The sequence below is a fragment of the Mus caroli genome, chromosome 11 (genome assembly GCF_900094665.2).
Source record: "Mus caroli chromosome 11, CAROLI_EIJ_v1.1, whole genome shotgun sequence".
Lineage (NCBI taxonomy): Eukaryota > Metazoa > Chordata > Mammalia > Rodentia > Muridae > Mus > Mus caroli.
Window position 1 is genome coordinate 5,809,005 of NC_034580.1, and position 53,986 is coordinate 5,862,990.

General features: G+C 43.6%; 1 protein-coding gene across 2 annotated transcripts; it reads left to right on the forward strand.

The window, feature by feature from the left end:
- Nucleotides 1-4,833: 4,833 nt before the first annotated feature.
- On the forward strand, nucleotides 4,834-22,758 carry Upp1 (uridine phosphorylase 1). Of its 2 annotated transcripts, none has more exons than XM_021177683.2 (9): nucleotides 4,834-5,108; nucleotides 6,210-6,285; nucleotides 12,661-12,726; nucleotides 16,547-16,664; nucleotides 18,262-18,420; nucleotides 19,852-19,966; nucleotides 21,300-21,509; nucleotides 21,740-21,886; nucleotides 22,548-22,758. In XM_021177683.2, the coding sequence occupies exons 3-9, from the start codon at nucleotides 12,680-12,682 to the stop codon at nucleotides 22,685-22,687; spliced, it is 936 nt and encodes a 311-aa protein (XP_021033342.1). In that variant the 5' UTR covers nucleotides 4,834-5,108; nucleotides 6,210-6,285; nucleotides 12,661-12,679; the 3' UTR covers nucleotides 22,688-22,758. The 2 variants fall into 2 exon arrangements, with proteins under 2 accessions (XP_021033342.1, XP_021033343.1); XM_021177684.1 differs by lacking the exon at nucleotides 4,834-5,108 and adding an exon at nucleotides 5,331-5,488.
- The last annotated feature ends 31,228 nt before the right edge of the window (nucleotides 22,759-53,986 follow it).

The window sequence follows — 53,986 nt, forward strand, 5'->3', positions numbered from 1 at the left end:
CTTAAGATCCTGTGGCGGGTGTTGTGGGCAGTTGGCGAGTGTCAGCAGACCCTGCGCCCCAGCTGCTCAGGTGCTTTTCTGACTGGAAGAGGCTTCAAGGAAGAACTTTTAATCCCACTGGTTGAGAATAAGACCACCATCACAATTTTTGACCCAAATTTGAAGAAAGCTTAAATCAAATACTGGCCAGGATGATGGACAATGAGTCACAGTTTGTAGTCATATAAAGGCAGACCCATAAAGCTATGTATTTCCCTCCAGGTCCAATTAGTGACAAATGTATATCCTGACGTACTTCCTGCCTGCACACCTCTCTCCTGCATCTAATCAGGGATAAGCATCTGTCCTGACCTATTTCCTGCCTATGCACCTCTCACCTACATGTGATCAAGCACATCCAGTGCTTTTGGGTCAAAAAATTTGTTTAGGGGAGCTAAACCTTGTGGCTTGTTATCTTACCTAAACAGCTGCCAGCATTCAGGAAGTGTCTGTCCTTGGGCAAGGGGCTTAACAGTTAGAGGCATTTTTGTTTTATTCATTTCTTAGGCACCGTAATTAAAACTTAATATACAACTTTGGCTCTCCCAGAGCTAGTTAGGAAAGCTACTCCCCAGTATTAAGGTTTACTGAATAGAGAAAGTGATTGAAAGATTACAGTACTGAGAATGGGAAGGTAGGTAATTTTGCTACTGGAGGAAAACACACCCTCCCCCCACACAAATAAATATATAGCTGCATGTAAGTGTGCGTAACTAAATTCTGAGTTAGATGCCAAACAATTTAACAAAGAAAGAACAGCCTTTGCCAGCAGCAAATGGTGCTGGATTGTCCCAGGCAAAATAGACAGACTGTAATTTTTACCCAGTCATCATACTTAAAAGTGGACCATGAATCTAAATGTAAAATATTCAGCTAATATAAAGTCTCAGAAGAATATATGTGGCAAAATTCTCAGAGTTAGGAAAAGCATTCTTAGATTTGATAATGAAAGTATCATAATGGGACAATAGAAAATGAGCTCAATACAGCCAAGTAGCTTTGCTTTGTGAGGGTTTGTAAAAAGAGGATAAAAGAATAAGCCGTCCACTGGGTAGAACTATTTGCAAGCAAGAGATTAAATATAGAATTCATATCTAGAATATACAAAGAACTCTCAAATCCCAGCAAGAATAAGGACAACACGTAAAACATGCAATTAGACAGTGGGAAACGATGGGAACAAATATTTCACTGGTGAGGAAAAACAGGAGATGCCCAGCATCTGCCTTCCGCTGTCACAGAAGTGCAGACTGCACCCAGAAAACATTGAGGCCCAGCCATCAAACAGGATAAGTGGTAATGAGGACATGGAGTGCTGCTGAGAGGCAGAAGTGCTGGGTGGATCAGACTTTGTTGGTGGGGAACCAGTCTGAAAGCACACTTGTCAGACTGCGCATGCACTCACTTTGAAAGGCAGCAACCACATTTCCATTTATCCAGGAGCAGTGAGAGACTATATTCAGACACAAAGCAGGGGTGTAGAGTATTATGCCAGCATTATTCTTGCTTGTTTGTTTGATACAGGGTCTATCTATATAGCTTATGCTGTTCTGGAATTTACTGACCATGAAGACCAGGCTGGTCTTGAACTAACTGAGGTCTGCCTGCTCTGCCTAAGGAGTGCTGGGATTAAAGGTGTGTGTGCCATAACGCCCTGCTGGTCAGCTTTGCTTTTAATGGTTTAAAACTGAAAATTAACAAAGCTTCTCTTTAACTGCAAGGAACCGGCTTAACAGTGTGGTCCTTACATTGTGGTGTGCTGCTTCTAAATGAAGAGGAAGCTCAGCTGGGTGGACAAGCTCTAGTGAACTAAGGAAACCCAAGGAAAAAGTCTATTCTGGCAAGTTAGGTATAGTTCTGTGTGTACATCGTTTTCTTTTTACAATGACAGAAATTGTTGGAATGTAGGAGAGCCAAGTGATCGCAGGACTGAGGTTTGTTGTGGAGGGAGGGGACTTGGAAGGTAATGGACTGGGGATTAGAGAATGAATTGAGGGATTCTTTGTAAACTGAGCTTTTTAGTATCTTGATTGGTGGAATCCTAGATTTGACAAAATTGCATAGTGTGAAATCTCAGAATGAATACAGGAAAAAAAAATGCAGTAAACCTGGATGGTGTTACTGTCCTGTGACAACTCCTTAAGGTTTGTGAGGCGTCTTTGTTAGGAGAAGTTGAGAGATCCTCTGCATTATTCATTACAACTTCACAATTATGTCAATCAAAAAAAAAAAAAAGTCAAAGGATCGCTAAGAGTTTGAATTTCAAGGGTGGGGCAGTGGACTAAATCCAGGTAGGGAAGGCTCTTAGAGGTGACCTTTAAGAGGTTTTCTAAGCAGGTCTTGGACAGTTCAGATGTCAACTGCAAGCAAACAGAGGGGTGCAAGAGCCCTGTCCCCGCCACAGGTTGTCAATTTACGCAGCAAATTCTTTTCCTAAGCTGCTTCCTTCCCCTAACTAACTATCTCTCAGCCGCCGCCGGTGATATGAACCAATTTCAGCAAGATTAGATTATATGAAGACAGGTTTATTAGGAAGCTGCTCTTGGGTGGTTGAGTTCACTGATCCCAAGGACCATGGCCAGGACAGGGATGTCGCCATGAGGACAAGGGGAGAGGTAGAGGAGGGAGAGATAAAGAGGAAAGGGGGCTTGAGTGCAAGACGAGGGAGAGGGAGGAGGAGGAAGAGGCGGGGAAAGGGCAGCCCTGCCCCTGGGCTAGGAAGTTCAGGGTTGGGGGCAGTTGTCAGGGTCTGAGGGATCCTGGGAGAACCTGGAGGCCAGGTCTGCTTTGATATGTAAAATATGCACCTCAGTCTCCTGTCCTGGGGTCCGAAACCAAACCCTAACCAGAGATCATCACTAATTCCTCAGTTATGATCAGCACGCCTTTGGAGATTATCTGTGATAGAATTGGTGCCAGACTTAACTAACTTGCATTTAAATTCTGTTGTTGGTTTTTGAGACCTCACTTTCACTTTCCTGGAATTCAGTTTAATTGGATTTGAAAGGGCCAGTCTTTGCAGGGACTGGAGACCAGGAAATTTCTTGTTTCATGAAGTTGGTAAAAAGTTCCTCTGGGCTTGAGCTCTGAGCCTCTCTGAACTGGGGGAGGGGGCAGGGTGTGACCTCTGAGTAATAAGGTCTTCTTACTTCCAGCTGTGGACAGCCTAGGTTGCCTGGAGTGACACACTCCTGCGAACTGTACGTGCCATTCTGCACGTGAAGCAAAGGGAGCTTTTCCTTTCACTTCCCAGTTACCCGCTGTGGCCCCTCCGAATGTGGCAGCTGGCTGTTTGAAAACAGCCTTTCTTCAATGGCTGCCCCCAAAGAGGGGCATCCCCAAAAGGAGCTCGTGGGGGACGGGCGCTCTAGAAAGCTGCAGCGATACTGGTGTCATCAGAGTTTCTAGTGATAAACACGAAGACCTAAGTTTGTAAAAAATAAATAAATAAAAATAAAAAATAAAAAAGGAAATGTTTTTGTATACATTTGAAGCAGAGCTTTTTTCTCTTCCAGTTTGACTTCAGATCCTGACCTCCAGGTTCTCCCAGCGTTCCTCAGTCCCTAGCTGGCACACTTTATCGAAAGGCTTTTCCCCATGTAATCCAGACATTTTGGGGTTTTCCCTCCCTCCCTTCCTTCCTTCCTTCCTTCCTTCCTTCCTTCCTTCCTTCCTTCCTTCCTCCCTCNCTCCCTCTCTCTCTCTCTCTCTCTCTCTCTCTCTCTCTCTCTCTCTCCCTCCCCCATGGTGACTTCCCTGGCCTCTGTCCTTGGGTGACTTTACCCGAGAGTGAGAGCAGCTTCCGCCAGTAAACCTGCATTGAATGTTATCTAACCTGGGTTGAGTTGGCTCAAAATAACTTATCACTTTCTATTTTGCTGGCACTAGAATAACAATGAACAGAATGGGTTCCTGGGGAGATTGGATAACAAAGGGCAGGGACTCGTCTCACACTGTCTTTACAATCATGGGAGGGGTGGCTCTTACTCGCACCTGGCCCAGGAACCGGGAAAGAGCAGCAGTTAGGGAAAGAGAAGCCGGTTATTCTCTAAAACAGTATTTGCTTTAGGTGACTATGACATAGTTGGGAGTTGCTTTCCGGTTTTTGTTACTTGACCGTAATGGGGCCTTATTCTCTGGTGCTCTTGCCTTGGATAAGCCCCCTCCCTTGTTTATGTCAAAACTTAATGGAGGTCCACCAAGGAAAGCCCTGGGATGCTGGCTCACAACCTTGAGCCTTGTTTTTTGTTTGTTTGTTTGTTTGTTTTGTTTTTGTTTTTCAGCCAGACTCAGAACAGCTGAGGAGGTGCTGTGTGTGCTAGTTTTACTCTCTGCCACAGACTTTGATGATGGTTTCAGGAGTGGAGTAGAAATTGGCTGCTATAATTTTGTGTCCACTCTGAGTCTGGTTTCACTTGTAGATTTCTAGACATGAATGGGAGAGATCTTCATCTCCTCAGAAGCAGGATCATAGGCAGTTCTGCTATGGCTCATGCTCAGGACCTGAGCACAGGTCCTTGTGGGAGGCAAACAGTGATTATTGCCCGCTCTAGTCTGCTCCTCCCCCTCCCCCCCCAATTTCCAAGCCTTGTCCTTTCGCCAGAGTGCCAGCTCGCTGGGGAAGCCAAGCTAGGAATTGTGTGAGAATTAGAGGCCACTGGCAGGCCCGGATGGCAGCTGGGGGCGGGGAGTCACAGTGCAGGGCAGGGCAGAGGTGCCTTCTGCCAGATAGCTGTGACTGAATGAATGAGTCATTTCCCCTACTGGGCAAGCGCTCCCCTGGCCGTCCCACAACTACGGAGGATATCCCTGGATCAGGAAGGACCCGGAGGGGAAGAAAATAAAAACCAAAACAAAACAGAAACTGGCACGGGATACTGAAAGGACACAATTTACAACAGCTTAGCTCTGCATTCTTGACCACGTCCACACGGCCATTCATCTCTAGTACATTCCTTCATCATTTCTAGACAAATGGACTTGGACCCTGGCACTAGAGGTGACCTTGGGTAGCCATACAGCGACTTCCAGATCTTTTCTTCGACAGTGGAACAGAGATAGCAGCTTGGGTATGATTTCATCTGTAGTAAGGGAGGCTATGGAGCTACAGGGATGGCTCTGGATAACTTAAAATGGTCAGTTATCCCTAAAAGAAAGGATAATAGAAGGTGGGGGTTCCCAGGCAACTTTTCCGGGTTCGGGTTGAGGGAATGGACGCTAGAGAAGGTGTGGTCGGGGCGTGTTCGGGCGAGCAGGTCCCGGTGCTATCAGCTGAGCCCTCCAGCGGAGCCAAAGCCAGGCGGTGACCTCTGGGCGGGGCTGCGGGTGACAGAACAGGGGAGGCGAACCTGCCGACAGCTAGGTTCTCCTTTCTGGTCCTTTTAAAAGCTCTGGTGCGCTGCTTCTCTCTCACAGTGCTTGCTCCAGCGCGGCCAACGGGGACTGAGCGGTGAGTGGTCTGCTTTGCTGGCTGCTCTCTGGCTCTTCCTGCCTATATAGGTGGGGACTGAAGAGTCGACTCTGGTGATCACTACTAAGACCCCGCAGGGAGTGGCTGGAGAGAGGGGTAAAAGTTGGCGGAGCGCAAAGCTGTAGGAGCAGCCCGCTCGGGATGCTCTGCTACGTGTGCGCCGATGACCTCTCTGAGCAGATGAAGGTGCTGGAGCCACACTGGGGAGACGTGAAGTCCCCCGTGTGCGTGTGCGTGTGCGGCGGGGGCGGGGGGGTAGGGGGAAGAGGGCACAGATGAAGCGAGCCCACGCGAGGTAGGTGCAAGCCAGTGAGGGACGCCCAGGTGTGGGTCGGGCTGGTGACAGGTGAGGGGGAACGTAAGAGAGGCATGAGCAGGTGAATGGCTCTCAGCGTCCTCTGGTGCTTCCAGCATATCCAGTCCCACACGGAGTAACTCGTCTTTTCACGAAGGACCGAACAAAGTTTCATTTTGATCACTCGCATGGATTTCCTTGTAATTGATTTACCAAATGTTATCGCATAAAGTATTGGCAACAAGTTGTTTGGCTGCAGACCAACCGGGAAACTCGACTCCGGTGTATTAAATGTCACTGATTTGCACGGGACCTGCCTCACTTTACTGCTCCTTTTCTGTGACAACCTTCTTGCAGACCTGGCAGGACTCTGCGGTCCTTCTCACTCTCATCTCTCTCTCTCAGGTCTTGGTGAAGTGATTGACTGGTGGTCTCTGACACTCTGAAAGCCTTCTCGCGACGTGGACATCGGTCTCTGACAGTGAGTTACCCATGAACACGGAATCTAGAGTAGAAAGAGGGGTTACTCATACAGGCAGTGAAGGGCACTTTTACACGTCGGTTCACACTTATTCTGTCCTCTTTTCTATCTCCCCTTCCTGTCCTTCCTTCCCTTCTCCATTCAAGTTTGTAGTTCTCTTTGCCTCATTTTTCTCTTGCTGGTGCTATCTGGGCTTAAAAGAAAACGAAAACCTAAAACAAAACTTTGGGTCCATTCGTATGCTGTAACCCAGTCCTTTAAAAACACATGGCGACTTCCTTGAATGGAGGGCTGTCTTAAGCTGTCTTTGCCTGTAAGGAGCGATTCCCAGGGCCTGCCATTGTTGATCTCTCTTTCAGCTTGTGCAGTTTGTGCCCCATCTGCATTTTGGGCTAAACCACCCCCACTTCTCAGCCAGTCAGCTATTGTTTCTTTTCCCTTCTTCAGAGGCCAAGCAGACCTTCTGGTCTCAGTAGAACCCTCATTAACGCACGTATCGTTAATGCGCTTCTTGGGCACAAATTGTAATCTTGGTCTTCTATACTTGCAGCTCTGGTAGCATTAGGTACTTTAGGTTTTAGGTTTTCTTTACTTTGGCGCTTTGTAAAAAATGTGCTTTGTGGTTTATTTACTGATTATAGGAATCTTAAAAATCTATCTTAATAAATAAAAATTATTTGTAACAAAAAGAGAAGAAACTTAAGGGTTTCCTTTCTTTTTACAGATAAGCACTGGATAGTTATTTTGCAGCCTCCATCCCCTCCCCTACCCCCTCCAACATACACTACTACACACATTTACTTTTAGCATACATTGCATTCCAAGAATTCTAAGTCTTTATGAATTGAACTAAATATTCTATTTTTCTGACTTTAACATCTTTTTATTAAGATTATGTTTTTCTTTTATGTGCATTGGTGGTTTACCTGCTTGTATGTTTGTTTGTGTGAGGGTGTCACATCCTCTGGAACTGGGCTTACAGACAGTTGTGAGCCGTCATGTGGGTGCTGGGAATTGAACTCAGATCCTCTGGAAGAGCAGCCAGTGCTCTTAACCACCTGGCCATCTCTCCCAGCCTCATAACTGATGTAATACCTTAAAGATCAAAAGTCAAAATTTAAAATCTCATTACTAAGTCAGTCTGGCCCCAGCAAGCCGAGGAATGAAGATGTATGGAGAGAGTGAGGGAGGGCTTCCTTCTGGTGTTCTGTGGAGGATCTTCAGGGCAAACTAAACCAGTAGGTCCCGTCAGTGTGTGGAGCAGCAGATGTCTTGAAGACAGGTGAATGCCTCCCTCCAGAGATGAACCTGGAGTTGTTAGTGTTGGAGGAAAGCTTTCTGAAGTTAGCATCAATGTGACCTCTACCTGAGGTACTAAGATCAAAGTTCACCCATTGAGTAGCTGGTATAGCCATCTGTACTGGCAACTCTGTCGGTCAGGACACAGGGACTGCCTCACCCACACACAGTGCCAGGGCTGCTGCTTTCTCTTAGACTGCCTTTTAAAATTTAAAATTTTTATTTATGTGCACGTGTGGGTCTGTCACTTGTGTGTGTGCCTGCAGAAGCTTGAAGAGAGCATCAGATAGGGCTACTGGAGCCAGGGTTAGAGGTAGTTCTGAACTGCCTGACTGGTGCTAGAAACTGAACCTGGGCTCGTTAGCCTCATAGGAAGCATTCTGAACCCCAGCCATCTCTCCACTTCCTTGGATCTTTCTGTATTCCACAGTGGACTTGGCTGTGGCCAGTCTCTCTCATGGACAGTGATCTTGGTCATCTCGGGCTTTTCCTAGTTGTTAATTCCCAGGTAGACTGTAATTCCCACCTATACTGTTACTGATGGAGCACGTATTAGCTAATGTGCCAAGTAGATAATATTATGGCAAGAAGACCAAGAACTCTAATCTGATTAGGTGGCAAGGGGTGAGTTGTGACCCGTGTATGAGGCTTTGAGCTTATGACCGCAATACTGGGCCACCTGGTTTCCTCCAGTTACACCCATTCTTAAAATGCTGGTTCTAAATCCTGAGACTTATTAGCAAATGTTCTGGAGGTTTTGTGGCAGGCAACCGAGTTAAGAAAGTTGCCTTGGGTGTGTTCAGTCCTCATGTCAACTTTCTTTTCTGTCTCAAGGCTCCTTTGTGGTGACTCTGTAGGGTCACATGTACAAGTTCTGAGTTCCCAAGTCATGTGACTTCAAACAAGCCATCATTAGCCCCATACATGGTCATCTTTGCTAGAAGTCAGCTCTTAGGGTTTTTTTGTTTTGTTTTGTTTTGTTTTTTGTTTTTGTTTGTTTGTTTTTTTTTTTGAGACAGGGTTTCTCTGTATAGCCCTGGCTGTCCTGGAACTCACACTGTAGACCAGGCTGGCCTCGAACACAGAAATCCTCCTGCCTCTGCCTCCCAAGTGCTGGGATTAAAGGCGTGCGCCACCACTGCCTGGCAGAAGTCAGCTCTTAGGATGCCATTCCTGTCCCCGTTGAACTAAGCAGCAACCTGCTCTCCCTGAGTGCACTTTTCCTGTGACTGTCCTTTTGTCATTCTGGCTGTCACTCTTCCCCCTCAAATCCGTGTTGGAGTTAAGGGTCAGAGAGAAAACTATATTCTTTTAACCCAGCTACCCAAAGCCTGCAAATGAGCTGAGAAAAGACAGGCCGACTAAAGAACACAGATTGCTGCTGTCCGCCCATATAGTGGAGAAGTGCAAAGAAGAAGGTGAGTCAGGAAGTGGTTAGAATTTGGGGACTCTACAATTTTAACAGGGATGGTAAGGGCCAAGAAGAGGCAGGTAACAAAAGATGCTTCTGGAGGAACAACGTATTTCAGCTGTTACGGTTTGGGCTTGCTTTTAGTGAGCTTTGTTATTGTTTTTTTGTTGTTGTTGTTTTTTGTTTGTTTGTTTTTGGTTTTTCGAGACAGGGTTTTTCTGTGTAGCCCTGGCTGTCCTGGCACTCACTTTGTAGACCAGGCTGGCCTCGAACTCAGAAATCCGCCTGCCTCTGCCTCCGGGTGTGAGCTTTGTTATTGTTGTTCTGTTTTGTTAGATGCTTTCTGCTTCCACCACACAGGTCTTTGTGTGGTTTTGTGAGTTTTGTTGTTGTTGTTGTTGCTGTTTTGTTACTTTGTTAGATATGTTGATGCCTCCTCCCTCACAAAGGTCTTGGTTTTGCATCTTTTTGCCTAGGTTGACCTCATTCTGTCCTCTAGGCTGCCCCACCCCCAATCCCCAGATATGAGTACTCTTTCTGCCTCAGCCTCCTGAGTGCTGGGTTGACGTTTTCTGTCACTCCTGTCCCCTCTCCAAATGCTATTAAAAGCTAACTGGGACTTCAGGAGAACAGAGGAGTGGCGGTTTGGGTACAGGAAGGGGAGGTGTTACTTTTAGACAGAAGGGATTTCAGAAACTCAGAGGGGATTTCAAAATGTTTATGCCACCTTGTAAGTCAGCTGTCTGTGGCTATGACATATTCCCAAGGTAAATGCAGTTAAAGGGAGAAAAGGTTCATTCTGGCTTGCTTGTTTTAGAGGGTTTTGTCTATGGTTGTTGAGTCCTGCTGTTTGGCCTGTACAATCCACCTTGGTGGGAAATATACAGTGAAAGAGTCCAGTTCCATGTCATGGTGGCCAGGAAACAATAGGGTGGGGAGACTGGGGGTGAGGAGGGCCAGTATCCCCAATGGCTTGACTTCCTCCCACAAGACTTTTACTCAGATTTCTACCACCTTTCAATAGTGCCACAGCTGGTGGTCAATTGTAAGGGATGGCCACAGAAGACATTTCCAAATCAAAGCAACTACTGTAATTTACTGTGAACCTCATCAGACAGATCTAACATGCAGCCCTTCCTGTTTACAAACTGCTATGGATCCTTCTCCCTGCCACCTGCAGGAGCTCAAGGGGACACAAATGTCTGGAGATCAGCTCTTGTCTGTGTCGTGGATGCCTCTTATGTTGCTAAGCTGTTGTCCTTCTGTAGCAAAGGATCTCTTTTCTGTGGTCTCATGGGCTTGCTGTTTCAAGAATTCTTTCTCTGGCACAGACAGCTGGCCTTATAGAATGGGAATGGTGGGGATGAGACCAAATCATATTAGGAACACGAGATGTCTCAGCCCTAGCTCATTGGCTTTGGCTCTGGCCCAAGCACCGACAGGACAGAGATGAGCCTTCAGTGGTCTGAGCACATGAGAAGCATCTCTCTTCCGGGCTGGGCTAGAGTTTGGTAATTGTTTGTTGGTCAGGGGTGTGGTTTCAAAAGATGTTTTTCTTCTTGTGCTCCAGCATCTTGCCTTGAGGTTTACAGGCTAATGAGTGGTAAATTAATCTAGGAATTGCTGAGGTATTGTCTTGCATAAATGTCCTACCTCTGTGATTTTCTCTGGGCCTCCTGGTAAGGCTGAGGGACTACAAGGTACCCAGCTGCCCAGGAAGCATAACCCAGGGCAGATTGAGCCAGCCAGCAATAGGCCTAGTTAACTCTGTGTTAAGTCTCAGGATGAAAAAACACTTGCAACATGTGTCTATGTGCCAAGTTTAGAAGAATTTGATCCAAGAGTTATGGCAGCTGAAGGGACCGACACAATACAAAGATGGATGCCATGGCTTTTAGTCTGAAATGTGTTTATAGTAGAGTTGGGCTTTGAGTGTTTCCAAAGTCAATTGGGCAAATGTTGTCATAGCCCACACATCACTCATATCTAGCAAACTAGAGAGAAGCTAAGAACATCTTGCTTGTGTGTATGACACCCCTCTCACCCCCACCCTGGGATGGGGACTGGTGAATTTCAGTTTAACTTAGAACGTATACTGTGATCTTGTGTTGACAGCTTGTCTGATACCTGTGTGATTCCAGAGACTTTTGAGGGCATTTTACGGGTGTAACTGAGTAACTGCTGTACTTTCTGGGATCTTCCACTCTTACTATCTTACATGCTAATCATGTTACCAAAAGCACCCAGGCAAATTCTATAATGTACTCTACCATTAAAATAATAGCTGGGGCCTGCGTGATGGCTCAGAAGGAAAGCACTGTTGCTGCCAAGCCTGCCAACCTGAAACCAACCCCCAAAACACACGATAGAAGAAAAGCACTTATTCCCACAAGTTGTCCTCTGACTCCCACATAATAAAATGTGGCACGTCCATGCCCATCCCCAGTAAAATAAAATAACATAAGTGAAAAAAAATGAAATACTCAACTTATGACCCAGCATCCTGTCCTGACGGACAACATGGGGACCATTTCTATAAGTACTCACCAGCTTTGTCCTTCATGCGACACTTCTAGGCAAAGCTGCCCTCCCCCCGCCGCCCCCCCCCCGCCCTCCTGACAGTTATGAGTGCTCTTTTCCTCCACTGTGCTTGACTTGAGAATGTATTTTAAGGTGAGGGAAGGGACTTCATTCCTAGCATAGAGATGCAGCTCAGTGATGGAGCACCTGCCTGGCACATGTACCTCCTAGGTTACTCCAGTATTACCACAACAAAACCAACAGAACTCACTCCCTCCTTTGGCTCACCTGGTTGGATAGCAACAAGCTGGTGTTTACCTTACTGAAAATGATCAGTGTGCTATGATATAATAGTTATAAATACATTTCACGGAAAAGGAGTTTTTTGGCCTGGGTTCAGAAAAGATCTCAGGACAGCCTGCAGTTTTCCTGAGTGGCCTGTGAGCCATAGCTTTTCCGAAGGTTCCACTTTCCTCACCTCCCAGATGAGCCCCAAGGAAACAACGGTGGCTCTGTATGGTGCTTTCCCCTGCAGGCTCAGCAGCCAAGCTTACAACATCTGCCACATCAGCTTCAAGTGTTTGCTCTCTGAACAGCCTTCTCTGGAGCTAGTAGCTCTTCCACCTCTGTTCCAATCTCTGTAACCTCTGCTGTCCTTAAACAGGAAGAGGATGTCCAAGACTCCAGAAGGGCAAGGCAGAGGGGTGTGGTTGGTAAGGTCAAAGACATCCTGGTTGTTGTTGGAATGGGACCCTTGGAAACTTAATCTTTATTCCCAAACAACTTAAGTGTGAGGTCTACCCTTGTGGACTCTACACATACCACATCTCTCTGTCTCTCTGTCCCTTTCTGCCTCTCTCTGTCTGTCTCTATGTCTCTCTGTCTGTCTCTGTCTCTGTCTCTGTCTCTCTCTCTGTCTCTGTCTCTGTCTCTGTCTCTGTCTCTGTCTCTCTCTCTCTCACACACACACACACACACACACACACACACACACACACACACACACAATGTGTACGTTTCCATAGTATATATGATATAAATGTGAAGAATTCTGCTTCTATTTTACAGACTTCCCACATGAATGATACCTCACCACCCTAGTTCCTTTTGGGCTGATGCTATTTTCTTTGATGTTTTTCCCCTAGGTCCTCCTACAGTGAGAACATGGCAACTACAGGAACTGAAGCAAAGGACCTTGAAAACCATCACAAGTAAGACTGGCCCCGGGCTGGGCTGACTTGGCTGTGCTGTGCTGGTTTTTAAGCATCCTCTAATTGACTCTTTTCCAAGTTCTTTCCATGTGTTAACGTGTGATTCTCAGAATGGTGTGTGAGGGCTTCAGAGGACTTACAAATTCAGGTCCAGGAGCTTTGGTCCTTAACCCTCAGGACACGTGACTCAGAAGAGCAGACAGTGGAGTGCTTAGCCATGTGTCTAACAGGTTTTCTTCTATACATGGCATTTTTCTCTGAGATAAAAATCCACTGTGTACCTCCTAACTCAATCTTTTTTTTTTTTTCTGAATCTTGAATGGTTTTCCCTCTGCTTTGTAGTTTTTCCTAGTTCAAGTGTGTGCTTTTCATGAGTTGTCTTGGGTTTAGGCTTTGTTAAGGAACCAAACATCTGTGTCTTTCTCTGACTCCAATGTGTATACATATGTCCATGCACATCCAACCCAGGGTTCTGAGCATGCTGTAGTGATTGCTTATTCTACTCTGAGACACACCTCAGGCTTCCTGTATGGGCTTGAAGTCCACCGAACCTTTCTAATTTCCGTGTTCACTATCGGCTTGCTGGGGCTCTGTGAGGTGGCTGCCATCCAGCTTCAGTGGCTTCTCAGTCGGGGTAAATGATTAAGGTGACAGTAAGAATGATAAATACAATTAAAAATAAGGTAGACTAAATATTTTTGTTTATTTCGACTTGTTATTTCTGTTGGAGACTGTTGTAGCTCACGTCCATGACAGAGTTAATGAATTTTGAAATCATTGCTATTCTCATGGTTATATACTGCTTCCTTCTGCTCTTCCTGGAATTGACAAGTAAGAAAGGGGTTTTCTCTGTGTGGCCGAGTTGTCTTAATCACATCCTGTTGTGTCATTTTGAGGCATAAAGTTGGCCTTTCTCTTTTGTGTTTCATGTTCGACACATCCTGAAGGAGGATATGGTTAAGTGGCTGAAAGATGTTGGTTCACATAAGCAATTCCAGCACTTGAGAGTTGGAGCAAGAGGATCAGGAGTTTGGTCCTAGAGATAAAAAATGCTTTCTGGGAAAGGCTAGCTGTACATGCTGTGCATTTGGTCCTACAAGAAAGAAAGGGCTTCCTCCAACCAATGAAAAGCCAGGCAATATGTCAGGAGAATTGGGTCGGCAGATGGGCACACGTTGTGCCTTTGGCCAGATGCTTGCTCTTCCTCAGCAAGGTTTCCATGGCACCTTTGCCCAGGGTGTGGTCAACAGTGCCCCCTGCTTGTATGACTGGTTCATGAAGCATTCTGCCCACCCACTTCTTACTCCCTTGACAAGAGAGTTCTGACTTAATTTTGAATCTTATAGTTATCTTCTGTATAGCAATCTCTTGAAAATCTTCATATGTTGACTTAATCTGGACACTACTCTAGGAGAATAGACTGGAGTGAGGCTTGAGAAACAAGGAAGGGGCATCAAGAGGACCAAGGGAGAAGACGGAACCTCTAATGATTGCTGTCGGGGTTGACTGACTACCAGAAAGAAAAGCAAGACTGGTTGAAATAAATCAGAACAAGTTTGTTTGGCCTTCAGCTTTGCGTGTCTCTGACTCTCTCTGTCCTCTCTCTCTCTGTCTGTATGTGTTAAATAAACAAGACATGGCATGGTCTCCAGAAGATTTTAATAAGTATAATTAAATTAATTGTATAAGTTCTAAAGACAATATGTAGATAGGCAGATGCATTGCATATGCCTGTGACTCCAGTGCTCAGGAGGCCAAGACAGGTGTATTGAGTTCAAAGCCATTCTGGCCAGCAAAAGGAAACCTGTCTAAAGAAAAAGAAATAGGAGCAGAGGGAGTGGCTTGCATGCTTTTCATGCTGGGGGTTCTGTTACTAGCACTACATAAAACAGGCATGGTTGTACACACTATAATCTAGCACTGATGAGATCGACTCAGGGATATCAGAAACATAAAGCTACATAGCAAGTGTGAGGCTAGTCTGTGATACAATGATGCCCTGTCTCCAAAGAAATGAAAGAAATTTAAAAAAAATTAGTCAACAAGACAGGAAATTATAAGGAGAATCCCATGGAGGATGGGAAAACCCTTGGAGGAGTCATACAGGTCCTCCTTGGCTTCTAACAGGGTTAGATACCCAAAATCCCATCATGGCAATTACTTAGCATAACAAACCCCAAATCAGTTTGGCAGTACAGTTCTCAGGAAAAATGTTCACACTCAACACACACCATTTTCATATCATTGTCATATCATTTCATATCATTGAATTCAAGGTCATCAGTATTTCTAAATTACAACGGTCTCTGGGTCATTGCTTTCTCATCTGCTCATGAATTAGATTGAAGAGAAAGTGTCACTAGTTGGTTCTGGGCAGAAAGTCAGACTCAGAAGGAAGGGATGGACAGTAGCTAGGATTGCTCCATATTCAAAGACCTGCACCTATCTTCATCCTGCCAAGGAGATGCCTATTTGAAAATCAGGAATCATGTACTGTTGAGGCAGCCTTGTTGGAGGCTGGCTCTACAAAGCTTGGCAGGATAGAGCAGGAATTATCTCATCCTGGGGCACTTGTGTTTGTAAATAAACTTCACTGAAGTATAATACCACACATTTGCCTTTCTTGTCTCTCAGAAGACAGTGGCAGATTGTGACAGAAGCCTGTGGCCAGATTTACCATCTGGCCTTCTCTTAAATAAAGCCTGCCAACCTCCCTTTAGAGCAGAAGCATGTTTTCCTGTCAAAGTAGTTTGAATCACACATAACAAAATGTTCTAGTTGCCACTCTGAAGAAAAGCAAAATGGTAGGAAGTTACATCATGACAATTTTTTAAAACAGCAATTCTATTTTTTTTTTTTTTTTTTTTTACAATCCAGCCATTGCCCGACCTCCCACAGTTCCTCATTCCCGTTCCTTTTCCCCTCCTGTCCCCAAGAGGATGCTCCTCCACCACCAGGTCTCCTTCCCTCCCTGGGGCCTCAAGTCTCTAGTGGATTCGGCCCATCTTCTCCCACCGTGGCCAGACCAGGAAGTCCTCTATATATATGTGTCGGGGCAGCTTCTGTATGCCTCCTGGTTAGTAGCTCTTGTGTCTGGGATCTCCCGGGGGACATCATAACAGTTTTTGAAAGAAAAAAAATGTAAGGTTTATTTTATGTGTTTTGTCTGCATGCATGTTTGTGCCCATTGAGGCCAGAGGAGGGTAATGGATTCCCTGGAACTGTGGTTACAGATGGTTGTGAGCCACTGTGTGGGTACTGGGAATAGAATGCTGGTCCTCCTATAAGAACAAGTTCTGCAAACCGCAGGCCATCTCTTCATAGCCTTGAGACAATCTTGGTGTCATAGTTCTGAAAAGTGGAAGCTAAAATAAGTCAGGAAAAAGTAACCATTGGCATCTGCTTGGAAAGGTTATCTTTGGCAACAGATGAGACTTTTTCTTTTTCTGTCTGTGTTTCCAATAATGCATGTATTACTTTCAAAACAGTCGAGTTTATGTATTGACTACAGCAGAGTGGGCTAGCAACTAGCATTCTTTGTATTGGATGATTTATCAATTTGCTCTTTATAATTTTGTAGGTTCTTCTGAGGTTTTGCTGTTTGCCTTCAAACAGGGCTCTAGGAGCAAAGCAGAGTTAAAAGGAAGGAGACAGGGAAGTAGGGCCCTTGACAATGTAGGGTTATCATCTTCCTAGGGTCTGTTTGTGCCTCTTCCCCATCATGTCTCTCCCACACCTCATGTAAATGGAACATATCCATGGTAACGCTGGCCACTACACATCCATGCTCTATAAACCTTTTTCTTTTTGTTTCTAACAGTGACTGCTTCATCCAACTTTCAAATCCACACATAGCAACAATGAAGGAAGATGTGCTGTACCATCTCAACCTCAGCACTAGCACACACGATTTCCCTGCTATGTTTGGAGATGTGAAGGTAAAAACTCCAGGCTTTGATGCTAAGAACTGATTGTCTTACAGTCAGCTTCCTCTTCGATATAGCTGCGCCTTTTCACAGATGATGGACAGGAGACAAGGACTGCATTATATCTTTATGAGACTTCTGCAAATTGTTTTCTTGCGTTTGTATGAACTAGCAAGTAAAAGGGAGAACAAACGTTAACAACTGCAGTGTTAGTCTCTACTGTATCTCTTAGAACTGTCATTTGTAAGTGACAGCATGTCACTCTCCTGAACCATACATGTGGCCTGCGTTTATAGTTTCAAGTACTCCAAAGGCTGAGGCAGGAGTTTGGGGGTAACCTAGACAGCGTCTTGAGAGCTATCTCAAAATCAATTTCCTAACACTCAGTTGAGACGAGGGAGCTGTGAAGAACTTTCGAGAGGTACAGAGTCAGTCTGGAGACTCTGTTTGATCCCTGCTTGCAACTGAAGGTGTATATTGATAATACTGTTTTTAAATTGTCTGAGGGCTAATGTTGAAGAAGACACTTCCAGTACAAAGTCTTCAGTTCTCAGTGCTCATTTATCATAAATTTTTATGAAAGTCCTTTGTTAACATTTGTTCCTAATCGTCACCTATGTGTGCATTACAAGGAACAGTGTGACATTTCAGTTCGTGCCTGTGATGTGAAATGACAAGCAGTGTGGTCAGTACATCCACAGCACAGGAGCCGGTCCTTCTTTGGGTTGAGAACAATCAGAAACCTACCAACTGGGTATTTTGCAGTCTACAGCTAGTTATTGTTAAACTCTAGTTACCGTACTACTAGAATAGGACTCTTCAGAGTCTAATACTGATAAAGACAAATTAATGGAATTAAAAACCAAAATGGGGTCAGAACCCCAAAGCTGAGCCCCAACTGCCATGGGTAGAACTCACTTTTGGTAGCAAATGGTAAGCAGTTTTCGTGTTTTCTTAATTCATTCAATTTCCATTTATTCCAGTATTGCTAATTTACTTTCTTATTGCAGGCTGTGGGCAAGTTCTTTCATGTTTAGGGATGCATTTCTTTCTTTTATCTTTAGATTCCATTGAATCACTTTTTATGATTTATTATTCTGTGGCAAAATAAAATCTCTTAGAAGAGACTTTGCAAAATGAAGGTTTTACTTTTCCACCTACAAAGCCCCAACCTACTACTGGGCCTCTATTTGCCACTCAGTTGACCAAGTGAGAGAGTGTTTGGTGGACCATTTTAATACTGGGCCACAGGACTCTGGTCACATGAGGAGTTTGAGGGACTGTGAGGCTCTCCAGCCATCTTAGTCCAAACCCAAACTTCCTTCCAGCACACTAGGCTGCCTCCCACCTGGTATGGAAGATGGCAAGATGGTGGTTCCTGTATGTGTGGCACTGTGCTTCGTGTGCTTGCACTGAGCAGTGATCCCAGACCAGCGCTACTAAAAGCTCATCAGAAAAGTGGATTGCTTAGTCCCCTTAGATACACCTGGTACAGGTCAGGCCAGAAAACTTGCTAGGAAGTTCCCAGATGACCCCCAAGGTTGCTGGTAAACTTTGCAGACCCCTGATGACACAGTGTACTAATGGGGTCCCCGTTCTCTGGTTGCAGTTTGTGTGTGTTGGTGGAAGCTCTTCCCGGATGAACACCTTCATCAAGTATGTGGCTGCAGAGCTGGGCCTTGACCATCCAGGGAAGGAATATCCCAACATCTGTGCAGGCACTGACCGCTACGCCATGTATAAAGCCGGGCCCGTGCTGTCTGTGAGCGTGAGTACTTGCCTTTCACTTGGATTTGGTTGCCATGCTCTGCAAGGTCCTGTGCCCCACAGTTTTGCATATGGGAACAGCTGAACAGCTGGCACCCTAGCGTTTGTTTACTGTAAATGGCTGGGAGCTTGGTGAGCTCTCAGCAGCTGGGACCTGGGCATGAGTAAGTCCTAGGCTCCAGCCCTTGAGGCTTCACCTCCTGGAAAGCCTAGCTATACAAAAGCAGATACACATGCAAATATGCACAGCTGTCCATTCATTGTGGGGGTGGCAGTTCCCAGGAGGCCGAGGGCTGTTAGGAGCCACATACCAGGCATCTATGCTCTGTCTACCTCACATTAACTGACCTACTTTATAACACAGATTGAATAAGTAATAAAAGTTAACATAGAAGAATCTCCAGTATCCTATCAATGAGATGATTTTCTAGCTCTGATTTTGATTTGATGGCAACAATATAATGATATATATCACATGCTTGATATATATCATAAGGATATAATAACATAGTGAAGAACTGTGGTTCAGAAGTGGATTCCCTTCCTGTTGATATTTTGTGTCTTGACCCTAGTCAGTTAAATATCCAAGTCATGTCGAGTCGTCTCAAAGCAAGTGCACCTTGTGGGAGCATGTTCTGTGGCTGACATTCTGGAAGGGGTTCTTTTGCAATAAGGCTTTGCCATAGGGACAGCAGCTGTTCAGGGAGGGGATGGTGTCGTAGGAGATGTGTGTGTGTGTGTGTGTGTGTCTGGAAGGCATGTGGAGTGGGGTTGCATTGCAGAGACAAGGACAAAATGGCAGAGGCAGAAGTACAGTCCAGGAACCATACAGGTATCTTTGCTAAACTGGAGAGGGCAGTTGGAAAATTCAGTGGTAAAACCTTATCCCGTATGGTGGCCTGTGTGCATGGCTTCAGATATCAGGGGAAAAGTTTGTTATGTAATGAAAGTAGCTACTTCCTTCCTGCTGCTATAGAGAGTGTATGAGTCAAATGAAGTCAGGTGTAAGACAGCTTTGTTTATATTTTTGATGTCTGTCTTCCATTTCACATACTGATTTAATTAGTTGGAGTATACACATAACACATGCAGCACTCTCTTCCACACGTGGGCTTTGTTTCAAAGACCCCCGTGGATGCCTCAAAGCAGGAGGGTATCAAAACTGATAAGTATGAATATCCTTTTTATAGAGACATTTTAGTGTGGCAGTTAGGCATAGCAAAAGAATGGCACTAATGACTGACAAAGCAGAGTAATTTTAAGTAGAATATAGTAAAATGTATGTGAATGTTCTTCCTCTCCATAGCTCGTCTGTGCAAAGCTTAGTTGGGCCTGGGTGACTTGGAGTGCAGAGCCTGTTGTTTGGAGGGCTTTGTGCATGCACTGACAGCGGAACAGTGGGCTGAGCCTCTGCATTTCTCTCTGGTTTCAGCATGGTATGGGCATTCCTTCCATCGGCATCATGTTGCATGAGCTCATCAAGATGCTGTACCATGCCAGGTGCTCCAACATCACCATCATCCGAATTGGCACTTCAGGCGGGATAGGTGAGGACTGAGGAGGGATTCTGGCCATGGGTGTAGAGTAGCCAGAGCCCAGTACTAGGTCCAGCAAGGTGTGAACACATACAGGGTTGATAAAGGGCCTTCTTTTCTGCCTGTCTTCTCTTATTCCATTAAAGTGTGTGTGGGGGTGGAGCGGGATATAAAACTAACAAAGGGGTTCTGAAATTAGCTCAAAGCTTCCTAATCACTGATCAAAACAAATCCCAAACAAACAAACAAACAAACAATCTAAGAAGTAGAGAGGATTTGAAGACTGCAGTACACTGAAGACTAGTGTCCTGATTGACTTTATGTTATACAGACAAGGTCTGCTTGGCCTCTGCGATTATGCTCAGCTGAGTGAAGTCTTCTTCCTGGCAGTCTGGTGATGGCATAGGTTTCATCAAGTATGAGAGACGGCAAGTCCTGCGAGCACTCATCCACCATTAATTTCAGAATTGAGTCAGTTCATTCCTTATGGCAGAGTCACAGTCATTTCTCAGCAGTCCCACCTGCTCGAGGCTCTCTATTTCATTCACAGTGGCGACTATATTTTATTGGGGCTTTTTGGCAGTAAGCTGTGTGTGTGTGTTGGCCAGTGACATTCCCTAAAGTCTCTGAAGCAATTTTATTTTAAAATAAGGGTTGCCATAGGAACTGGTTTCTAGCGATTCTTGTTCCTACCAGGAACATGATAGGAATCAAAAAACATTGATAGGAAACTGTATTGGCTCCAGGGATTCCAGCATCCAGGAATCATCTCTACATTATTCTTGGGAGGTAGGATTTCAAACTCCCTAAAAGCGGCCATATTGCACAAGAAAATAAAATCCCAAGAGAAAAGAAGAGCAGGGTATTGACCTTATAGACAACAGGTCCTCCGAGAGGACCTGCCTCCAATGCGAGTGCAGTGGAGGTGGTTGTTACTGATTGGAGGCAAGCAGGCTAGTTAGGAGTTAGAAAAGCTTGAGGCGGTGTTTGGGGGAACATGTCGGGTTCCTATACTTCTCTCTGCTTTTGTGTCCAGTTGAAAGTTTACAAAATATAGAATCTGGAACTATTAAGCTTACATGGTCACCCAGTTGGTGGTGTGCTAGTCAGTGGCAATGCCTTGAAGATAGAAACGTTGGACAAAGGCTGCAGAGACTCTGTTGGGTTCTCTGCTAATCTCTGCCTTCAGCAATGGTCTGTACAAATTCCTACTCAGGGAAAGCTTAGTAGGAAAAGGGATGGATGGCTTTGAGCATACGTCGGGTGCCTCAGTACTTGGCTTTGCCGATCCTGTTGGCTGCTGCTTTGTCACCCCGTGTAACCGCGATCTGTGCATCTTCCTCAGGTCTGGAGCCTGGCTCTGTCGTCATCACGCAGCAGGCAGTGGATGAGTGCTTCAAGCCGGAGTTTGAGCAAATTGTTCTGGGAAAACGGGTGATTCGCAACACCAACCTGGACGCGCAGCTGGCTCAGGAATTGGTGCGGTGCTCCTCAGACCTGAATGAGTTCCCCACGGTTGTGGGCAACACCATGTGCACCTTGGACTTCTATGAGGGTGAGAGGAAGTGAGGGCATGTCTGCTCCAGGGATCGCTCGCCCACCCCAAGCCTGCTGTGCGATGGTGTGGTGCTATCTCTGTTAGAGTGCTGACCCACTCAGCATTTCTGTGATGGCTGTAACAGTGGGTGGCCCCCCTCGGCCCTGGATCTTAATGGCATATATAGCATGGTGCCTAAGTGTAGTAGGCTTTAACTGTGTGTCTGTGGTTCTATTCATGTGCTACAGGGCAAGGCCGTCTGGATGGCGCCCTCTGCTCCTACACAGAGAAGGACAAACAGGCTTATCTGCGTGCAGCCCATGCTGCGGGTGTCCGAAATATCGAGATGGAATCTTCAGTGTTTGCCACCATGTGCAGTGCCTGTGGCCTGAAAGGTACACCGATATGGCATGGCCTTGCTGTCCTTTCTCTGTCTCTTTTGCTGGACCATCATGGAGGGGTCCTCCTGAGAGTACCCCAATGCTGAATTCTCAGTTTCTGACCAAGGCATCATCCCTGTAGTCCGGGTACACATATATATGATGAGTTGACTGTCACACAGAAAAGCACGGATCCTCAGGGTTCTTGCAGATTCCACTGAGAGGGGTCAGAAAGATGGTGATGGGATTTCCTGCTGCCCAGGAAGCTGCTCCAGCCCTGCTGACAGCTTGGCTTTCTGAAGGACTAATCCACCCTGTTATCTAGTCCTGAACATCCTTCCAGTTCAGCATTACTCCTCAGAAGTGCCTGGGCTCCATGGTCTGGGACAACATATGCCCTCACTCCTGCACAGGGCAGCCAGGTGCAGGCCCTGGAAACAGCTGGAATGTTTTTGGGACCCAAAGGCAAAGGCATGAGTGGTAGAGCTGGGCCCTGCCAGAGCTGCTGGAAGTTCCACTCCATCCACACAGCCCTCCCGACTGTCCCTAGCCTGCACACTGCTGGTTTCCCGAGGTATTGCAGGCTGATCCTCAGCTCCAGAGCCCTGCCCTTCCTTCTTGGTGAGCTAAGGAAGGTGTCCATCCTGCACTGATGAGAAGCCTTTGTTCTTTGCAGCGGCTGTGGTGTGTGTCACCCTTCTGGACCGTCTGCAAGGAGATCAGATTAACACTCCCCACGATGTGCTTGTGGAATACCAGCAGAGACCACAGCGGCTGGTGGGCCACTTCATCAAGAAGAGCCTTGGACGGGCCTGAGACTTGTGCCTTTCTGCCCAGGAGAAGCCTCTGCAACTCCTGGACAATAAATCTATTTTTTTCATAACACACTGTGTGACTTGCAGTGCACTCTGCGGTAGTGTGTGGAACTGGGCTTCATTCGCCAGTTAGAAATCCGAGTTAGACACACAGATTGTTCTTTTATACATCATTGGAACATTTTCAGACTATTCAAGCTTAATTGGGGGTGGGGTGGGGTGGGGTGGGGTGAGGTCCTTCTTCAGGACCATTCTAAATAAATGAAAACTTTCTGACTTTTATTTCAAAGGTGGTCACTAAACTAAGACATTGGCAGTCGTACCATAAAACATTTCCATAGGTATTTAAAAATTTCTATAGTTATTTCTTGATAGCTGCAGATGGAATACAAGAGTGACTTTGTTGTCAGGTAGAAAGCCTAGGAAAGACATTTTGGAACCTAGATCATAACTTTCCTGTGGGGTTGTGGGATTTGGCAACACATATCTCACTCCCTCACCCCCATTTCCACAAGTATTGATGACCAAGCTCAGGGTAGATCCAGGCAGTGCTATACTACCCTCTGCTGTCCAATCCAGGTAGTGCAAGCTGTCTAACTAGAAATGTAAAGGCTTGATACATCCTGGCCACTATTGGTGCCACTATTGTGTGGTACAGCTACAAGGACCAGGCCAGGGCCAGGCTTGATGAACGGAAGCATCTCATTTGCATCTGATGAGCACCAGTATGCCTGTGCTGTCACAGCTGATCTTGTGGAACTACTTGGGTTGGTTACTGGGGTCTCTGAACCTTGCAAATACTGTCAAACATGTTTCTGAATCTCTCCACATGCCACCAAAGATTAGGCCTCTCTCTTACCTCCACTGGTCTGGCCCACTCTGGCCATTGACTTTGTCTTCCTATTACCTCTCACTCTGTTCCCAGTACTGATGGTAAGACTTTCCTGAAGGAGGAATGACAACAGGGTGTCTTCCAAAAGCAAGTTACACAGAACTAAGAATGTGGCTGGGTTTGTCCTGATGGACCAGTTCCTCCCATTTAGAAATTCCCAGGGCCCTACTCTGTCTTGGGGCATCCTTTGGAGATGGTCTCAGAGAATGGCACTCCCCCCCCCAACCAAGTCAAAACTGCTAATCATCTTGCAGATAGAATTATAAAAGTGTTACCACGACACTCCAGAGTTTACTCCAGAAACCTTGACATTTGTTCCCACTGTTTCCTATGTCCCTTTCCTTCCTCCTGTCCAGCCCAGATGTCTAACAGTAACCATATTGGTTAGAGCCCACATTGCTGTATTCATTGTTTAACGTATAGAGATGTCAGAAACAGGCAAAACTAAATGATACCACATTATTCGATAAAACACCTCATCAGAGATAGAGAAACCATCCCTGGGAATTTCCTTTGTGGGGAAGGTGGGCTGGTTTGGGGAGGTTCTCAGGCTCTAGTGCATTAGGCATATTATATATGATCTTTGCCACACACCCTGGTACACAGACTTAACCTGTGTAAATGTGTGGCTTGCTAACTCACCTCTTATCCTGAGCCTGCTGTCTTCACCGCTTGGAGAAATCCTGCATGGTTCAGAAGATATGGGAAAGAATGATCATGGTAGCAATGCTCTCCATAGCAAAGCTGGGAGCAGTGGCTAAGAGCGCCTGTGGAATGTTTGATGTCCTTAGGTGATGCAATATGGTAAATCTGAATGTAAATGGCTTCCCTCTTTATGCAAAATGACCTCAGATGATGAGCCCGCATTGCTGTATTCATTGTTTAACGTATAGAGATGTCAGAAACAGGAAAAACTAAATGATACCACATTATTCGATAAAAAAACCTCATCAGAGATAGAGAAACCATTCCTGGGAATCTCCTTTGTGGGGAAGGTGGGCTGGTTTTGGGAGGTTCTCGGGCTCTAGTGCATTAGGCAAATTCTGTTTTTTTTTTTTTTTTTGGTTTGGTTTGGTTTTTTTTTTGGCTTAGGTACCTTGGCACTCAGATGTGTATTGTAGAATGAGGACATATGTACACAGGTGCATATGTTCACACCCATGTTCATGACATGCAGTCATGCACACACCTGTGCCAACATGTACATGCATACTCATACACAGACACATGTATCTACCCAACAGGAGAAGAATGGAATTCAGTTCTCTCAAGTTCATATGGTAAGAAGGATAGAGCAGGCCCCTCTGCCACTCTGAAGCCTTCTGACATGCTCAGTGGTATGGCACAGCAAAGCTTCATGAGATGCACACTAAACGAGCTGTCAGCCAGAGCCCTTTTTGCACCACTGTCTGAGTGAGAACTCAAAGATATCCAGGGGCAGATGCTGCAAACATGGAATCCTGCTCTCATTTATCCAGTGACAAGAGCTAAGACCAGTGAAAACTTCGGGGCTTGAGGTATTGCTCAGTGATAGAGTATTTTACTATACTCTATAGAGCTACTATACTATAGAACATGTTCAAGACTCTGGGTTTTGTACACACATGCGTAGAACACACCAATAATGTAAACTTCAATATCTCCCTGTGAGGTGACTGGTCTACATCCCCTTGAGAACTCTTGAGTTAGTTGGAAGTGGAGTGTGGAGCGTGACTTTCCTGTCTAAAATAAAAAGACTGAACTCCTTCTGTTTGTGCTGGAAGTTTTTATGTTAACTTGAGCCAACTAAAGTCTCAATAAAATACCTGTATAAGATGGGGGTGTAAGCAAGTCTGTAGGGCATTTTTAAGATTAGTGATTGCTGGGGAAGGGCCTTCGTAGATGGTGCCATCATTAAGCTGGTAGTCCTGGGTTCTGTAAGAAAGCAGGCTGAGCAAACCAGTAAGCAGCACCCCTCCATGGCCTCTGCATCAATTTCTGCTTCTAGGTTCCTGCCCTGTTTGAGTTCCTATCATGACTTCCTTCAATAAGGGACTACAACGTGGAACTGCAAGTCAAAAAACCCTCCTCTTTCCTGTGGTGGTTTGAATGGGAATGGCCCCTGTAGAATAAATATGTTTAAGAACTTGGCCCATAGGGAGTGGCACCATTAGGAGGTGTGGCCTTGTTGGAGTAGGTAGAGCCTTGTTGGAGAAAATGTGTCACTGAGAGGGCAGGCTTTGAGGTCTCATATGCTCAAGTTACGTCCAGTGTGACTCACAGTCTCCTACTGCTGCCTTTGAATCAAGATGTAGAACTCTTAGCTCTGTCTTCAGCACCATGTCAGCCTGCAGGTTGCCAGCATTCTTACCATAACAACAATGGACTGAACCTCTTTACTGAAAGCCAGCCCAATTAAATGTTTCCCTTTATAAGAGTTGCCTTGGTCACAGTGTTTCTTTTTTTTTTTTTAAAGATTTATTTATTTATTATATGTAAGTACACTGTAGCTGTCTTCAGACACTCCAGAAGAGGGCGCTAGATCTCATTGCGGATGGTTGTGAGCCACCATGTGGTTGCTGGGATTTGAACTCTGGACCTTCGGAAGAGCAGTCGGGTGCTCTTACCCAGTGAGCCATCTCACCAGCCCCGGTCACAGTGTTTCTTACACCTTGCATCTTAGTCAAGTTCACAGCAATAGTGACCCTGACTAAGACACTGATGTTTTTGAAAAGCTTATGTGGGAACAAGTCACTCACTGCCTGGAAGCAAGTGCCTCACCTCGCAAACAGGTGTTGGAGACTTGACTGTACTCATTAGGAGTATTCTGGCTGGCACTGGTTGAACTGGAGGAGCAGTCAGTTATGGGAGACCACAGGGAGCAAACTCATGGCTTGCCATATTTGTGGAGTCAGGACATGGGCATTGTAAGGTTGGCTGAGTCCTTGTATGAAAGTCATAGTGGCTCAGATGCAGACAGTGGTTGTGTACTCGGAAATGGTTATTTATAAATACAAGGACTGTCAAGGGCTTTGGTGGGTACAGAGTTGGATGTTGGGATAGGTTCATGCAGTCAGCACAGGACTCTTTCTGAGGTACCCTGGGTCTTTTGTGGTATCTTATGGTAGCCATAGGAGGACCCAGGGTCTCTGGTATCCTGTGACAGCCACGGGAGGAATAGGTACACAGTTTTTACCCCAATCCATCTCTTCTTCCCTAGGATTTCCTACAGATGGACCCTGAACTGCAGGGAGGGTTCAGGTAGGGGATGGTACTTATGAGGGCTTGTGGTAAAGATCTAGTTTGTTATCAGAGAACTGAGTTAGAGGTCTCTGTGTTCTGGAACCCATTCTAGCTCCTGTTGTCCTCCTGGGTCTGTGCTCCTTGGACAATTGTCACTGGCTTATAAGGGCCAGATTTTCATGTTCCTGCAATTAAGCTTGCCAGGAACAGAACAGTGCCATCTTATTTGGTGTATCCTGGGTTGTCACACTTCTGAGGATACCTGTGCTAAGTGTTGTTCTCACAAGGACAGGATGCAGAGCAGCATGGCTAGGGAGAGGTACCCAGTACTCGAGAGAGGTAGCTATATCCAGAGGGGGAACTGGGGGTTCCATGTCAGTTGGGAAAGAAGCAATCAGAAGAGATGGTGACAGAAGACATGAGGGTATGCATGGCACTGGTTGTCACTTCATGATACTAAGTAGTGAGGTGGTAGGTGGCAATTCCCAGACGACAGTGAGGCATGAGAAAATACCTGTTTCTCCTGGAGTCTCCTGCTAGGTCCCCCAAAGGATAAGGTTATTGATAACCAATAACTAATAACTAAGATGAGGACTAGATGAATCTACAGACTGAGGCTTGAAAGACATGGAGTGAACAGGATACATTTGTGACACAATTTTGGGTACAACCAGGGCAGCATTGAGCCCTCAAGGAAGAGGAACCCACGCAGCCCAGCACTTTTCTGTTTGTTGGTGTTTCTCCAGCCCCACCCCATAAATTTGTGGACATATCTTGTGAATAATACCTTTAGTGGAGGGCAAGTATCTCAGAGCACTCAACAAAGCATCGCACTGGGTGATATCACTGTGGGCTGTCTCATGGTGCTGGTGCTACAAGTTCAAGGTCAAGGTACTTGCAGTGTTGGTTCTCCCCTGGCCTTGTAGATGGCCTCTTTCCTCTAGATACCTTGGCTTATAGATGGAGACTTTTTGATATTAGTGTACCTGTGCTCTCATTGATAAAATGAAACCAGGAATGCTTCTAGAGTCATCAGACTTGTGTGGGGCCCTTGTGTGATGAAGAGGCAGGAAAGATGGAGGAGCAGAGTGATGCGTACACTCCAGAATTGGAGACATGATAGCTGTGATGGGTGTGAGAGAAGCCAGTTGACAGAGAAGCAGGTCCTTACCCACATGATCGGTAGGATGGTGTGCTGCAGCCCTTGAACAAGCTGCCCAGCCGTGTGATCGCCCTGCCTCTGAACATTGACAAGATGTTTGTGATTAAGAATAGTCCATTTACTGGATTGGGCCTCCTCAAAAGACCTCCATAGTTTAGGTTTCTCCTGGAAGTCATGCTGGGCAATGGTCTATGCTTTGGCAGAGGGCCATGCACTGCCACTGGAGTCCAGGTGGTGATCCTTGGCTGCTGCTGGAGACCAAGTGAATGTTTGTGGTCTGAGCTGTTGTCAGAAACCATGTAGGAGCATAGTGTCTGTGCTCCCACTGACTGTGAAGGGCAAGGAAGCTGCTTTTGCAGTGTTATTAATGATAGCAAATGCATGCATAATTGAGAAGAGGAACATAAAAGGCTTCTGTGACAACCCTACCTCCATCTCCTGACTCTCCCTCCACCCTCCAACACTCCACCCCTGTCCAAAAAAACAAAGAGGAAGACATCAAAGAGAACTAAAAACAAACAAACAAACAAACAAATAAACAGTATGCTGAGGTGGAGGTCTCTACAGTTCCAGAGTTGATGGCTTCTGACAAGGGTTCAGGTAGAGAAAAACTCAGTGTTCCTTGGTGGGGTGGCCACTAGCAGTTTGAACAGTGAGTACGTAGAGAACACAAATGGACTTGCTTGTTTTTTTCTTTTTTCTTTTCTTTCTGTTTTGGTGGCGGGGAGGGTGACATGGGAGGGGTGGACATGGGACTACTGGGAGGTGAGGGCAATTGGGATGCATGATGTGAAATTCCCAAATAATTATTAAGTAAAAGTATTATGGTAAAACGGTCAAAACAGGGTATGGTATCTCAACTAGATGCTTAAGATTATTAAGTTATAAATCCAACTTATGAATACAATGTCAGTAAAAATAAACTTCTTGATTCACATCAAACATAGTAGTAATAAAACAGGTTCTGTGGTATAACTCAGTTTGTATTATGCTTGCCTAGCATGCATAAAGCTCTGCGTTTGATCCATTATGCCACATGAACGACATAGTGGTGTGTACCTGTAATTTCAGCACATGGGCTTTAGAAGCAGGAGGATCAGAAATGCAAAGTCATTCCTCCAATGTACAGTGAGTTCTGTGCCTGCCTAGGATACTTGGAAAACAACCAACCAACCAACCAGCCAGCCAGCCAACCAACTAACCAACCAACCAAACCAAACCAAACCAAACCAAACCAAACCAAACCAAACCAAACCAAACCAAACCAAGGAAGGACCATATGGTGAATGTGCTATGCCAGAAACAGACAGATTTGTGTCTTTCCACAGTCAGAATGTATTGAATAATGAAAAATTCATGAGCAGTTAAAAGAAGATTTTATTATCTGTATGTTATGTGTTTGAATGTTGCATGCATGTATGTGCACCATGTGCATCCCTAGTGCCCACAGAGACCAGACAAGAGCATTGGATTCCATGGAACTGGAGTTAAAAGCAGCTGTGAGCCGCTAGATGGGTGCCAGGAACCCTGGTGCTCTGCATGAGCAAGTGTTGTTAACCACAGAGTCATCTGTGCAGCGCTCTTAATTGCAGTAAAGTGTCAGAAAATCCTGCTTCTTTTGGTAACCTGGCTGAGGCAAAGGCAGATTTATTCCAATCTTAACTACTAATATCAGCTTCTCAGATCACATAGTAAATTCTGTCTGCTATATATGTGTGCTTTACAGAATAAATACAAGTTAAAGAGGCAAAATCAGAGTTCAAAATTTTTATCAGTGGGAAGTGTTAAGTAGAGTCTTTGTTGATAAGATAATGAACCCACCACCAGCTCAGAGCAGGAATGGTGGGTTCAGGCCTAAAGAGGTGAATAAATGGATGGGTAGACCACACCAACAGCAAGGGCCTGAGCTGAGCTAACGCTCTAGGGACAGACAGGAGTTCTGTGGTCCTACACATACACATACACACACACACACACACACACACACACACACACACACACACACGTTATCAGATAATAGGCCCATGTGGGACTATTGTTATCCCAATGCATACAGGTATTCATCACTTTATGGGGTCCAGGTGAGGAAGTTCTACTGTTTCCTGGTCTGTTATGTTCAATCATTTTACCCATGAGAAAACTTGTCCTCTTTGCTCAAAATGGAGTCAAAAGTTCCATTGTAAATGGACTCTCTCAGGGTAAGGCATGGCCTGAAGGGCGTTGTTTCACACAATGTGGAGTAACTCAGAGTAGATCACAGTGAATTTCAACAAACCACTTTTACCTGTTTTGTATCCTTACTTTTGTAATTTTTTTCAGTCATTCCTCACCTGAAATGTCAGTGTCAAACTGTCTACATAAGATGAATAATAGCTCTACTTAATATTTCATGAGATATTAAGGAACAACTCAATCATAATGTCAAGAGTCAATAAATTAAATAAATAGGAATGTTATAATATTTTAAGTGAACTTTAAAAAGAATTATATTTTGCAACTGCTTAAGAAAAGTTTCCAGGTGACCTCCTCCTTAATTTTTTTTTTTTCTTTTGTAATTTGAAACTTCCCAGTGTACTAAACTGAGGAGTAGGTGTTCCTTAAGTGTTTGGGTTGCTGTTAACTGAGATAAACTACTTAGCATTAATTACCAGATACAAGTTTAGAATAAATTTTTGAGCACTTTGGTACTCTGTTTTAGTATGGTATAGGGAAACCAAATGCATTTGGGTCTCCCAATAAATGCTGACACCATTGCATACACTAGCAAGATTTTGTTGAAAGGACCCAGATAGAGCTGTCTCTTGTAAGACTATGCCGGGGCCTAGCAAACACAGAAGTGGCAGCTCACAGTCAGCTATTGGATGGACCACAGGGCCCCCAAAGGAGGAGCTAGAGAAAGTACCCAAGGAGCTAAAGGGATCTGCAATCCTATAGGTGGAACAACAATATGAACTAACCAGTACCCTGCTGGAGCTCATGTCTCTAGCTGCATATGAATCAGAAAATGGCCTAGTCGGCCATCAGTGGAAAGAGAGGCCCATTAGTCGTGCAAACTTTATATGCTTCAGTACAGGGGAACGACAGGGCCAAGAAGTGGGAGTGGGTGGGTGGGGGAGCATGTGGGGGACTTTTGCGATAGCATTGGAAATGTAAATGAAATAAATACCCAATAAAAAAAAAAGAAAAAAAAAGCATGAAAAGTTGTAACAGGCATGAAGTAGTGTGCAAAGTAGTATGCAAAGAAAATGTGTTTCAATAAAGAAAGATGGTGAAATTGTTTACAGAAAAAGAAAATAGTTTTGTTCTAAAGTAGAATGACTGGTTGTTCCAGAATGAGAAACAAGAAAGAATAGGAAATTGTCTTAGTTTGGGTTTTACTCTGTGAACAGATACCATCACCAAGGCAACTTTCATAAAGGACAACATTTAATTAGGTAGGGCTGGCTTATAGGTTTAGAGGTTCAGTCCATTATCATCAAGATGGGAGCATGGCAATGTCCAGGCAGGCATGGCACTGAAGGAACTGAGAATTCTGTATCTTCATTCAAAGGAAGTCAGGAGCAGACTGTCCTTAGGCAGCTAGGAGGAGGGTCTCAAAGGCCACCCCCACAATGACACACTTCCTCCAACAAGGCCACACCTCCTAATAGTACAACTCTTTGGGTCAAACATATTCAAACCACCACAGAAACCAAAACAAACCTAGTTAATATATATAAAATAGTGTTGCCGGGTGTGGTGGCGCACGCCTTTAATCCCAGCACTTGGGAGGCAGAGCAGGTGAATTTCTGAGTTTGAGGCCAGCCTGGTCTACAGAGTGAGTTTCAGGACAGCCAGGGCTATACAGAGAAACCCTGTCTCAAAAAACCAAAACCAAAACCTAAACCAGACGAAACGAAAACAAAACAAAAAAAGTTCTAGAGAGTTAGAAGGTATGGTCGTTTAAATATGCTTGGCCTTGGGAGTGCCACTATTAGGAGGTTTGGCCTTGCTGGAGTGGGTGTGACTCTGTAGGAGGAAGTGTGTCACTATGGGGTGAGATTTTGAGCCCCTCCTTTTAGCCACATGGCAGACAGTCTGCTCTTGGCTTCCTTTGAATTAAGATGTAGAACTCTCAGCTCCTTCTCCAGTGTCATGCCTGCCTAGATGTTGTCATGCTTCCTGCTTTGATGATAATGGATTAAACCTCTGAAACTGTGGGCCAGCCCCAATTAAACGTTGTCATTTATAAGAATTGCCTTCGACGTGGTGTCTTTTCACAGCAATGCAATCCTAAGACAGACAAAGTTTTGCACAAAGAGAGAGTTGAGCAGGTGCTCAAGAGCAGATGTGTTTGCTTATATGTTAAAAACAACATGAGATGCAATGTCTTAGCTATTTCTCTTTCCCTCTGGGACTCACATTGAATTTGGCCTGCCTACTGTGGCAGTGTTGAGAGGTGGGCATGTTAACAGGTGGTTAGGTTGCTAAGGGAAATTTTGTGCTTTCCCATGGAACCAGGTTAATTGGAGTTATTAGGGTCAGAGCCTATGGCCTAGCAAGTTTAACAAGTCAGGCTCAGCTACTTGTCATCAATATGCATTAGTGCAGAGCAGAAAAAGATTTATTGACTGTGGCCTGCTGCACCTCATTACTATGTCTGGACAGCTTTCCTGAGCTTGGCACAAAATGGAAGACTTCCTTTTCTTAGTGGGGTTTCCTCTTTTCCACCTGATCTGGGGAGCCTGACTCTCAATCTTCTACCTGAGGAATGTCACATAGTTCTTGGTGAAATTACAGGTTCAACTTCCTGGAATGCCTCTCTATGCAAATGAGGTATCCCAGAATCTTAAGCCTCAGCCAATGAAACTTCACCTCAAGAAGAACTCCTTCCCACGCTCCACGGTTCATAAATATAGCCCTTGGTTCACACTGAGAAAAGTATATGAGCATAAGCTGTTTCATTGAATATCATCTGTAGCCTCCCCCAGCCTTGAACAGGCTGGCTCAGACCTGTTCTGCCACTGTGAATGAGACTACCTAGCGTGGAGTCTTCCGACCTAGAAAGGTCTATTGTTCTGCCACTTGCACTCTTCTCCAAGACACCCTACCTGCTGAGTGGCTGAACCTGTCTTCCTGAGATAAGCAACAGCCTGGTGAGCAAGTGCAGACAACATGGGGACAAAGCATCAAGAGCCTTGCATGGCAGGTGATGGGCCTTCCCCCTTTATAAGCTCAGGCTCTTAGTAAACTCTGGAGCCTTGATCAGTATCTTGTCTTGGTCTCATTATTTCTCCCACCATCTTATCTCCATATAGCCCCAGCTTCCCCTTCAGAAACCTGGTTCATGTGGCCATGGGTGGCTATAATCATCTAATAGAGCTGTTTCATTGAATATCATCTAATAGAGTTGTTTCATTAATGTTGTCTGAAAGAGCTGTAACACTGAAGATCTATATAGAAATCTTTGGAGAAGATGCCCTCCTTCCCTACAACATTTACTCCTCTCCAGTGTGCCCAGACACTCCAAGGGAAGAGATCCCAGATCCACTCCATCCCTCCCCACCTGGTGTGCAGCACCTCCTGTGCACCTCAAAGAAGAAACAAAAAAAGGAACCCCCGAGGCGAAGTGGAAAGAGGAACAATGAGATCCAGTGATCTCTTCCCTCAGATCCTCTCATCCTCCTGGGTCCTAACATGAAGGCAAAGTTTAACTAGAAGGCAAAGTATGCTCAACTAGGCAGTGCCAGTCAAGGTGCTGTCTTGTCTATCATCATAGTGTAGGGACCAACTCCTTCCTCCAAAGTCCTTTGAAAACTTGTCTGCAATGTATAAGTGTAAGGTAGAAAATTCAAGTTTGACCCCCTAGACCAAGTTGGAGCCAAGAAAGAAAAATAGTTGGTCCCTGAAGCAGCCTGTTCTGAGAACTGGCTGACCACAGAACAGGTAATTACTCAAGTGACCTTGTTTCAGGACCTGGCTGACCACAAAATTTAGATTAAAATCTTGAGAACAATCTTGAGAAGCAAAGAGTTTCTACTTGTGATTTTTAGTTCCCCCTTGTGATTTTTCACTGGTATTTTCCAATAATGCCCTCCCTACCCCCTTGGGTTATGGTTTTTCCTTTAAATACCCCCTTTCTCAGCTACTCATGGTCAAACTCCTCTACCCCTGCATGGGATACAAGTTAGCCCCAGTGCGCTGGTTCCTATCAAGAAACCTCTTGTAATTGCAGCAAGGACAGTCTCTTGTGAGTTCTTGGGGGGCCGCATCATCCCGACACTTGAGTGAGGGTCTCCCCTCTTTGGGTTTTCTTTTTTATAAGTTCTCTTTCTAGGAGACAGGATCTTCTTCTTGCTAATATTATGATCCAGGCTTTTCTTTCTCCCAGTGTGAGGGTTCCTTGGGAACATTTAATTCCTTGGGGAGTCCATTGTTTCAGTAACTTGATTGCCAGAGGAGGGGTACAACTGTTTCTTTAGAACATCTTCATTCCTGCTGAGAGGACCATATCAGGATGTGGGGGTCTCACACTCCTCAGTTGGAATATTTACAGGCGAGCAGGTTGGGCTAAAACCAGACACCCATCGTCACATGCATTACTTCTTTATCACAGGACTACTTCTCTCTGACATCTATCATGTGACAAAACAACATAGGACTCTAAATAAGCAAAGTTCCCTTATAAATTGCTCAATATCCGACATTTTGGCTAGCAACAGAAGTCTAATCAAGACACAAACCCTACTATCACAATCTGTACTTGTTTCCTTATATTGTTGGTTTATTTTTAAGAATTGTGAAAATATTCTCCTTCATGTTTTAACCTTTGTGCAACTTGCCAAGAAGACAAAGCTTTTGTCAAAATATATATTTTTTATATTCACGTCTTCAATTACTCAAGAAAATGGAGTCTGGTCAATACTGAAGAATTAGATTTTGATCTAATCTATGTATCCTTCTGTCTTTCCTTTGTCCCACAATTATATGTAACCCTATTACATTGTTAGGACCTGCTTGTTTTGGATAACATCTACATTAGTTACTTTTCTCATCACACAACAGGAAGCAATGCAAGACAGGAAAGCTTTATTCTGACTTGAAGTTCAAGGATACAGCCTGGAATCCTGGCAGGTTAGTCACCGCAGGAGTAACCGGATCCATGTTGAGATAAGAATGGGAGATGGAAGCTGGTCAGCAACCTCAACATATTGTCCTTGTCCAGAAGCTGAAAACATCTTTGGCTTTTGGGCTCAAGCGATGGCTTAGGGGTTAAGAGCACTTTCTACTCTTGCAGAAGACCTGAGTTTCCAGTACCCACATCTGGCAGCTTAAAACCACATAAAACTTCAGCCCTGGTTTTTTTTTGGGGGGGGGATCTGATACCTCTGGTCTCTGTGGGCACTCACTCTCATGTGCACCCCAACACAGAGATAATTAAAAATAAAATAAACATTTAAAGAAGGAACTCTAGAAAAGGAACCTGATTTCTATGACCATCTCTCCCTCTAAATGAGCAGTCATTTCTAGAGTCTGAGTGTGAGGATGTTAGGAAGTGCATCATGATTGGGCCAGCTGATGACCAGCACATTTCCCGCCTCACACCTTATGCCAATGTCTGCCACAAATACTACTTAAAGTTCCTACACTAGCAGTTTGATGGTGTTCCATTCCCAGGGTTGGTTCCTTCCCCATAGTGGGGGCTCTCTGCTTTCTTTCTATTAATCTCGTAAGCACGAGTCTATAATAAAACTCCTTTGTAAATGTTCCTTCCCATCGCCCACAAATCCTATTTTTTAAATTCATGAAACAAGAATGCAGACAGAGGCCACTGACTTGGTGGAAGTTTTGTGTGACCCCGAGTATCTGGTATTGTAATTCCTGCACTAAAGCCTACCTGAGTCAAGAGAGACAGCCTCTGTCAACTCAACAATTCCTGTATTGAGTCCACAGTCAGGAAGCAGAAAGCAGCCAATGCTGAGACCAAGCTCTTCCTGCCTTTTATTAAGTTCTGGACCCTAGCCCAGAGAGTGTGAGTTTAGGGGGTCTTCCTACCTCAATTAACCAAATATAGAAAACCCCTTCTCACACATGTCCATGTTACCTGAGCCTGAAGATCTCACTGACAGCTGCCTCTACAGAAACAAACCAGGAGACAGAATGGTGGAGGAGATGGTTTATTCAGGTCTGGGCTTGGGAAAACACAGAGTATGAGCCTCATTGGAAAGCAGCACCCAACTCCCCAATTAAAGGAGAATTATCTTTGTAGTCTCTCTGGAGTGATAGGTTGAAGATGCACACACTGGAAAGCTAAGGCACAGCTCCTTTCTAGATTTATTTTTATTTTCTTTCTGTAATTTGTAGTCTGCCCTGTTAGACACAGAGGTTTTGTTTATCCCATGGTGAACCTAACTCTTACCATATTGACACTTGGAATTAATGCTCACAACATCTCAACATCCAAATATCCAATTCTGAATGGCTCTCTCTCTCTTTTTAAACTTCGAATGAACTCTGATATTTCCCAGGAGGCTCCGGGAAACCCTGAAAATATATTTTCTCTTTCTCAAAGGGAGAGCTGTTAACTAGTTAGGCTCACGTGATGTGTTGAATTCCTTGAGACCCCGCCAAATAAGAAGTGGCATTCTCTCTTCTTTAGGTAACATCTGCATGCTTATGCTAGGAACATAGCAATTTCAGAAATGTGTGAGCTGCATGGAGTTTTGCAGATTCCCTACCTGATGAAGACGTGTTTGATATAGTGTCCACTGAGGACTCCTAGGACTCCCTAAAGCTTCCATTTGTAAGAGACACCAAGCTGGAGTGCACTGAGGAAGAGAGACAGAGCCATCCCAGGGTTTGAGTTTTATAGTGATCTTTGTATAGACTCTTTGCTGGCTCTTGTAACATTAATATAATGGATAGCAAAACATCAATGCATCGTTTCTTCAAATCTTCTTTATGATTATAACTTGTAGAACCCTGGAAGTATTTTCCTTTAAAGATTGGCTTATATCCAAAGCCTGCTTCTTAGGAGAAAACACGTGCCTCGTGTATTTCTGGCCAGGAACTTATGCCTGGGGGATCTCAGGCCACAGGGTAAACCTATTACTATTTTTCTGCTACACGGAAGTAGTACCCACTACTCTCTAAATTCAGATCTCTCTACCCATAAATCAGTGCAGCTTTCAGGCCATGTAAGAGAAATTTCTTTGTACACTGGTCAGAGACCAGAGAATACTAGGCAGTGTCAAATGGGATATCTATATTACATCCATCCCCAAGGCTCAGTGACTATCACAGAAGAGGGGACAGAAAGATTATTAGTGATTTGAGAGACCAGAAGTGGAATAGTGTCCCCTTGTCAAGTCAGGACCACTATACTCATGAATTCACATCTGCTGTGGTTGTCTGCCTAAGATCAATCCAGTCAGCATCCCTGTATGGAGTGGGAAGGGACTCCTGAGTTCTCACCTCTAACTGAGTTGTTATATACTGGTTATGGCTTTTGGGGAGGGGAGATCAGTTTTCTTTAAGTGTGTGGCTCTTGGTAAGTTGGGCATGCTACACTGAATGGCATTGTGGACAGGAGTATATGGGAAGCACAAATTGGGCTTGGTTGGTTATTAAGACCCTAAAAGACAGGGTGTGAAATTGGGGGATAAGGAGGTGGGAGTGAACTTGGGAGAAATTAGTGGGAGGAGGAAAGGGAGGAGGAGAGGAAGGGGTGTGAATATTATAAAAGTGCATTGTGTAAAAGTTACAAAAAGTTAATTAAAATACTTTAAAAATTAAAAAAAAACTTTGAAAATTAGTAGGATTGCCTACTGAGTAAAGATATTTCTTGCCAATCCTGAGAACCTGAATTTGATCCCTGGGATCTACATGCTCAAACTAAAGAACCAATTCCCACAGCTGACTGTCCTGCATGGTGGCAGGCATCCACATGCACACATAATAAATATCTGTTAAGAAAATTGTCATAGGTGATGAATACATTGCTCTCTTGAGTTCTTTTTTTCCAGAACTACTCCTTAGCTGTCTTCATACTTTAAGTAGACCACAAAAAAGCAAAATGGATCAGACCATGGAGTCTCTGCTGGTCATTGATCATTTCTAAGCAGCTCTGACCATCACTCCTGCTTTGAAAATGGCCAACAAACAGGTTAGAACTCGTTAGAACTCCTCATCTGTGAAATTGGAATTGAAATTAAACTCTACAGAGGCAACCTAATTAACGGTCATAAGCAAATAACTTGGTGAGGGCTTGGAGCAAGGATTTCAAGTCATTTATAGGAGATCTTTTAAAAAAATGTTTCAGGTTAGTCTAATGCAAAAACTGGGAAGAGCAAAGACAGTCCCAGAGTCTATATCCAATCATCAGTGTTTAAGATGAGGAAATTACATTCCAAGAGTACATGGATTGCAAAGAGCCTTTGTCTGGCTCTCTCTCTCTCTCTCTCTCTCTCTCTCTCTCTCTCTTTTTGGTTCAGGGTAGAAACTTGAATAACAGGAATGAGTAATGGATCACTGTAATCCATTCAATTCTTCTTTCTTTTACTAGAGAGACGTTGGCTAAGAAAACATAACCATGGCCTTATTAATGTTCTCAAGGACACCTGCCATGACCAGTCATATTAGCAAGGGGAACAATATTTGCTTGAAGGTTTATTTTCCCTTGAGGAATTCAAAGGAAGTAAATTCTTTCCCTTAAGAGGTTGTCAGAGAATCTAGAATGACAGGCTGGGGAGGGTCTCCACCCATGAGTGAAGGTCTCACCCTCTGCAGTGAGCTGGGAAAGGGAAGGCACAGTTCTTTTCAGTTTGAATTTTACAGTGACTTTTGATGTAGTGGCATTTCTGGGCTCTTTTGACCTCCATTTCATGGGAATCAAGTGTCAAGGATGGCTGCAGAAATCTCCTTTCTGACGGCAGTCTGTAGAATGGGCAGTCATAGTACAATTCAGGGCAGTTTGGACCCAGGATTCTGGCAACTGGGTGAGGTGATGCAAGACCAAAAAGAGCAATGGAAGTATGGGAAAACTTCCTGTGTGTCCCCCCAAATCAACTCCACACGATCTACAAGCAATTAGATGGGAAGACTAAATATGATCACATTCTGTGTCTGTGTTCTATGTATGTGTATGGTGCTATGAGCTGTGAATGGCATTCTGGGTAATAGATTGCTATTCTACACTCTCCTAGAGGTCATAGCCATGATGAAGAGAATAAGTTTATGGTCTATGAGGAGGTTTATGATAAGTTTATGATGCAGCTCACTTGTACACCTTGTGCTTATAATGCATAAGTCTCTGGCTCAATACATAGCATCAAAAGAGAAAATGAAAGAAAACTTACGAACTATGATCCCTGATAAGAATAGGGCAGTCTTTTATTTATAATAGCCAGAAGCTGGAAAGAATCCAGATGTCCCTCAACAGAGGAATGGATACAGAAAGTGTGGTACATTTACACAATGGAGTACCACTTAGCTATTAAAAACAATGAATTTATGAAACTCTTAGGCAAATGGATGGATCTGGAGAATATCATCCTGAGTGAGGTAACCCAATCACAAAAGAACACACGTGGTATGCACTCACTGATAAACAGATATTAGCCCAGAAATTTAGAATACCAAAGATACAATTTGCAAAACACATGAAACTCAAGAAGAAGGAAGACCAAAGTGTGGATACTTTGTTCTTTCTTAGAATGGGGAACAAAATACCCATGGAAGGAGTTACAGAAACAAAGTTTGGAGCTGAGACAGAAGGAAGGACTATCCACAGACTGTCTCACCCAGGGATCCATCCCATAAACAACCACCAAACCCAGACATTATTGCATATGCCAACCAGATTTTGCTGACAGGACCCTGATATAGCTATCTCTTGTGAAGCTATGCCAGTGTCTGACAAATACAGAAGTGGATGTTCACAGTCATCTATTGGATGGAACACAGGGTCCCCAATGAAGGAGCTAGAGAAAGTACCCAAGGAGCTAAAGGGGTCTGCAACCCTATAGGAGGAATAACAATATGAACTAACCAGTACCCCCCAAAGCTTGTGTCTCTAGTTGCATATGTAACAGAGGACGGCCTAGTTGTCCATCAATGGGAGGAAAGGCCCTTGGTCTTTCGAAGATTATATGCCCCAGTACAGGGGAATGCCAGGGCCAGGAAGTGGGAGTCGGTAGGTTGGGGAGGAGAGGAGGGGAAGGGTATAGGGTACTTTCAGGATAGCATTTGAAATGTAAATGAAGAAAATATCTAATAAAAAAAATTGGTTTTGGCCATCTTGTATCCCGGGTTCCAAAGAGTCCAGTCTGCACAGGAGAGCGAACAGGCAGCAGAAGCGACCTAGCTTCTGGGACAGGGTTCCTTCCAGGCCTTCATCTTCAGCCATGAGGCAAATCTGAGCTCCATACCTCTGTGCACCTTCCCTGTAGAGAGTACTCTGACAACTGAGACTCAGGAGAGAGGTGCACTCCAAGGAGTGCTGACAGAGGCTAACAGAATCACAGGAGGAACAAGCTCCAGCCAGAGACAGCTAGAACAACTAATGCCAGAGATTACCAGATAGTGAAAGGCAAATGTAAGAATCTTTCTAACAGAAACCAAGACCACTTAGCATCATCAGAACCCAGCACTCCCACCACAACGAGTCCTGGATACCCCAACACACCCAAAAAGCAAGATTCACAGTTAAAATCATATCTCATGATGCTGGTAGAGGATTTTAAGAAGGACTTAATAACTCACTTAAAGAAATACAGGAGAACACTGCTAAACAGGTAGAAATCCTTAAAGAGGAAGCACAAAAATCCCTTAAAGAATTATAGGAAAACACTGCTAAGCAGGTAGAAGTCCTTAAAGAAGAAATCATTGTGTCCTGGATTTCCTGGATGTTTTGAGTTAGGATGTTTGTGCATTTTGCATTTTCTTTGATTGTTGTGCCGATGTTCTCTATGGAATCTTCTGCACCTGAGATTCTGTCTTCTATCTGTTGTATTCTGTTGTTGATGCTCGCATCTATGGTTCCTGATTTCTTTCCTAGGGTTTCTATCTCCAGAGTTGTCTCACTTTGGGTTTTCTTTATTGTTTCTACTTCCATTTTTAGGTCTATTATGGTTTTGTTCAATTCCATCAACTGTTTGGTTGTGTTTTCCTGTAATTCTTTAAGGGATTTTTGCATTTCTTCTTTAAGGACTTCTACCAGTTTAGCAGTGTTCTCCTGTATTTCTTTAAGTGAGTTATTAATGTCCTTCTTAAAACCCTCTACCAGCATCATGAGATATGATTTTAACTCTGAATCTTGCTTTTCGGGTGTGTTGGGGTATCCAGGACTGGCTGAGGTGGGAGTGCTGGGTTCTGATGATGGTGAGTGGTCTTGGTTTCTGTTAGTAAGATTCTTACATTTGCCTTTCACTATCTGGTAATCTCTGGTGTTAGTTGTTATAGTTCTCTCGGGCTGGAGCTTGTTCCTCCTGTGATTCTGTTAGCCTCTGTCAGCACTCCTGGGAGTCCAACTCTCTCCTGTATCTCAGTTGTCAGAACACTCTCTGCAGGGAAAGTGCACAGAGGTCTGGAGCTCAGCTTTGCCTCATGGCTGAAGATGAAGGCCCAAAGGGACCCTGTCCAAGAAGCTATGTTGCTTCTGCAGCCAGCGCACTCTCCTGCACAGACTGGTTTCTGAGGGACCTGGGATACACTATCATCAATAAGCTTTTTAAATTCTTGGAAAGTTGTATATATTCATACAATGTATATTGGTAATATCCATCCTTCGTTACCTTCGTCCAATTTACCCTAGTGTCTTTACCCCATTATCTCCCTTCCTAAATCATGTTCCATTTTATTGTTACTCATATTTCTCTTTAGTGCTGACTATATGCACATTGGTGGGTGGCTACCAATCGAGCAACCAGCCAGGTGCCACATCCCCAAAGGAGAGAGACTCTCTGCCCCTCACTAACCTTCAGCTACGGTTGGTACCTAGAGACCCTCTTTCCCATCCACACTGGGATTTTAACTTCCTTTATCTTGTGAAGGTCTTGGGCAGGCATCTCCAGCTACTGTGGGCTGATGTGTGCATCAGTCACATCATTTCTGAAAGTCAGCATTTTATGGCTTCTCTCCTGCCATTCTCTTACATTCCCTCTGCTGCCTGTTCCAGGAAAGTCCCTGAGCTTTGGATGGTAGAGCACTGATAGAGATGACTCACCCACAATAGAGCATTCACTGTTATTTATGCTAGACCTATTGGCCAGTTGTGAGTCTCTGTATTAACCTCTACTCCCTGCAAAAAGAAGCTTCTCTGACCAAAGTGGGGGGAAGCATTATCATGTACGTAGAAACTCAGGTGTTTAAAATGTAGTTTGACAGCCTGAGCATTTAGCAACAAATAAATAAACAAACAAGAGTAGGTATTTCCCAGGTGTTGGAACATGGTCCCAGAATGGAGTTATGTGAGGAGAATTCTGAGTGCTTGTGAGAACACTTGAGGAAAACAAGACAAGACTTTTGTGACCTCAGTTTCTTCAAAAACTTAGACTTGCTCTTAGAATGTATTTTTGTGTTCCTCCCAGTTGTAGAGGCTAACAGTGAGTTTACTTCCAATTCTTCAATAGAACTGGTTATTGTTATGTGTTTATATGGCTCTATGGAAAAGTATGGTTTAGCCATGTGTGGCTTGTCCTTGGGATTAGACACTCTACTCCCGATTCTTCTTAACCCTCAGAGTATAAACTGCCTGATACTCTGAATAGAGTTGGCTACTGCATGAGAATTTAGTCTGCCTCAATTATTAGCTTCATTTTTCCTGGCCCCACCATGTCTAGAAAGGCAAACAAGTATGGGGCCATGAATCAGGGACATGACATCAGCTATGAGACAAGAGAGTGGGGTCTCGCAGGAGGTGAGAATGGTTCAGAATCCAGGGAATGGTTGGCCTTATGTTAAGCTCTTTTTTTTTTTTAAGAAAGGCGAATAAGTATCAAAATTACAACTCTTAGATTGCTTGCAAGTTGTTTATGATTATAATCTCTGGATTCCAGAAGAAGAAACTTTAGATGAAGAGGTATGGGGCAGAATGAATATTGAAAAGGCTTATAAACAATGGAGGAAAAACATCATTATTCAATTTTGGGTCACTTGGGTGTTACTTTGGACAGTTAGAAAGATATTTAAGGAAGACAAAGAGGATATTAATTATGAGGAAAAGATGACTAATTTCTTGCATAAAAATCAATTGGATAATCAGACCTTAAAATTGGCAAAAGAGGCAAGAGAGGAAATTTTCCCTGTTGAGGCAAAATTGAAAGTGAGAGCGGGGATGCTGGTAATGGTTTCCTCAGCTCCCTGACTGGAGCCTCCTTTACATCGAATCCTCAGTGCCAGAAAACGCTCTGAAGCTTGGGGTAAGGAATTTGATATCAACCTAATTTTGAATTAATTCCACTTTCTGATGAGGGTTTAGGAGAGCCTATGAAGACACTAACTATGTAGTCTATGAAGCAAACTAGGGCACAGAAAAGAAAAGAAATTTGTTTACAACTGATTATGCACTAGCCAGTCTATTTAAGTCTAGAAGTAGAGGCAGCATTGGGCTGTCCTCCCATATGACCTCTAGCGATAAGAACTGCAGCTGTTTGTATCTAGGCTAAAAAAGTCATTTGTGTGTCATGTGGATCCCTCACTGCTTTTAAACTTACCTGTTTTTCCCATTAAATTGTTTCCTACAAATATTTTAGCATAGGAGGATAAACCTTTGGAGTGGATTTATTTTTACTATGAGGACCATTAAATTCTAACTGCTTATCTTATTCTTTTTGCTCAATTAATAAATCAGGGAGGCTCCGATTTCAACAATTATATGGATTTGATTCTTGCTGTATTATAACTTAACTAACAAGCAGCTTAAAAGTGTATGACAGAACTCTGTGGATTGTCAAATTTCACTCGAAGATTACTATGGAAGGATAGAAAAATCATTATCTAGCTGGTAAGCTATGGAATTTTCTCATATGAACTGAATTTGTGATTACAAAAATTTTCCAACCTTCTCCCATTTTATAGGCAGATACTTATTTTATTGATGGCTCATCTAGTGGTGTAGGAGAGATTCATGGTCCAGATATTCATCAATCTATTAATACTTTCTTTTCCTCAGCCCTACAGGTGGAACTGTTTTGATTCATCTATTATCTCTAATTCATAACTCCTTAAATATTGTTTTAGATCCTCTTTATGTTATAGGGTTATTTCCAGCCAGAGACTCACATACATTTTAAGCCCCTGGCTTTATTTCAGAAGGAAATAAACAAGTTAATGCATTGACATGCTCCGTTTTTACTTCTCCAGAAAAAGATTGGGGAGAAGAACGCCTTATGGACTCCTCTTTGGCTCCTCTGGTCCTGGGCCATCAAGGACAATGGCAGAGGGCAAAGAGACAGTTGAAGTCACCAGAAAGATAACAACTATCTAGCTAAAGGGCAAAAGGAGATATTCACAATGTCATCAGAGGTGAGGTATGCCCACCTTGATCCAAGTTAATGCCCTATGTATCAAGGGAGAATTTATTCTACAAAATTGAGTCCTATGTCAGCTGAAAATCTTTTTTTGGCAATGCTACCTGTTTAACCTGTGGATCTATAATGAGTTTCTCTGAACACATGTGTTATTTTATACTCCTCATTCCCCTTTGCTTCAACTTGTAGTTTGGATGGATGGATAGTGCTCCTGCTTTCTTTACTAATGACTCTGTGTTTATTACAGGACCTTGGGACTATAATAAATGCTCATGACTTGACCTTGTGACTATAAGAGACTCATCTATTCATCTGGAGAAGGAACCAGATTTAATTTTTCCTTGTGATTTAAATTACTTCCCTTTGCACAGGACATCTAAACATCTGTATTTCTATTAAAGGCAATATCCTTGACCAAGAAAACATAGGGAAGTGTCCTGTGCCTTGCAATAAGATTTTCATTTAATAATTTATGTCCTCTGGGTGCAGTGTTTTCAATTCATCCAAGACACATGTTTCTTTTTTAAAAATTATATTCATTTATTTGTATGTGGGACACTCATGCCATAGGAATATGGAGGCTAGAGGACAATTTGTCTAAGTTTTTTTCCCTTCTATCGGGTGGGTCCCAGGGATCAAATCTCAGATCTCGAGGCTTGGTGGCAAGCTTGTACCTACCTAGGTGTCTTACTGGTCCTCTTATAGATATTTTATCTAACCAAGGAACGAATCATAGGTTTCCATGGAGATTTGCTGAACTATTATTTAAATATGGCATAATTGTACCTACAACTTGAGAATTAGCTAAGAAGGAAGGAAATCCCTATAACCATTTAGTTTTCTAAAAAAAAAACAAAAANAAAAACAAAAAAACAACAAAAAAAACCCAAGTAAAATAAGAGATATTATAGAAATGAAGGAAATGAGCCTCAGATAGAACCCCACTGTTTTATCTAAAACCTTTCATTTGAAATATTCTTGGGGAAAAATGATTAACTTCTTGGAAATGAGGCAGAAAGGTGGGTGACATAACCTTTCAGTGTCACGTGCAGGAGACCACACAAACACCCACGGAGGGAAGTGTACTTGGTTTGACTCTGTTATTCTTGGTTAAGGTTCTTGACAGAACACAGTTACATGTTAACTTAAGGATATGTTCCAGTTGTGTCTCAAATACTTTCTGCCCAGTGGGAGAGCTAAAATGAAAGGTCACTATTTATGGTCTATGGCACATGGCCAAGTTTATATGTAAACCTTCTAAAAGTACTCTGCCTTTATAAATTCTTTTTGAAGCGGCTATAGCCATCTTACTATTATAATTAAGAAGAAGAATATACTGCTTAATACACATTTATTCCACAGATGGAACAGTATTAATTGTACTTATTTAATTTATTTTCATGTCATAGAACTATAGAGATTTTTTTCTATCAGAAATCTGGAGTCCAGAACCCCAAATCAATTATCAACAGGGTTTCCTGCTCAGACGGTTCCAGAGAAGAACCCTTTGAGTCTCCCCCAGTTATTCCCTAGCTTATGGCCACAGAATTCTAACCTCTACCTCCATGTTCACATTTTTCTTTTTGCTTTTTGGTTTAAGCCTTTTGATTGAAAATTATACATTGACAACACATCTTATGATGCTAATATAGTGCATATACATCACTCATGGGCCATGGGTGTAGCTATGAGAAGGAATCAGGTACCACCTCCATGGAAACACAACGACTATATACAGAGACTTGTTATTGCTAGAAAAAGAGATCACCACAATTTTATTGTTAAAATTGGTTGAATTTCTGAATTTTAGGAAATAGTGTAGGCCTACATCTATAAAGAGCTACTAACAGGCTTGACACGATGGACATCTTGACTCTGTATAGCTGGATTTGATTATGGAACCTAAAGTTAATGTCTGGTCCTTTGATGGCTAATTTTAATCTTCATTGTCAACTCCAGTGTATTTAGAATCATCCAGAAGACATACCTCAAGGGGTGGCTGTGAGGATATTGCCAGAGAGGTTGGGAGGGAAGACCTACTGTGTGTGTGTGTGTGTGTGTGTGTGTGTGTGTGTGTGTGTATGTGAGTGATCATTCCATAGTATGGGGTCCTGGACTGAGTGACAAAGGGAAGATGAAATGACAGCATACAATGCTTTCTTTTTCCTCTCTGCCCAGATACAAAATTCCTGCTGCTATGAACTCGACCAGGCCTTCCCTTTCACCATGGGACACACCCTCTTAAGCTGTGAACCAAAAGGGATCTCTTTTCCTTTCAGTTGCTTTTGTGAGACACTTTATCACATGTAGTCTACTGGTGACCACCAGTCAATGTATGTACCTTGAATAGAAGTCTGGGAATTAAAGGACTAGGATGAGAGAAGAATAGAGCCAAGACAAAGTTCAAGGCTCAACTTTATTGCAAAGCCAGCAGGCTTCTAATGGTAAAAACCACAAGCCCAACCCCTAGACGTGACTGATGATGTTAATCACCTCATGCCGGCAGCCAATGGCATAGGTTTCCATTTCTCAGCACAGGTGTCTCTTCAAGGAAGGCAAAACTGAGATCAGGCCCAAAGCAGAACTGTCAACTCAGGTGGGGAAATTCAACCAAGTGCTGTAATAGTAAAAATAACTGCTGCGGCAACTCCTGCTATGCAGGTCGGGGTAGAACCTCCACAGTCACAGCTACCAGAAAAGTAACTGATCCACTCCTACAAGCTAAGTGGAGGGTACTTGGCTTGGTACAAGGCCCTATTGGAGATGTCATCTCAGATGGGGTCAGCTGGCCAGTTATAATTCTGTGTTTGACTACACATCTCAGGGCTTCCAGAACTTGCTTGGGTCCAGATTCACTACAACTCAGTACACAAAGCATTTTCCTTCAGGTTTATTTCTTTAATGAAGGATACAAAAAAAAAATACCTAGATGAACAGATGAACAGAACAAAGCCTGAAAGATCCCAAGTATAGGAGCAGCCAGGGCACACCATCTTCACATGACATTGATAGGTTCGCCCACCAGGCTGCTCTCTGAAGCTTCTGTTTAGAGTTCAATGTAGAGGCATGGGAGCCACATGTTTGAACTCCATCACTACTCTTCCTTCCAGAAGACAGAATGAACATGCTAACCACTGGTAACCTGGATCATAAAGTGCTACAAATTCACTTATGTTAGAAGGGGGCTGTTCTGACCAATAAAAGACTCTCATACATTCAGGAAATATTAAATTACTTGACAAAGAATTGGGGATAAACAACAACAACAACACACACATACCATTTTCTTATGTAATAATACTATATAGTTTTTATGATTTTAATAAGCCTAGGTATCCCAGGCAAAGTCAGTGGTCATTAAGTATTTTCAAAAAATCATATATTCTTGAAAGTAATCTGAAAATTTGTGAATTCCTGTTGATTATGCTAAGCTTCTACCTAACTTTTATCATGTATTTAATAGAGGTGAAGGATGTAGTTTTTGGCATCTCTTGTCATACTCTCTGCTTTACATCAAACCTCAGAATTTAACTCTACATCATAAACATGTGGCCTACCACACATTACAGCCTTCAGAATTAGATAGGATAATGTATTTGAAATGCACTGAATGCTACACAGCGCCAAAGAACTGGTAGACATACCAATATAACTTTCCCAAGTTCTAAGTATGAACTCCTTCCACAGAGGGCCTCCTCAATCCCAAGATCCCACCTGTAAGTGAGGTCTACAGAGAGGTTCAGAGCACCCACTTTATGGCCTTCTTTCCTTCTCTCCTTCACCTCTCTCTCTGATTCCCCTCATCCCATAATCTCTCTTTCTTCCCCACAATTGGTATTGCACTATAATATACTTGCAACACTTGAGTCTGTAACTTTTTAGAAAATTGAAGATGAATAAACTGTGACATACCTCTAAGGTTTTAAGTCTAAGAACTGAAATAGTTTTTAGTCTTACAAACAGTTTATAATAGTAGAGGGAGTTTCTAATGGAAAGAATTGCCTTCACATCCAATGGAAACAAAATATATTGTATGAAGAGTGAGCCACAGAATGGGAGAAAAATCCTTATTATCTATACACTATCCAGAGGATTAATAACTAGAATGTATTTAAAACTAAAATATCCTAAATATAGAAGCCAAAACCCCAACTGATAAATGGACAATGAAATGAACAGATAGTCCATCCATGCTTATAATACACTAAGTCAAAGTATAGTACAGAAGTCTAGTCAAGGAATCAGTCTAGATGTCTGTCAACAGATGAATGGATAAAGAAATGTGAAGTATATACACAATGGAGTTTTATTTGATCATAAAGGAAAGCAGTATTATGCAATTTGCAGAAGAATCAATCATGTTATGTGAAACAAGTCAGACTCAGAAAGATAGATATCAGATGTTTCTCTTATTTATGGACCTTAGATTGTATACAGATACAGAAAAGCATTTATATGCAAGGTTTAAATGTAGGAGGGAAAATGGGGAGTATGTGGCTGGATCAACACCATCAAAATACTTAGTATTTTGAAATAGTTTCTCTTTATGAAACCCATCACCATATTCAATGAAAATCCACCAATAAAAATTGTTAGAAGTGTTATCACTAGAATACAAAATATATAATTTATATAATAAACATGTCACTTAAAATGTAGGCTAGGCATGGTGGCACATGTCTATAATCCCAGCACTCCATTATCTAAGTCAGGGTGATCATGAGTTCAAGGCCAGCCTGCCTATGTGGTGAATTCTAGGTCAGTCTGAGCTACATAGTGAGACTGTGTCAAAACAAACATGCATGCACACATACACAAACAAACAAAAAAACAACCACCTCCACTCAACACAGTTAATAATGCAATCTGGGTATTTTAAATGTAAGGAAAAGAGGGTCATTAAACAGATTGTGAGGCTCAGTGGACATAGCTCCCTAGTGGAAATACATCCTTAAAGAGGCTTCACTTTCCTTAAGATACAACAGGAAATGAAGACACTTGTTCGTCCAGCACTGAGTCTGTTGTTTTACTCCAAAAGAAGGCTATCAGCTTTCTGTGTCATAAGATCAGAAAGCCACCTGGAGATTCAAGCTAGAGACTTAATCTGCCTGGTCCTGGCTTTCCATAGGTGTTCTATGTATTCTCCAAGGTGACTTGCTCTTAATGGTTGAGTCTACCTTTTTCTCAGCTATCTGCAGATATCAAGGCAGTGACCCTGAGGGTCCTTATTTGACCAAGCTTCTGTGAACCACTGAGTTGACAGGAACACCCTATTGACAGGCTGGGAGGAAAGGTGTGTGCACCAGGAGTCTCTGTCCACTGTCGGTAAGCTCTCAGAGCCTCAGTTTATCCAAGGTTTGATGAAATGGGACAGGTCTTCTTGCCCTTTCTGCTCTTTGGGATCATTGTGGGAATGGAAGAAGGCAGAAGAAAAGCAATTTGTGCAAAGTACCTTGATGATAGCTGTCCATGCCAAACTTCACTGATGTGTCTCCAGTCTCCTGGAGCTACATGAGCTGATTTCAAGAATGCCTCACACCATGGTTGCTCAACTCGCTCAGCTGTTATTGCAGAGTCTACAAAAAGAGCATCTTCTATACAGTACTCCTAATGTGGGGATCTGTTTGTGGCAGATGGATGAGGCAGTGGTCCTATTGTAACAGGGTGCTGGTGGTCATCCTCTCATCTGCTGAGCTAGTTCCCTGGGATAGACAAAGAACTGAATGCCTGGGAAAAACATAAAACATGAGCCACAGATAAAAAACGAAAAGTCACACAGCTTTGCGCATTTGGGAGGGGCCTCAAGGCTTCAAGTTTAGGGAACAAATTCAGGGTTGGTATTTTATTGTTCCCTGGGTCCCCCTTTCCCCTTTAGACCCTGTTTAGACACCCAGCCCTGTATTTCCCCACCATTTTGCCTCACAGTGTCTGGGCCCAGGAAGCAACTGCCTTACCCAGCATGATTTCCTTTCCATAGTTACCTGTGTCCTCCTCAGTCAGTCAGGACCTAGCAAAAGACAGTTCTACTTGCTGGCACCCCAGATGACATCTATTCTTTCTAATCCCCAAACAATCCCACTCTGCATGTCTTGCTTGGTAATAATTTTCTTCCTTTGGAATCCTTTGTGCAATGATAAGAGGACACTGTCCTTGAAGAAAAGCATTTCCTCCAACACCATGGTTCTATGATAATTTTGCCTTTGGAGTCTGGTTGCTTGACTCACATGTCATTCATGTGTGTTTCTCACCAGCAGAACAGTGCCCTGCAGGAGCACAAACTCATTTAAGGATCAGGCTAGTCTAGTTAACTCCAGTCAGAGGTTCCTGAAATAGAAACATGAACATCACCCAAGAACTTATTAAGACATCAAAGCCTCAGGCTCTGATGTTTTGAAAGAAGTAGAAAGTCTGTGTGGGTTACAGAAACCTCTGGGTATATCTGTGAAAACATTCCCTAGGAAGCCTCACGGAGGGGGGAAGACATAATCTGAACCTGGGTGGTACCAATCCATGTGCTGGGATCCTGAACTAAGGAGGAAAGAGAAAGAGAAAGCATAGAGGGTCCACATCCATCTCATCTCCCCATGCCCCAACTTTCTGACTGTGGGAAGATGCAATGGGAGCAGCCACCTCAAATGTCATGGCTTCCGCAGCCAGCCAGGCCTTCCTCTCCATGGTGGACTGAATCCTGTTCAACTGTAAGATGAAATGAACCCTTCCTCAATAACATAGTGTATCAGGCATCTGGTCACATCAATATAAGGGATGAATTCAGTTCAGCTAGTTCCTGGCTCACAAAGGGGTTCCCACCCTGACTCAGGATTGCTGCCCCTCACTGTTGATGGGTGCTGCTCTGGGAATATAATTTACTATTGCCAAATTCATGCTGAGGCTCTCTTCAAAGTGAGAAGGGCTTGGGTGGTGGTATTTCTAATGAGTGTATTCTCATGGGAATGACTGGCTACTGTAAAAGTGGGTTATTATATTGTGAGCTGGATTCTCTCTGCCCTGCCACCCAGTGTTCCTTTGTATGTACTGGCTTCCCTTGCAGCTTCACCCCAGTGGTACAGCAGGAGACGGTCCTCATCATGAGCTGAGAAAATGCTAGTAAAAAGCAAGCAACCAACTAACCAAACAAAGTCCTCTGTTTTTATAATTTTCCCAGCTTCAGATGTTTTGTTATAAGAAAATGGACCAGAACATTTGGCTTCATAATGAGCAAGTTTATATCTCACATTACAAGGAATTCAGGTGGAGGGTGTGTCTAGTATCAGCGTGTAATTGGATAAGGATTCAATTTCACTCCTCTGTGGTTCTTTCCACTTTGCCTTTCTTTGTGGGTTGTTCTCATCTTTGTATTGGTAAATTGCTATGACTGTTTGAGGAGTTGCATCCAAAGGCTTCTTTAGAGGCCTTAAGAGCCAGAGAAAGCTTTAATGAAGCCAGAGTGGGATACTCCATCTTGTGTCTATTGGTAAATACAAGCCACATAAGATCCCTAAGCTAGTTCTATGGGAGAGAGTCCAGGTAACATATACAGAATAGCTGACTTTTGCTTTTTAAGGTAGGGACTGGGTTCTTCTGAATTCCCATATGTAATGTTCAGACACCAGAACAGAATAGTCCTGATGCTCAGCCAACAAGTCTTATATTTGTTAGTTTTATATGGTGCAATTCATAGTTTTGATGTACATGCACATGTTCCTTCTGGATTTATTTCTTTTTAAGTAAACACACACACACACACACACACACACACACACACACACGAAGTTGCAAGGAGCAATTCCTATGAAATCTCCATGTAGGGTTTCTAGGTAGCCATTCCCAATGCAAACATCACCACAATATTCACCCTGAGCCCCTCACCATGTGTGCAGATAGATACTTGTCCTGTTATCAAAGTGTGGAGATATCCCACCACTAAAACCTCCAGCATGCTGCCCCTATATAGTCATGCATGACCCTCTCCATCCCTACTTCCACTCAACTACTCATATGCTCCCCCTCTTTGTACTTTGTCATATTGAGGATGATAAATGGGATCATGCAATATGCTTCTTATTGCTGTGTAGTATTTTGTGCTATGAACATGAGATAGTATGTTAAGCTGTTTTCTTACTGAAGGGCATGTTGACTATTTATACTTTTGAATTACTACCAATAAAGCCACTGAAACATCTTATACAGGACTTCATGTGACCAAGTTTTAATTTCTGTACAATATGTGCAGGTTTGTGATAGCTGCATGTTGTGGAAAGTATGTGGTCAGTTTTGAAAGAACACATCAATTTCTGAAGCTGTTTTGCCACCTTGCTCACCAGGAATGACAGGTACAATTTCTTTGAATCTTTCCCAGAATTTGGTATTTTCCTTAATGGTGCTTTTAGTGGTTATCCTAAGATCAGTATAATTGTGCCAGATTTTGATTTTAATCTATGTTTCCCTGAAGGCTGCTTTTCAGGTACACATTGTAGGGGGCTTTGTACTTGGGCTGGGCTCCTGCAGTCACTGAGGCCAACATATCAAACCACAGTGGAAGGAATTCACAGGGCGAAAGCCCTGCAGCCAGGTAACTGGTTGGGCTGTAAACACTTACGAAGATTAATTTGGCTTTAGTCAATTTGTTTCCTAGGACTCATTTTTTATTCCTGTAGGTGCCTCTGGACATGTGGTTGATGGTTTCAGAAGCCGTACTGGGTCTGGAGGCATCATTTGATTTTGCTTTGCCCAAATAAATTCTCACAATTATAACCAGTCTATGCAACGTTCCTTTAACTGGGCTGGTGCTGAGTACATTCTCATTTGCTCTCATAGGAATTTATTTCTTTTATCTCTGTTCACATGTTTGCATACTTCCCCAACTGGGTGGTTTTTCCTATTTTGAGTTTTGAAAACTGTTCGTACATTCAAAGTCTGAGTTCTGACTCCAGTTTGCAAATATGTTCTCCCAGGCTTTGTTCTGTTATGTCATTCCCTTAGGGTCTTTCAGAGAGTAAGTGTTTTTAATTTTGATAAATTACAGGTTTCTCGTTCACAGATATTTTCCATGTTACAACCTTCTGACAGTCAATATTTTCTACACTAACACCTTATTTTCTCCCCTTCTCATCCATTACAGGTTTCAGGAGCTTAGTTTATGTCTTCAATCTTTTTGCTTTTGTTATTCATGTCAGCTCTCTCTCTCCCTCCCTCCTCCCCCCTTCCTCCTTTCCTCTCGTTTTGTTTAATTTTTGTTTTCTGGGACAAGGTGTCTTAGTTTCTGTTCTATTGCTGTAAAGAGACACCATGACCAAGGCGACTTATGAAAAAAAGCATTTAATTTGAGGCTGGTTTAGTGGATTCATGATCATCATGGCATGGGGCAAGGCAGCAGGCAGGTGGGAATGGTGCTGGAGCAGTAGCTGAGAGCAGGCAGAGAGGGAGAGTCAGGACCTCCTGAGGGCTTTTGAAATCTCAAAGCTCAACCCCATTGACAGACCTCCTACAACAGGGCCATACTTTTTTTTTTTTTTT

What these genes read in the sequence shown, in the direction of transcription:
- Upp1 (XM_021177683.2), top strand. Translation starts at nt 12,680, where the DNA reads ATGGCAACTACAGGAACTGAAGCAAAGGACCTTGAAAACCATCACAA. An exon ending in TGGCACTTCAGGCGGGATAG is followed by an intron (nt 19,967 to 21,299) that starts GTGAGGACTGAG and finishes CATCTTCCTCAG; the next exon opens with GTCTGGAGCCTGGCTCTGTC. An exon ending in CACCTTGGACTTCTATGAGG is followed by an intron (nt 21,510 to 21,739) that starts GTGAGAGGAAGT and finishes CATGTGCTACAG; the next exon opens with GGCAAGGCCGTCTGGATGGC.